Source organism: Amphibalanus amphitrite, unplaced genomic scaffold (genome assembly GCF_019059575.1).
Source record: "Amphibalanus amphitrite isolate SeventyFive unplaced genomic scaffold, NRLGWU_Aamphi_draft 000685F_arrow, whole genome shotgun sequence".
NCBI lineage: Eukaryota > Metazoa > Arthropoda > Thecostraca > Balanomorpha > Balanidae > Amphibalanus > Amphibalanus amphitrite.
In genome coordinates, this window is record NW_024882179.1 from 325,001 (window position 1) to 392,330 (window position 67,330).

Here is a 67,330-nt window from a genome sequence, read left to right on the forward strand (position 1 = left end):
TCCTCATCTCGTTCTATTACGAGAGGACCATGTCATGGCGTGAGAAAGGTGTTCTCAAAATAAATGACACTATATGAGTGAGTAAACAATCCGCGCCCCCTTGGGCTATTGGCAGACCCTACCACCTGATCGGGTGGTGCAGCCGTTTCGCCTTCCACCTGAGATCTCGGAAAGTTACCGACCGATTTTGAACATTCAAAGAGCGTTCGATAGCCACACCAGGGAACTACCTTGTTACCAGGTTTCGTTGACCTGGGTCATAGGCGCAACCCATGACGTCACAAGTCAGGTCAAAGGTCGCATTTTTCACCGATTAATAAGAGTTAGCAGTTTGGTAGCGCTATTTATTTTACTTTTTTTATCTTGAATATTTTTCGTTATCTTCAAAACTGTAAGCGTGACAGCTCTTCCCGCTAAACCTTTTATTGGGTCGAAAATGACAGAACATGACATCCCTCTGACGTCATTTGTGACTAACCTTTTATAAGAGCTCTGGAAACATTTGGTCACAAGGTGTAAAAATGATGCCCGGAGGGATCTTGAAAGTTTGGTGGCGACATTTGCTATACTTTAGGAGATATCGACTGAAAAGGAGAGAGGGGGCCGTTTCGCGCCGCCCTTCCCCCCTCTCTCAACGGGGCTTTCAGTTGCTGCTCTCACAGAACTATTGGTTATATTACAACGTAGTGGAATTGCATGTGGCAATATAAGCTTCCTGCCAGCGCCGGACCAGAGTTTAAACATGGAGGCTGAAGTTTAACATTCAACTTTTGAATTTTTAAATCGTTGAGCTTTTTAGAAGTTGTATGAACTGTTCCGCTCTTTTTTTGGTCCATCACAGCGGGCTTGTATGTCATTTGTCAACCAAAATCGAATTAATTTTTTTTATTTGGTCTGGCTACCTCGCCAACTTCTTAACTGGATCGTTTAGTAGCTTTTGATTGGGCACTGCCCACGTTGTCTGTCTAGCTTTTCGTGTCATAGACACTGTCTATGACACGAGAAGAGGCTGCTGACATCGTTTGTCGCGGTTGGATACTACCAATCCACGTCCCAGTGGCTGCTCGATCGCACTTTCCCTGGCCCACCTCTCCCACGAGGCTAGACTTTACCCAATACCCGGCACAGCCGTCGCCTCAGTGCCTCGGGCGGTGACCCGTTCAAAGGGGCTCACAATTCGTATGGTGCCGTGGCTCTCAAACCAATACAGAACAGTGAAACGCAAAGGCTCACTTTCCATATAAGGCGAACGGCTGATTCTGGCGCCGGGGCTTCATTCATGCTAAGGCGCCCAATCACAGCGCCGCATTTCAGTTAGTGTCGGGCGCAAAAGCTACTATGCTCCGCCCCTCCATCACGTGACCCTGCCCTCACGTGGCCTCAGTCACGTGGTGTTTCCACTTCTTGGCGCATGGCGGCGCTAGTCTCGCAGGGGCGGTGGTAGCTTGCTCCCCCGCCGTCCGGGGGTGATGGGTAGCAACTGCTGGTGACTGTACTCTACACTATACGTGCCTTTGTATACGTACATTTATTTTCGCGTACGAACATATGCGTACGTACTTTTGTCCTACGTACTGAATACTATCACTTTTGCATACGTTCTTTTGCTTACGAACATTTGCGTACATACTTTTCGGGCTACGTACTTTTGCGTACGAACATTTGCGTACGTACTTTTGTCCTACGTACCTTTGCGGTGCGTTGGGTAGCCTGTGGCAAAACGCCATAGATAATTTATTTTGCTGCATAACTTTTGTCCCACATGACGTAGAAGGCCAAATTTGTCCTCAATGCGTTCTGTGGACATTTTAACTCAAATTCGACCCCCCAAATTCATTCACTTATGATCGGACTCCCAGCTAGAAAGTGATTTGTGAAGCAACTGCAAATGGGGCATTTTGCCCCAACCCCAGGGCAAAACGCACTACGGCCTGGGGCAAGAAGCCCCATACTCTAGATTAAAGATTAAACATGGGTGTTGGCTAAATCTCATATGGGAGGTCCGTTAGACCTCTGGAGGCACGGCACTGAAGTTACCACATTCCATCCTATCAGGTGTTGCACTGAAGTTACCACATTCCATCCTATCAGGTGTTTAGCTATGACGCTATTGTATGAGCAGCTTTTTCACATGCCTCATAAGGCCAAATAATAAATAATTGCAATTCAAATGTTCAGAAAATACTTCCTTTGCCATCCAGTTGCTGAGAAGAAAAAATAATAAAAATACATATAAATGCATAGAAACTTACTGTTTGCCAGCTACCGAACATTAGGAAGTGGGTAGTCCGAACAACACATGAGGTAAAACGCCCGAGATGGGGCTTTTTGCCCCGCGACGGACTGGGGCGTTTTACCCCATCACGTAGTTTGGTCAGAGAACAGCGCCTTGCGCTCCAGCAAGACATAATTTAACACGAACAAACCCGGCATTATAAGCGTTAGACAATAGTTGTTCAAAATACATAAAAGTCGCTGGCCTAATATGGACCATAAAAGAACGCCATGATGCATAATCAGACAACAAAACATAAAAATCACTCCCAAAACACATTTTTGGCTAAATCTCCCTAAAGAGTTACTACAATTTCTTTCCAGTCTGCTCATATAATGATCATATATTCATATATACGTTTTATAGAAGAGAGGATGTTTCCCCAGAACCTTGCCAGTTCCGAGAAACATCGGTGAGGCGTTTTACCTCGGCGGGGCGACTTGCCCCGGTACCTCGGTACCTTGGCCCGCGGATCCTGTGTGGCGTCGCCGCCGGTCTGGCTGACGCTGCTGCCACCTGTCGGCAGGCCCGCGAACTGCTGCACAGCGCGCGCCGCCGCCGCATGGCGCGCGAGGTGGGCTCTGTGCTGGACCAGCTGCAGGGGCTCAGTCTGACGCGCCGCGCCCAGGAGCCGCCCGAGCGCCGGCCGGACGTGAGCCGGGCGCTGGGCCGGCTCTCCCTGACATCTGGCGGCGGGGAGGACAACTGCAGCCTGGCGGCGCCGTCGCCGGGCGGCGCTGGCGGCCTCGGCTGACGCTCGCCGCTGGCGGCAGTCCTGGCGCCAGGGCCGCCCTTAGGTCCAATGCGGGGAGGGGACGACGCAGACACCCATTTACATACACACCCGCCAAAAGATGAGTTGGGCATGTTTCGTGGTGGATACTGGGTAATGCTAGATGGATGAGGGGATTTTTTCAGGTACCTAGATGTCACCATTGCATCAACAGAAACAAAAACGCATCGGCCATATGCAACAGCTGCGACGTACCATTTCGCTTTTTGGTGCAAAAGGGTCTTTTTTGTCTTGGCATTTGCGACCGATCTCACAGAAATGCTCGTTTTGCCGCACCGGGTACTTTGTAGCCTTGTAGCGCGCCCTAGTCGGGTCCTCTTTTGTCTGTGATGGGACACTTGGGACACTTGATTTATTTGATAGCCATTTTAGCAGTAAGAGAATCCACCTTTTGATGTGATTTATTTTGCATTTATACTTAAACAATTATATAATTTGGCATTTCTCATCAAGCATCATGTAATGCTCTTTTCAATGAACGCTCAAAAGTCGCGAGCGTAACTTATTTCCGACTGGATTGCTGTTTGGCGCTGGGGACGCTCACTTTGTAGGGATCACTGTGTGCCGACCTGTGTGTCCTAGGGAACTGTGAACCGTACTGTGCGGTGCCACGGCGGCCGTGCGTGCCGCCCCGTGTACCGTGTGTGCACTGTGGGCCGCCCTGTACCGCTCTGTGGGCTGTGTGTACCGCCCTGTGTACCGTGTGTGCACTGTGGGCCGCCCTGTACCGCTCTGTGGGCTGTGTGTACCGCCCTGTGTACCGTGTGTGCACTGTGGGCCGCCCTGTACCGCTCTGTGGGCTGTGTGTACCGCCCCTTGTACCGCTCTGTGGGCTGTGTGTACCGCCCCGTGTGACCGTGTACCGCCCCGTGTACTGCTCTGTGTACCGTGGGTACCGCTCTGTGGGCCGCCCTGTACCGCCCTGTGTACCACTCTGAGTACCGTGGGTACCGCTCTGCACTGTGTGCGCCGCTCGTCTGTGTGTCGGCTGCCGGGGCGGTCTGTGTGTCGGCTGCCGGGCGGTCTGTGTGTCGGCTGGCGGGGCGGTCTGTGTGTCGGCTGGTCCGTGTGTCGGCTGGCGGGCGGTCTGTGTGTCGGCTGGCGGGCGGTCTGTGTGTCGGCTGGTCCGTGTGTCGGCTGCCGGGGGCGATCTGTGTGTCGGCTGCCGGGGCGGTCTGTGTGTCGGCTGCCGGGGCGGTCCGTGTGCCGCTCGTCTGTGTGTCGGCTGGCGGGCGGTCCGTGTGCCGCTCGTCTGTGTGTCGGCTGGCGGGCGGTCTCGGGACCGGCCTGTGTGCCGTCAAGATATCCGGGGCCGGCCGATTGGACTGGTCCGTGTCCAGCTGTGGAGCTCCCCTGGTGCCAGAGGACGGGCCGGCCGTTAGGATATCCGGTGGCGCCGATTGGACCCGTCCGTGTCCAGCTGTGGAGCTCCCCTGGTGCCAGAGGACGGGCCGGCCGTTAGGACATCCGGTGGCGCCGATTGGACCCGTCCGTGTCCAGCTGTGGAGCTCCCCTGGTGCCAGAGGACGGGCCGGCCGGCCCGACTGTGTTCTGTGCCGCCGTTTAAAAACGACTGTACCACGAGACCGCTGTCGGGCAGGCGTCTGGAGCCCGAGCGCAGTCACTGTCCTGAAAACGGGGAGCTGACTTTGCCCATTCATAGTTGATCTTAGGGAAGAATGTTTTGAAAAGGCAGGTTTTCACGTGGTTTTCACAATGACGAAGTTGGACGCGAGTCTTCTGCATCGTTGTCATTGCATCTCAACATTTCGTCTCCATTTTTGAAGCACTTGCTCAGAATCGTATAGGAGAGGGCCTGATAGCTAGCGTGATGTGTGTATTGTATACTGTATAGGGTGTGCGCTGACACGGAGTGCTTGCTTTGCCGGATTTGTGTATCCTTTCGGTGTCGGAAGGCGGCATGGTTGGCGAGCTCACCATTGCTCCCGGCCCTTTGGCATTGGTACTTTTGATAATAAATTTGAAGAAGAAAAAACAGTGCGGTGTGTAACGACTGGTTGTGCTGTGCTACATCGGCTGAACTGAACTGAGGCTATAACTGAACTGATCATCACCGCGAAGGGAGATCGAATCGACGGCAGAGACGCGTGGGCAAAGTGAAAAATCAAACGGCTACGTTTCAGCATTTTCGCGCATGCTTGGGTCAAGTTTGAATGGATTAGATGCCTTGGTTTAGCTTCTGGGGGGCTTTATTGCTGCACGCAATATTTTGTTTTGAGATTAAGTTGCGATTGTTTTCTCTTAGTTGTTATCAGTTTATTTGTTCAGTGAAAAAAAAATTGTACAAGCTGCGTCTCGATGGCGTTTTAGTGAATCATTTGTCCGAATTATTTGGCCCCTGTTACATTGCTGATAAGAATCGACACTGCGAAAAATCGCCCACAGGATGACGCGCTGCCAGCTCATGCAAACGAACGATAATATGAACACCAATTGGCAGCCGGCAGATGTGAGTACCGACCGAGACAGCCGGTCGTTCCGCCGTTGAACCCGCGCCCCAGTGGCCGTCTCAGCCCGCTGAACCCGCGCCCCAGTGGCGGTCTCAGCCAACTTCGCCATAGTGGGGGAGGCATACACACAACTCCAACTAAAAAACTAAGAGGGCTAGAAAGACGCGGTCGATAGCTCTCAATGCGTACGTTTGAAAGTATTTCAGTCATTTTTCATCTTAGAGCAATATTGGGGTCACCAGAGGTCAAAATTTACCAAGTGTCATGATATTTTTCAGAAAACATACCATTATCTCAGGAACTATGATAGCTAGAAAAACGCATGGAAAAGCAATCGATAGCTTTTGAACTCTTCTTTTGATAAGGTCATCATCAAAATTGACGTCAGGTCAACGGTTAAACGTCCATAGGTCAAACATTGTGAAAATAGCTGTTTTTGCATAACACTTTTTTCACGAATAACTTTTAAACCAGCAAAGATAAAGAATTGGCAATGGCACTATCGTGTTTCTCTCCTTCAGGCGCTTCGAAACTTTTTTACCCGGAAAGGTCAAGGTAAAATTTTGATTTCAGGTCAAGGTCACGTGGTGACCATAGGTCATGTCATATTGCATATCATTCGATGCGTCTCGACAAGACAAACACAATGAAGCCATCCCCAGCGTTCTATCTCTTTCCAATCGAGATTCATTGGCAAAAAGCTGTTTGTAACCTCAAATGACCTCGGATAAGGCTTTAATCGTCATCAGACAAAATTTTAGCTTTCAGTGGGGAAAATATCAAGGTCACTCTTGGAAAAATAGGTCAAAAGGTCACGTGATCAAAATTTTCAAAAATTGAAAATATGATATAGCCAAAATGTTTGTTGGTTGATTGTGAGTTGAACCATATAAATTTTTTATCATAGAAAACCAATAGTTTCTGAGTTATAAGCCGCCAAACATAGGGTTGCAGCGTGACGTCCAGGAATTGCCCGAGGCTATATCTCGGAAACCGTGGTTCGAAGAACAAAAATCCTTGCCACAGCTGGCTTCCCCGCCCATCACAACCCCTTACACCAGTTTTCAACGAATAATAAAATATTAGGGTGCAAATTTAATTTTTTATTTGTCGATTTGTCGTGGAACACCCCAGAGGTCAGCAAAGGTCACGTGGCCCAAATTTGCACAGCATGATATTGTGGCCCACCCAGTAGAGCTAAAGCGATAAAAATGGCACCAATCGACTCGCCAGCATCTAATCTTACTTTCCCAATACCCATTTGACCTCTCAAGGTCATGCAATGACCTAAGGTCATTTGTGGGCTATGTCGAAAATACATTTGCACAGCAGTTTTCGAGTAGAGGGATTGACCGAATTCCAAATCAAAGCACATCATCGGGTAGCCCGTAGGCCGTAGTAACTTTCCTTAGAAACCGCTTCTCAATATGTGACCCTGTTTGACCTCGGCAGGGCAAAATGTACAAATAAACGACACTCCATACGTCGCAGCCCGGATTCAGCCCAGATTCGGGACATCTCCGATCAAGCTGAAACTCGCACACAATGTAGGTCCTGACATGCTCAATCCACAGTCAGAGTCATTCGGCGGCACTCCCAGCCGTTTGACCTACAGAGGTCAGCAAAGGTCACGTAGCCCAAATTTGCACAGCAGATTGTGGCCCACCCAGTAGAGCTAGAGCGCTAAAAATGGAGCCAATCGACTCGCCAGCATCTAATCTTACTTTCCAATTACCCATTTGACCTCTCAAGGTCATGCGATGACCTAATGTCATTTGTGAGCTATGTCGAAAATACATTTGCACAGCAGTTTTCGAGTAGAAGGAATTACCGAATTCCAAATCAAAGCACATCATCGGGTAGCCTATAAGCCGTAGTAACTTTTCTTAAAAACCGCTTCTCGATATGTGAGCCTGTTTGACCTCGGCAGGGCAAAATGTACAAATAAACGACCCTCCATACGTCGCAGCCCGGATTCAGCCCAGATTCGGGACACCTCCGATCAAGCTGAAACTCGCAGACAATGTAGGTCCTCATGCTCAATCCACCGTTCTAGTCATTCGGCGGCACTCCCAGCCGTTTGACCTACAGAGGTCAGCAAAGGTCACGTGGCCCAAATTTGCACAGCAGATTGTGGCCCACCCAGTAGAACTAGAGCGCTAAAAATGGCACCAATCGACTCGCCAGCATCTAGTCTTACTTTCCCAACACCAATTTGACCTCTCAATGTCATACAATGACCTAAGGTCATTTGTAGGCTATGTCGAAAATACACGTGCACAGCAGTTCTCGAGTAAAGGGATTGACACATATCGAGGTCACATATCGAGAAGCGGTTTTTAAGGAAAGTTACTACGGCTTATGAGCTACCCGATGATGTGCTTTGATCTGGAATTCGGTCAATCCCGGCCTCTACTCGAAAACTGCTGTGCAAGTGTGTTAACATAGCCCACAAATGACCTTAGGTCATCGCATGACCTTGAGAGGTCAAATGGGTATTCGGAAACTAAGATTGGATGCTGCCGAGTCGATAAATGCCATTTATAGCGCTCTAGCTCTACTGGGTGGGCCACAATCTGCTGTGCAAATTTGGGCCACTTGACCTTTGCTGAACTCTGTAGGTCAAACGGCTGGGAGTGCCGCCGAATGACTAGAACGGTGGATTGGGCATGTCAGGAGATACATTGTGTGCGAGTTTCAGCTTGATCGGAGGTATCTCGAATCTGGGCTGAATCCAGGCTGCGACGTATAGAGTGTCGTTTATTTGTACATTTTGCCCTGCTGAGGTCAAACGGGGTCTCATATCGAGAAGCGGTTTTTATGGAAAGTTACTACGGCCTATGAAATACCCGATGATGTGCTTTGATTTGGAATTCGGTCATTCCCTCTACTCAAAAACTGCTGTGCAAGTGTATTTTCGACATAGCCCACAAATGACCTTAGGTCATCGCATGACCTTGAGAGGTCAAATGGTATTGGGAAAGTAAGATTAGATGCTGGGGAGTCGATTGGTGCCATTTATAGCGCTCTAGCTCTACTGGGTGGGCCACAATCTGCTGTGCAAATTTGGGCCACTTGACCTTTGCTGACCTCTGTAGGTCAAACGTCTGGGAGTGCCGCTGAATGACTATAACTGTGGATTGGGCATGTCAAAACATACATTGTGTGCGAGTTTCAGCTTGATCGGAGGTGTCCCGAATGTGGGCTGAATCCGGGCTGAGACGTATGGAGTGTCGCTTATTTGTACATTTTGCCCTGCCGAGGTCAAACGGGGTCTTATATCGAGAAGCGGTTTTCAAGGAAAGTTACTACGGCCTATGGGCTACCCGATGATGTGCTTTGATTTGGAATTCAGTCAACCCCTTTACTCGAAAACTGCTGTGCAAGTGTATTTTCGACATAGCCCACAAATGACCTAAGGTCATCACATGACCTTGATATGTCGAATGGGTATTGGGAAAGTAAGATTAGATGCTGGCGAGTCGATTGGTGCCATTTTTAGCGATCTAGCTCTACTGGGTGGGCCACAATCTGCTGTGCAAATTTGGGTCACGTGACCTTTGCTGACCTCTCTAGGTCAAACGGCTGGGAGTGCCGCCGAATGACTCGGACTGTGGATTGAGATTGTCAGGACCTACATTGTGTGCGAGTTTCAGCTTGATCGGAGGTGTCCCGAATCTGGGCTGAATCCGGGATGAATCTGGGCTGAATATTGGCTGTCTTGACGGACATCAGTTCTAGAGGCATTCTCATTTTTCTCCATTGACTTATTATAATGGAAAAGTCACGTCACTGGCCTGACCTTAGGTCAGATATAAAAATCCGAGATATAAAAAATTATAGGTGCCCATAACATCATGCAATCCACCAAGTTTAAAACCTCTCTGTCAAACACTGCATACTGGATATGATTGTAAACTTTTTTAGGCTTGGTCAGTTAACTTGACCTGGTGACCTGACCTGACATGACCTGGGGTCAAAAATTTCACATATTGTCCAAAATTGATGTACAGCAAGCTACTCCAAGCGGCACGGCGCTGCGCACCGCAGTTTTTTATTTACACGCAAAAACGCGACAGGGTGGTGACATATGCCCCCCCCCCCCCACTAGGGTGAAGGTTAATTAGCCCTCGCATGCGTAGGGGGGGAGGGGTCGAATGGACCCCCCCCCCATGGGTTTTCGCAAATAATTCGCGCAAAAGGTGGTCGGTCGCGACGAAACTATCAGTAACCCAACAAAACAAACCTGACCCGTCCTGCTTAAAGACATGCTTAAAGACATCATGCTTAATGCTTAAAGACATCATCTGTGATCAAAACTAACACGATATTCGTGATCAGCACCCCGAAAAAAAAAACATAGCATGGCCACACTTAACGACTTTTTAACAGGTCCCTATTTCCCCGACTTTTAGGCCATTGACCTGACCTGAAAGGTCAACCAATGACCTAGGACGTTACATTTTGGTATCATCGGCTTCCTCTCGTCACGGGCAGCACTCTCGTTTTTTTTTTTCGCGAAGCTCTAGCTCGATCAGGGGTCAAACGGCAAGGGGGTCCAATCGACCCTACACGTTAGAAGCTGGCAAACACATGCGAGGGTTAACCTTCAGGCGGTGTGGGGGGCATTTTTTTTTTGCCCCCCCCCCTTTAGTTTTTTCGATATACCTATCTCGAGAACCGCTGCGCCGATCGTCACCAAACTTTCAGTACCCTCCCGTGAATAGCTATTGCACATTGTGACCAAAATTTTCCAAAGGCTATGATAGGTTGGACGCTAATGACGTCAGAGTGACGTCACTTCTGCCATTTTCGACCCCAAAAAAGGCTTCGCGAGAAGACCTGTCAGGCCTACAGCTTTAGAGATACATAAAAATGTTTTTTTTTCAAAAAGAAAAGGTGTAAAATTTAGAGGGCTACATAACTTCTATCTCTGATTTTTGAATTTTTTGGATTTTGACCACTAAAAATCAAAAAATATATTTTTTGAATACAATAGCCGAAAAATCCAAAAAGTTTTTTTAATTTCGAAAAAACCGGAAGATACATGTAGATACACACAGATACAAACCGGAAGATGTATGTGATAGTCCCTACCGCCTTCTATCTACATACCTAATTTGAGATCGATACCTCTTTTTTTGGCCAAGTTATAGCGAAAAAAACTGTTCAAAATTGATGACGTCAAATTTTCAAACTCAATTTTTAACAATTCTAGACCTCGTAGCGCAAAACAAAGACCACCATTAGACTCCCCGTGACGAGCTGCATCGAATTGATATCCATTTTATGCAAAAATATCAACTTTGAAATTTGACCTTTTTTTACCTGACCTTTTTTATTTTTATTTTTTCTTTAAGAAATACACCGCCACCCATGAACAGGTGACCAGGAGTGCCTGACCTTGACCTGACATCCACCAGAGAGTGACCTAAACCGTACCTGATGGTCTTATAACCAACACCATTGAGTTGGAATTTGGAAATGAAAAACTGGCCATAAAACATGCATCGCACAACCCTAGTAAAGTTGGGTTCATGTGGTGACCCTTGGTGACCTTTGGTGACCTGACCTGCGACCTGACCTGGTATGACCAGCGACCTCTAATAGCAACATAATATGTACTAGACAACTGGCGCCCTATCGCTGATTTTCGACAAAATGCGTTTTACTCGGTGTTATTGCGCTTTCCCTAGAAGCCCCGTGAACGGTGAAACAGGGTAAGTTTATGGGTTATAAACACGGTTGCAATTGCCCCGTGTTATAATTGATCCCGCTCTCCCCTATCTGCTATAGGTACATACTTTGGGAGATATCGACTGAAAAGGAGAGGGAGGCGTTTTGCCCCCCCCCCCCCCCCTCAACAGGGCGCGGGTTGATAAGGCATGTTGCCTCTCTCTCTCTCTCTCTCTCTCTCTCCTCTCTCTCTCTCTCTCTCTCTCTCTCTCTCTCTCTCCTCTCTCTCTCTCTCTCTCTCTCTCTCTCTCTCTCTCTCTCTCTCTCTCTCTCTCTCTCCCCCCACGACAGTGTCAGAGTGGCCTAAACTCTCGCCCAGTCATGACCTGTGACCTCCCCCCCCTCCCGCGCCGGTGTCGGGCAGTGTCGGAGCGGTCGGGAGGTCACGCGCTCAGAGCTGACCTGTGACCCCCCCCCCCCCTCCCGCGCCGGTGTCGGGCAGTGTCGGAGCGGTCGGGAGGTCACGCGCTCAGAGCTGACCTTTGACCCCCCCTCCCGCGCCGGTGTCGGGCAGTGTCGGAGCGGTCGGGAGGTCACGCGCTCAGAGCTGGGCTCGGCACCGCGCACCCCGACCGGCGCGCAGCCTGTGGTGGACCAGCGGTACGGGCCGCCGGCGCGGCTGAGCCAACTGCACCCCTCAACGGACGGCCGGAGCCCCTGCGTGAGTGGCCCCGCCCCGCCCCGCCCCGGCCCGCCCGGCGCCGGACCGGGACCCGGGGGCCGCCACTGGCTGGCTCTCTGCCCTGTGTCAGTGACCAGTGTCTGTCTGTGTTCTGGATAGGGATCCTGCAATGTGGGTTGAAGCGCGTATCACGGTCAAAGATAGGTAAAATAAGGTTAAGTTTTATAGAGAAAGCTTAAACAATGTTAACAACAAACTAAAAGAAGGGATAAACTAAAAGAGCTGCGCCAGCGCTGCGGCTCTTTTATTTTACAGCGCGACAGCCGCGAGTGCTGCACCACTGACCGCTGCACCACTGCAGCTGCACCACTGACCGCTGCACCGCTGCAGCTGCACCGCTGACCGCTGCACCGCTGCAGCTGCACCACTGACCGCTGCACCGCTGCAGCGGTGGTGCAGCACTCTCACCGCTAACCGCTTATATCTGACTCATTCCCTGTGACCAGTGACCTGTGACCTGTGACCTGTGACCTGTGACCTGTGACCTGTGACCTGTGACCAGTGACCTGTGACCGGTGACCTGTGACCTGTGTCCCCTGACCTGTGACCTATGACCGGTGACCTGTGACCTATTACCAGTGACCTGTGACCAGTGACCTGTGACCTGTGTCCCCTGACCTGTGACCTGTGACCTGTGTCCCCTGACCTGTGACCTGTGACCGGTGACCTGTGACCTGTGACCAGTGACTTGTGACCGGTGACCTGTGACCAGTGACCTGTGTCCCCTGACCGGTGACCTGTGACCGCTGACCTGTGACCGGTGACCTGTGTCCCCTGACCGGTGACCTGTGCCCCCTGGCCTGTGACCTGTGACCTGTGACCTGTGGCGGCGCAGCGGTGGTGCGGCGCCGGCGGCTCGCGGTCCTCGCAGCTCTGCCTGACCGGCCGCTGCCGACGTCTGCTGGCCGAGCGACGGGACAAGGAGCAGCTGGTTCAGCTGAATCGGCCGCCATACGCCGACCTCAGCCTGGAGAAGAACCCCCGCTGCTCCGCCTGTCACACGGCAGTGGACGCCCAACGCTACAGGGTGAGCCGCCGCACCGGATCCCATTGCAACCATACCAGTCCACTGCGCCATGCAGCTCGGCAACACGGGTGGACAATCCCCGTAGGTAGATTGCCGCCGACCAGTGCAGTGGGCACTTCGATAACGCCCAGCGATAACGATTATCGAAGTCGTTATCGACGATAGGGTAGGGTCGGGCAAAGCGCCCAGCCACCCACCCTAACTTTTCAGCCTCAGTATCTCCTTATCTTACAAATTTGAAGAACAACCAGGTAGCTGATCTGCTAGCTCATTACCTTAGCTTTCTTCAAATAAAATTGCGACCTCTCCATTATAAGTCAATAAGACAAAATTGAAATGCGCCTTTTTTGGACGAATGTGGTTCAAAACCCTCTCAAACATTGGTTCATAGGTAAACATAACACACTGAATCGGAAAAATGCACCTGTGACCCTTCTGTGTGCCCCTGAGGTCATCTCAGGTCATGAACGGTCACCAGCAGTTCTTTGGCTATAACTTTTGATAGAGACGTGCTAGAGCGGTGAAAACACGTCAGCTGTGTTCAGCTCGAAGATACGGATCGACTGATACAGTAGCGGCGGAACACCTTCAATTAGGGGGGGGGGGCACTGCCGACTTTTGGTCCCATTCTTTCCATGCAACACCCATAGGGCTAATGTTAAAATGCCAAAATCAAAGGGCGCACGGTGCCCCGGTGCCCTCCCCGTTCCGCTGCCTATGGACTGATATGCAGCATGACCCTTTCCGGTCAGGTCATAACCTTGACCTGAGGTCAAATTTTCAAAATGATCTTTCAAGGCCAACGTATAGTTCATTGGACGCGTTTCGACGAGAGGAACACGATGCTGGCACAATAAATGTCGTCACTGTCTTGAGTCAACAGTAATTGCAGAAAAATGTTTTTAATAGAAACTGTTTTTTTTTTTGCGTTTTTGCCCACTGGAGGCTAGTGACAGTCAGTCACTGGAGGCAGTCATGCATGTCCACAAGTAGGAGCTGCACGCACTAGACATCGAACTGTAAAGGAGATTTGTGGAGAAAAAATCCAGAACGTGTTACGTATGTCAGCGTTCGGTCGCCCCTGACTGCAGTCGCTGCTGGTATGACAATGAGTTGGGATCTCATGGTGGATCTCATGGTCTTAAATGTTCACGTCTTTCCTTGCTTCAAATTTAGGCAATAAGTCGCAGCGTTAATCCTACATACGTGCGGTCTGAGATTCTAAGCACGGCCACCCCGGTCGACCACTGGCTGCAGCCCACTGGTCACTTTGGATCAGTGAGTGAGCTTGTATATATATATATATATATATATATATATATATATATATATATATATATATATATATATATATATATATATATATATATATATATATATATACCTATATTTTTTTGCAAAGAATAAAGATTGTGCCTATCGATCAACGTTTATTTGACCGTTTCGAATTCGCATGAATGCGTATTTTGAGAATAAGATGTCCGTAGCCTGAGCTCGTTTCCTATAGGTATCATGCTAAAAATTCATCAAGATCAAGGTTTTTTATAAAAAAAAACACCGGGCTGCAAATTGCATTAATTGGATTTTATGAAAATCAGCGAAAGCTGGTTCTTATACCTACACATATTTTGCAACACCTAGTAAATTATGCATGAACCTCACGTTGCATTTTAGACTGACACCCCTGTCACTAGCTGACAATGGCACCCCCTTAACCCGCGAGTTGCTGGGGGGGGCGTTTAACGCCCCCACTTTTTTCGCCGGGCCATAGCATAAAAATGGCGCGCCGCAGGCGCGCCGAAATTTGGGTACCTGTAGGGAATTGATTGAAGTTTATTGTGACAAAGTTTCAAAAAAAAAATCGGTCGGAAAATTTTTGAGATATCGAGGTTTTAGTGACGTCATGATTTCTGAGTTTTCGACCAAAAATGGCATATGTTCAAAAAATCATATAAAATCACAGAATAGACATACAGACATGCCGTAAACGCCATTAGACTGCCAATACCATGGACAATCAATTGGCTATCTTCGATTATTGATTATCGTTCTGCATTTTCCAAAATCTTGAACTGAATCTTGGCAATTTCTCGCGACCATGATACATACATTTCATTGAACTTTTTGAGCCAAACACGTACACATACGATAAAATGAATGTCACCATCGGGTTCTACGCCCCAAATTACCCATAAAACATGTGTCGCAGGCTGCGAATATCAGTTTTGATTTTCGGGGATATGTGCCTACCCGGTTGACCTGACCTTGACCCTGACCTATGCTTGACTGACCCCTACATGGAGCTGACACTCTTGTAGGCCTTATATGATGGATTGTGCACCGTTTTGACAACGTTTATGACGAGAGGCGCCCATTGCGAAGCCCTGAAGTCCATGCTATTGAAAGCCCGATTTCAGGTGTTTGACCTGACCTTGACCCGACCTGTGACCTCAAAATTCAACTTTAAAGTACTCATCTGAAGCGTCTCGTCGCGCTCTTTCGTTTGCCGCCTCGTGCGTTTCGCTGCGCCTATTGGTTGTCGAGTTATCGGCTGGGGGCGTTTAACGCCCCCCCCCCCCCCCCCCCAGCAAACGGTGGGTGGCGAAATACCCCAGCAACTGCCGGGTTAAAGGGAGATAATGAGCTTTCTTTTTTCTTAAATAAAAATCACTCGACATCTATACTATTTCTACTGTAGTTTCTATAAAATATGAAAATTTCCTAGCACATTTTCGTATGTGAAAAAGTTTTATTTTTGCAAAAAAGAAGCAGTACTTGCAGTACTTGTAACACCCACCGAAATGCGTTGTCCTTCTCTATAAAAAAGTCGCAGTATATGGCGCTTTTGTTTCAAACAGCGACGCTTGGGTTTTTGTTTATGTTATCGCCTTGTCGTTGCTTGGTTGTAAGGATTCTAATTTGAATTAGAGTTAATTCGGTTTAGAATTAATTAGATTCTAATTCGGGGGTACATAGTGCCTACTCTTCTTTGTTTCCAACATTATTTTGCGCCACAAATGAACGGCATGCGCCAGAAACGCAGCCAAATCTTGCGATTGCGACTACGAAATTCATTATTTTGGCGTCAGAGCCTGAAGCGAAAAATACAAGCATATTTATTTCAAAAAGACTTCAGGTTTGTAGAACGGTGTTATGAGAATTTTGATAACAGTACTGCATAAGTTTTTCAGTGATGCCGCAAAAGTGTTGTATCTATCTTCTTTTATTGTGCAGTCGGCGGGACCGATTCAAAATTGAGTCGTTGCTACTAAAATAGCAGCATATGGCGTCAGATGATGAACAGGAAAAATAGTTGCGTAAATTTAGACATAAACCACCCCCAAACCATGAATATCTTTTGAAGGCACTATAGACGACCATTAACTAACTAGATGTGATGAAGATCAAATGTAAGGAATACGCTCATTTTACAAAATTACATGCAAGTACCAAAAAGTGATGTAAGTACTTATTCAACGGTCATTTTCAGCGCTCCCCGCTAACGTGACTTCAAGTTGAGATATTTGCGGCAAGGTACCGAATTGAGCAAAATGGTTTTAATTTACATTATAACTTGTTGTGTTTTGTCAGAAAATGGTCCTAACTCAGATTTTGTGGGAAAAGGTCATTATCTCCCTTTAGGGAAAAAGTCACCCCCTCGAGCACCATGCCCCCCCCTTTCGCTGATCTGTGGCTACGCCACTGCTTACAACTCTCCTTACCGAAGTGAGTCAGGAATTCAGGATTGCGCCCATTGGCCATGACAGTGCATTGACACGGAATCGGAGTCGGAGTCGGAGCAGATCGAAAGTTCGGAGTCGGAGTCGAATGTGGAGTCGGAACAATGCTACCATGATTCCGCCTCCCTGGTCATAAAAGGAACCGTTTTAAACGCTTCCAGGTTAAATTCCAAGTAATTTACACGTACAGTATGTCTAAAAAGAATGTACCGTCGCCACTACGTGGCGCTGGTGTCGCGAGCCGGTAGTTGGCTGAATCCGCACCAGACCACACATTCCCAAGCGCTAGGTGACAGCTGCGCAGCGGCCGGTAGTAGCGTAAAGCCCGAACCTTCGTGACACGACCCCGGGGGGGGGGGAGGGAGAGAGGGAGGGGAGCGGGCGGGGCAGCGCGTGCAGGGAGGGGTGCTCCGGCAAGCTGGCAGTTGTCGCGGCCAAAGGTCAAGGGGTCACACACCAAGCGAACGGACGCTGATGTGGGTTCGTAGGGATCGTGAACTTGTGTGTGGTAGGTGCGTCTTGCGATGCACGGGTGATACGCCATGGGTCTAAGCCAAATGATTCAGGGGAGAGCTGAAGAAAAATACCTGGTCAACTACGGCGAATAATGGTGCTGAAAAAATGGAAAGTATGGGTCAATGCAAGCCTTCATGACAATAAACTTTTCTGATGGCGCAAAGGCCAGCATTGAATAACGATATCCGGATCGAAATTAGCAATGGTTTATAATTACATGCCGAAGTAATAGCGCTGCAAAACCCACCTAGTAAATTGTCAGGTCGGATTCATACCGACTTGAATTAAACTATCCTAAATTAAATTGTTATACATATATAAGATCTCTATGCTTTGACCAGCTTCGTGACCTGACGGGCTGTGACCTGACCGTGACCCGAGGTTAACACCTTAACTTGATCTCACCCGAAGAAAAAGTATACCATTCGACACGCCTGAGCTAGACAAACACGATGCTGCTAAAATCGCGGATCTGCGATCATTTTTAGCGAAGTTATTTACCAAAAACCGAACCTGTGCCTTGGGCCACTTAACCTAACCTCAGAAGTCATCGGCTGATCCTAGTCCTTAAAATCGGAGACCAATCGCTGCATTTCGTAACGACGCACACGATCGTTTCTTTCGTGAGGGTCTAGCTCAATAAGGGGCGAATCGGCAAAGGGGGTTGTTCCCTCACTTCCAACCCCCCAACGCCCCCACGGTATTCAGAAAACCTGAAGGTCCGGTGAGGGTTAAAACGTTGCTCTTGAACGAGGAAGAAATGTAAAAGTCAAAGCTCTATAGACGTCCTGTAAAAGTGGCCATAATAAATCAATTGGTTAGAGATAAGATGCTTTTTAAACGACTTCCTCATATAAAATCCGGTGCTGGGACCAATCTTATAAACGCTTTGGAATGGACAGGGCGTCACTGGCTAAACTTTGGGTGCAGAAAACGGCTATTAAATGCAAAATGATTTTCATGCATTTCAGTCAATTGTATATTGACGGTCCCAGTGGCCGAGCTAAAAAAGTTTGGTAGTGTTTTGCATCTTTTACGCCCTAAGAAACTACACCATCTAATGAAGTGGGCGGGCGTATTTGAATGGGAGGGCGCATTATGCGTCAATCGTGTGCTTTCGTTTGTTTTGGACTGTATTTTACCACATCCACTGCTGGTATCACTATTAATATTATCAAATGCCGTGAATACGACAGCATTCCATTTATAAGATTGGGCCAATGGAGTCGCGCCCTGCGAGCTCGGTTTTCCGCTCGGCCGCTACGGGCCGAGGAAGTCGGTCTTCGCCTGAGGGCAGGACGGAGGTCAGCGAGGGAGCGCGGGGTCAGCCAGGTATCACCCAGTGCCGAGCGGATGCCGCTCCCTCCCCTCTCTTCCCCTCTTCTCCCCTCCCCACCTCGGTATAGGTGGGGAGGGACCGAACTGCCAATGACATGCGAGCGGTCAAGGCCGCTCGCGCGGCAGCGACCCTGGCGGCCGGGTGCCGCAACTGGGATTCAGCCAAGTTACCGATTCGCCTCCTGTGGGAGAGCCAAACCAGGGGACATACTTTTTAGACATACTGTACATCTGTTAGAAAAAAGATGAACATCTGTTTGATAAAATGAAATGAATACTACGGTTGGTAGATATTTTTACCAGGTTTGCGTCGACTTGGCTATCGCCTATCTCAGCTGAATTTGTCGGTGTAAAGCTGGGATGGCCGCTTAACCCTATTCCTGGCGGGCTCCGCCGGGACAAGAAACTGGCGGGGGGGGGCCGATTCGGCCCCCCCTTCAGATCTCAAAAACTACACATCGCAGCGACAAACGGTAAACGGCATCGGATACGCACGGTCAAGATCTACAATTTTTACTAAGGTCATTTTCAGGTCAGGTCAAAGATGACGTCACAGGAGTCGAAAAAGTCAAAATGGCGGCGCTAGATATGGAGAGTTTTTCTCGAATAACGTTCGAATTAGTCAAGATAGGAACAAACTAAGGGCATCATCGTGATCCTCTCGTCAATCCGCATCGAATGATATATATGTTGACCTCGAAAGGTCAAGGTCAAAGGTTGACCTCAGGTCACGTGACCTCGAGGTCATCATGTATATCATTCGATGCGTCTTGACGAGCTGAACACAATGAGACCATCCACGCGTCTGTATCTTGTTCCTGTACGGAGTTATTGGCCAAAAACCTTTGGTGACCTTTGATGACGTCACATGACCTCACAGCTGCCCAACAGCAAAACAGACCTCAAGGTAGTGAAGGTTGATCGTATATGAAGTCATGTATGGTATATGGGGCCATTCCGACCCGTTTTAGTGGTAAAAACAGGGAGTTGATTTTTCCCCCATTGACTTATAATGGGGAGGTCGCGAAACTGACCTGACCTTAGGTCACCGATATCAACATTCCGAGATATACAAATTGCACATACTGGTACCCTAACTAAAGCCTGAAGAGAAGAAATTGATCGGTCAAAAACTCTAGCTCTGGCGTGATTGCAAACTTTTCTGAGGTAGGGTCACCAAACCGCCTCTGGTGACCTGACCTGAGGTCAGATCAACTCAAAATTTTCAGACATGTTGCGTAGAAGCCTTTTAGGAAAAGTCAGAAAATTTGAGCTTCCTAGCTCAACGCGTTTGGGAGAAATAACCAAAAAACCTAAGGGGGGGCTCCTGAGGCCCCCCCGCCAGGAATAGGGTTAAAGGGGTTCCTCATAAGAAGGTAACACAATGGCTCCGGGACTATCTCAGTCACCGACTGCCGCGCATCACTGACCACGCATTTAACGAGGCTCTCTTTCTTTTTCTTGCAGCGAGCGGGTATAGGTTAGGTACCTATATACCAGTTCACTCTAAGACTTGTAGACCCGGATAAAGTCCTGTATGGGCTGCCGGCAGATGGGGCAGGCGTCCCTCCTGCCGCGCAGCAGCCGCGCGCACCGGCAGCACGTGCACAGGTGGTGGCACGGCGCCATGACGCAGTCGCGCGGCGCGTCCATACAGACGGCGCAGTCGTGCGCGCCGCCGCCGGCCGGCGCCACGTCGGCCGCCGACACCATGTTGCCGACGAAGGCCAGCTGGGGCGCGTAGCGGGTCTCGGCGCGTAGCGGGTCGCGTTGCGGAGCACGCGGGTAACCCTAGGAAGCGCCAACAAAGGAAGCGCTCAAAGGAAGCGCCAACACATAGCTTGTCAACCATTTACCTGTACTGAGCTACCATCAACCGGTCCACAGGAGACAGGGCACAAAAATACAGCACAAACTATGACAAAAAACAAAACGGATCAATTTGTTACTAAAAATGTGTCAAAAACATGTGCTACAGCCTACAGTGCAGCACATCCATGGCATTAGTCTCGACACGGGTCAGAGGTCATCCGCCGGAGGGTGTTTGGGCGTTTGGGCCGTGTGGGCTGGGGCCTGCGGAGTGGGGAGCGCCTGGACCTGTCTGGAAACAAGTTCTACAGCGCTGTGGCAGTCGAGAATATTGTGAGAAAAGAGAGAGAGAAAGAGAGAGAGGAGAGAGAGGGAGAGAGGGAGGGAAGAGCGAGAGAGGGAGAGAGAGAGGGGGAGAGAGAAGGAGAAAGGGAGAGAGATAGAGGGAGAGAGAGAGAGAGAGAGAGAGAGAGAGGGAGGGAGGGAGAGAGAGAGAGAGAGAGAGAGAGAGAGAGAGAGAGAGAGAGAGAGAGAGAGAGAGAGAGAGAGAGAGAGAGAGAGAGAGAGAGAGAGAGAGAGAGAGAGAAGAAAGACTGGAGGGAAGGGTTAATTAAGGACGGGAGGAAAGAAAACAGAGACAGAAAAGGAACACCAGGCAGGGTAAAATGAGAGAGAGAGGGTAATGGGTAAATCAGTGAGGGGGAGCGAGAGAGAAAATATTTAAATGTGTCAGCTTGTTTCGTATGTAGGGGAAGTTGGGGGAACGCCGAATACTTTTTTTCTGACGCCCGTAGCACGCAAGGTAGACAACATAAGCTATTCTTGTTGGCGTCATTCGAGAGGCCAGTCTTTTGTCTTTCAAACATACCAGGCGCATTTGATGAATTCGCATACCGTTAAGCGCAAAAACTAAAAATATCAAAGAACTGACTTTTTCGGCGTTGCCCCGGACTGCGGGGAAAGCCGAAAATGGGATAAATGATCTACGAGGAATGCTGACATTGATGTTTTGCCAATTTATCTCAAACTTTATCCAAAATTCATCAAAGCTGACACGCGTTTTAAGAGCTTGAGGACGCTTGGTGCACACTGGAAGTTATAATTGTGTGATATAATAAAAAATGCTAGGTAAATCATTCCTTATAGGTAACAGGCCGTTGTGCCGGCTGAAAGTGTAATTTGTTTGACTAAAAATACGCGTTGCTATTCTACAGCAGTAAAGTCCACGTAGCGTGCTTTAACGTGCGTAATTGCACGTTTTCGGCATTACCCCAGCCAGCCATACTTTCATTTGCAGGCCCATAACTTTTAAACGTGCTGTATAAATTTCAAATAGGCAGCACACTTGTGCAAAGACATGCTGAAGATTACTTGACCGAATTGGCCAGACAAACGGTAGCATAATGAGTAAGAAATGCAGCTTCAAAGGCGCATGTAGTACAAGGGAAACGTACCTTGAAAACGCTTTTGGCGCCCTCACAGCCGAAGTATTCCAAATGACAACTCGTAACAAACATGCGATAATTGTAGTCACTTAAGCTTCAGAGCATCCAGAGACGTGGCATCCATGTCGTACGGTTTTATAAATATCTCGAATTTCGGCTTTGCCCCAACTCCGGCATTGCCCCAACTTCCCCTAAAATGTAAATTTACTTTCCATCATTTCAGCTTCGGATTGGAAGTTAAATCTTAGCATCCTTATGATAAACAAACGCTGACGGGATGGGGACGTTTTTATGGTCGTCGTTGGCAGCTCGGCACTAATGGGGATGATGTTGAGGGTTTCGCAAATATTTCATAAAAGAGATGCTATTTTTTGCATCACCTAGTAAACATTTTTTTTACGTTTGCTATGAAAATGTTGGGCCCAGTTCCTTCAAGATCAGCTCCACGACTCCACAGCTTACAACAGGAGCTAGCTAACATAACAATTCACCCGAGCCGTGTTGATGGCATGAACTTTCCGTCGAGTGCTGAGGGGGGGGGGGGTGTTTCACGCCCCTCCGTCTAACTCAGCTCCTGGGCCACGTTGCGACACGCGGTAAGCGGCAATCGAAAGAGCGTCAAAAATAAGAAGGAAAACACTCGGTCATTTTAAGGTCAGGGCAAAGGTCAGGTCACCAGAGTTCATCAAAGGTCAAATTTTGTCGATTTCAACGATTTTAAACACCCGACGACTAACTCTGGAACCAATAGAGCTGCAGCGCCGTTGAAAAGCGCATTCGATAGCTCTTTTAACGCTCTTTCGCCAACATATCCTCAAATTTGACCTCAGATCAACGGTTTAGCCCCCAGAGGGCACCGCTCTGATTAACTTCAAATTTGACCTCAGATCAACGGTTTAGCCCCCGTGTTTTCACCGCTCTAGCACGTCTCTGTCAAATCAAAAGTTATAGTAAAAAAACTGCTGAAGACCTTTCATGACCTGAGATGACCTCAGGGGCACACAGAGGGGGCACAGGTGCAATTTCCCGATTCAGAGTGTCATGTTTACATATGAACCGATGTTTGAGAGGGTGTAGAACGACATTCGGCCAAAAGAGGCTCATTTCAGTTTTCTCCCATTGATTTATATGGAGCAGTCGTAAAATTGAACTGACCTTCGGTCACAACTCACAGATATAGAAAAAAATCAGAGATATCCATTTTATACATACTGTTACCCTAAGCAAGTACTGAAAGTTTCAAAGTGATCGCTCAGTCGGTGTAGCCACAGCGAGCTTTCTAACTTTTTCTGAGGTAAGGTCACTTCACGTTACCTGGTGACCTGACCTTGAATGACCGGGATCTGAAATTTTCATAGCATGTGCGAAAAAGATGCCGGAGCGGGTGTATCTAAAACAGCGGCGCTACGCGTCGCCGCTTTTTTTTTTAGATATTCGCGAAAAACCTAGGGGGGCGTAAAAACGCCTCCCCCAGGACGGCGCGGATCAAACGGCCCCTGAGACCTCGGGATGGTGCCCCTGAGACCTTGGGATGGTGCCCCTGAGACTTCGAGATGGTGCCCCCTCAGACCCGGGGAGAGTGCTCCTTCAGACCTCGGATTTCGGAAAGTGCTCCTGAAAACTTGGAATGGTGCCCCCGGAGACTTCGAGATGGTGCCCCCAGACCTCGCGATGGTGCCGCCGGAGTCCTCGGAATGGTGCCCCGGACCCTCAAGATGGTGCCCTCTCCGACCTTAGGATGGTGCTCGCGGAGAACTCGAGATAGTGCCAGCTGAGAACTCGAGATGGTGCCCCGCGGACCTCGGGATGGAAATAAATGGACAATATTAAACTAAAAACTAAAAAACTAAACTTAACTAAAAAACCCGAGGCGAGGGACAGAAATGGGCCTCCGGGAGACCCCGAAAACGGTACCCTATTCCGATAGACCTGGATGGTGCCCCCTTAGGAGACCTCTGGGTTAAAGCTCCCGTCGGTGACCTCCGTGATTAATTAAAAAAACAACAACTCCGTGATGGGCCCCGGGAGACCCAAAGGGGGGGGGGGAGAATGGCCCCCATGCCCCCCTCTGGATCCGCCACTGAAATGATCTGACCCAAGACCTTACCTAAAAACGACCAAAGCCTTCCTTTATTGTCCGAAAACCGCTGACAGTTGATAGCTCAATGACACTAGAGCCGTGCATAAGGAGGCGTGAAAACACTCTCCTCATCTCGATCTATTACGAGAGGACCATGTCAGGGCGTGAGAAAGGTGTTCTCAAAATAGATGACACTGTATGAATGAGTAAATAATTCGCGCCCCGTTGGGCTATTGGCGGACCCTACCACCTGATGGGGTGGTGCAGCCGTTTCGTCCTCCACCTGAGATCTCAGAAAGTTACCGACCGATTTTGAAAATTCGAAGAACGTTCGATAGCCCCACCAGGGAACTACCTTGTTACCAGGTTTCGTTGACCTAGGTGCAACCCATGATGTCACAGGTCAGGTCAAATGTTGTATTTTTTCACCGATTTAGTCTAAGGAACTGCATTACAGTCAGTTAACACATCAAATAAAAGGCATGTTATCGAAAAAATTGATGGAGCGTGGTTGCCCAATGCATATGTTGCCTAAAGAGGTCACTGATGCCAGGTCAGGTCACAGAGGTCAGGTCACTAAGGGTCACAATATGAACCCAACTATGCTAATTGCTAGGGTCACGTGATACATGTTTTACGGTCAATTTTACATTTAAAATTCAATGGTGTGCGGCTAGACGGCCATTGGGGCCGGTTTAGATTGCGTTCTGGTGGAGGTCAGGTCAAGGTCAGGTCAAAAAAGGTTAAATTTCAGAGTTTATATTTTGCATAAAAGGGGTATCTATTCGATGCAGCTCATCACGGGAAATCCAATGGTGGTCTTTGGCTTGCTCTGTGTGTTCTGTGACGGCTAGAAATTGAGTTTGAAAATTTTACGTAATACATTTTGAGTAGTGTTTTTTTGCCATAACTTTGCTAAAAATGGAGCTATCGAGTTTAAGTTTGGCATATCGAGCAGATAGTTCTATAACATATATTCCAGCTTTAATTTTGAATGTTGTTGGTATTTTCGGGGTGTTATACTTCTATAGTTTTGATGGTCGAATTAAATTTTTGTTTAGAAATCAGAGTTAGCAGTTTTGTGGTGCTGTTTATTTTACATCTTTTTTATCTGGAATATTTTTTGTTATCTTCAAAACTGTAAGCGTGACAGCTCTTCCCGCTAAACCTTTTATTGGGTCGAAAATGACAGAACATGATGTCACTCTGACGTCATTTGTGACTAACCTTTTATAAGAGCTCTGGAAAAATTTGGTCACAAGGTGTAAAAATGATGCCCGGAGGGGTCTTGAAAGTTTGGTGGCGACCTACGCTATACTTTAGGAGATATCGACTGAAAAGGAGAGGGGGCTGTTTCGCGCCCCCTCCCAACAAGCCTCGAGCCCCAACGGGGCTCGAGGCTTTCAGTTGTTGCTCTCACATAACTCTTGGTTATATTACAACGTAGTGGAATTGCAAGTGGCAATATAAGTTTCCTGCCAGCGCCGGACCCGAGTTTAAACATGCAGGCTGAATTTTAACATTTGACTTTAAAAATTTTACCGTTGAGCTTTTTAGAAGTTGTATGAACTGTTCAGCTCCTTTTTTGGTCCATCACAGCGGGCTTGTGTGTCATTTGTCAATCAAAATCGAAATAAAAACTTTTTATTGGGTCTGGTTATCTCGCCAAATTCTTAACTGAATCGTTTAGTAGCTTTTGATTAGGCACTGCCCACGTTGTCTGTCAAACTTTTTGTGTCAACGAGAAGAGGCTGCTGACATCGTTTGTCGCGTTAGATAATACCAATCCACGTCCCAGTGCGGCTGCTCGATCGCACTTTCCCTGGCCCACCTCTCCCACCAGGCTAGGTTTTGCCCGGCACAGCCCGCACAGCCGTCGCCTCAGTGCCTCGGGCGGTGACCCGTTCAAAGGGGCTCACAATTCGTATGGTGCCGTGGCTCTCAAACCAACACAGAACGGTGAAACGCACAGGCTAACCTTCCATATAAGGCGAACGGCTGATTCTGGCGCCGGGGCTTCATTCATGCTAAGGCGCCCAATCACAGCGCCGCATTTCAGTTAGTGTCGGGCGCAAAAGCTGCTATGCTCCGCTCCTCCATCACGTGACCCTGCCCTCACGTGGCCTCAGTCACGTGGTGTTTCCACTTCTTGGCGCATGGCGGCGCTAGTCTTGCAAGGGCGGTGGTAGCTTGCTCCCCCGCCGTCCGGGGGTGATGGGTAGCAAGTGCTGGTGACTGTACAAGGCCCATTTTCAAATGAAGGGAACGAATTTCTTTAACACCAAGAGGCCGCGGGGGTTGCAACCTAGATAGATAGTGGTTTCTGAACCTCGCCGCAAACTTGGCTATCTCAACTCAAACCCCATGTTAAAGGTGGGATAGTCCCTTTAAGGGGGCGGGGGGCACTGCCGACTTTTGGTCCCACTCTTTCCATGCAACACCCATAGGGCTAATGTTAAAATGCCAAAATCAAAGGGGGCACGGTGCCCCGGTGCCCTCCCCGTTCCGCCGCCTATGGACTGATATGCAGCATGACCCTTTCCGGTCAGGTCATGACCTTGACCTGAGGTCAACTTTTTTCAAAATGACCTTTCAAGGTCAACGTTTAGTTCATTCGACGCGTTTCGACGAGAGGAACACGATGCTGGCACAATAAATGTTATCACTGTCTTGAGTCAAAAGTCATTGCAGAAAATGTTTTTAATAAAAACTGCTATTTTTGGTGTTTTTGCCCTCTGGAGGCTAGTGGCAGTCAGTCACTGGAGGCAGTCATGTATGTACAGTCTGTCTTAAAAGTACCGCGCAAAGTGACGGTGGATCCATTATGCCTGACCGAGGAAGGGCCTACTAAATTTGAGTCACCGAAGCAATTCACATCCTCGTCCATTCCCTAGGTCAATTGGTTCGGTAACTTTCAAATTATAGCAGGCCCTACCTCAGTCAGGCTTGATGGATCCACCGTCACTTTGCGCGGTACTTTTAAGACAGACTGTACACAAGTAGGAGCTGCACGCACTAGACATCGAATTGTAAAGGAGATTTGTGGAGAAAAATAATCCAGAGACCAGAACGCATGTTAGTGTTCGGTCGCCTCTGACTGCAGTCGCTGCTGGTATGACAATGAGTATTGAGTTGGGATTTCATGGTGGATCTCATGGTCTTAAATGTTCACGTCTTTCCTTGATTCCAATTTAGGCAATGAGTCGCAGCGTTAATCCTACATAGGGGAAGTTGGGGGAACGCCGAATACTTTTTTTCTGACGCCCGTAGCACGCAAGGTAGACAACATAAGCTATTCTTGTTGGCGTCATTCGAGAGGCCAGTCTTTTGCCTTTCAAACATACCAGGCGCATTTGATGAATTCGCATACCGTTAAGCGCACAAACTAAAAATATCAAAGAAGTGATTTTTTCGGCGCTGCCCCGGACTGCGGGGAAAGCCGAAAATGGGAGAAATGATCTACGGGGAATGCCGACATTGATGTTTTGCCACTTTATCTCAAACTTTATTCAGAATTTATCAAAGCTGACACGCGTTTTAACCCTATTAGTGGCAACTGGCAGGGGGGGTTGTTTTTATCCACCCCTCAGGTTTTTCGGGAATATCTCCGAAACCGCTGAAGCTACGATGCTGAAATTTTCTGACTTTTCCTAAAACTAAATTGGGCTTATTCCCTGAAAATTTCAAGTTCATACCTTTACCAGGGGCGGCTCCAGAGCACTGGGAATTGGGGGTCCTATTCGTGAAGCGAGTCATTTGGGCGAAGATCACGATGCTGCACCAGTTTTACGAACAGTGAATGAAAGGTATCATGTGATAACATATACAGTTATTGTGCATCCTCTTTTGACACGTTTTTGCTATAATAGGCGGATCCAGGCGTCCAAAAAGGGGGGTTATGTTTTACCTCCCAACATAGGTGCCCTGACACCGCCTATGCATGACCAATACAATTGTAGTCGTTCTCTCATAAGAAAATTGTAACATAACAAGACCATTACCACCCTTTTTAGAAACAGTACCAACAAAAACCTTATTTACTATACTTTTTGTGTACCCCCAATCTCAATGATCTGTATCCGCCTATGATTTTTGAAAATGCATATTTTTAGGATCCATGTGAATTCCTGGTTCATTCTCTATCGATCGGCAAAAGTTGCGTTAGGATTGGTTCAGAAACCTGGCCGTGATAAACAGTCTAAAATGTATCTGCAATTTGCCCGTTTTTACCCCCCTCTACCCCCCCTGTTGACATTTTTTAATTTTTATTTTTTAGAAATGTAGATCACGTTGAGCAAAATCGAATGCCGTTTGAATTTTGAAAATCGGCCCGTTAGATCTCGAGATATCAAGGGGGGGTCGTAAACAGCCCCCCCCCTGCCACTAATAGGGGTATACCAGGAGCCTGCCACTAATAGGGTTAAGAGCTTGAGGACGCTTGGTGCACACTGGAAGTTATAATTGTGTGATATAATAAGAAAATGCCAGGTAAATAATTCCTTATAGGTAACAGGCCGTTGTGTCGGTGAGTAATAATGAGTAAGAAATGCAGCTTCAAAGGCGCATGTAGTACAAGGAACGCGTACCTTGAAAACGCTCTTGGCGCCCTCACAGCCGAAGTATTCCGAATGACGACTCGTAACAAACATGCGATAATTGAAGTCACTTAAGCTTCAGAGCATCACTGACAGGTGTCATCCATGTCTTACGGTTTTCGAAATATCTCGAATTTCGGCTTTGCCCCAACTCTGGCATTGCCCCAACTTCCCTTACGTGCGGTCTGAGATTCTAAGCACGGCCACCCCGGTCGACCACAGGCTGCAGCCCACTGGTCACTTTGGATCAGTGAGTGAGGTTGTATATATATATATTTTTTTTTTGCAAAGAATAAAGATTGTGCCTATCGATCAACGTTTATTTTACCGGTTCGAATTCGCATGGATGCGTATTTTGAGAATAAAATGTCCGTAGCCTGAGCTCGTTTCCTATAGGTATCATGCTAGAAATTCATAAAGATCAAGGTTTTTTATTAAAAAAAAAAACACCGGGCTGCAAATTGCATTAATTGGATTTTATGAAAATCAGCGAAAGCTGGTTCTTATAGGTACTCATATTTTGCAACACCTAGTAAATCATGCATGAACATCACGTTACATTTTAGACTGACCCGGAACTAGCTGACAATGGCACCCCTCTTAACCCTAGAACGCCTAGGGGGGGGGGGTTGTATCAACCCCCCCCCCCCTGAGGTTTTTCGAAGTGCACGCTAAACGGCTTGTCGTAGCGGGCTGAAATTTTCAATACCCTCTGGGGCAACCTTTGCGCATCTTTTGCCGAAAAAAAATTGATCGGGTCATGTCAGGTCACGGAGTTATGACGTCATAAGAGGTACAGCCTCCGGCCGACAGTTACCAAACGTGTGCGCCGAATCCCTAGGTTTTCTGCCGGTGATACCCACATTGTTTGATGGATCATGATGAAACTTCCCATGCATGTTGGGGCAAGCATTGGCTATCGTGTGGTGCAAGAAAATTGACCGGGTCAGGTCAGGTCACGGAGTTATGACGTCATAAGAGGTACAGCCTCCGGCCGGATTTTCACGAAGTGTGTACCGAGTCCCGAGGTTTTCTGCTGATGCTATCCACATTGTTGGAAGTTGGAAATACACTTTTCTGAGTCGTTACCTACAGTATTTATAGCGGAGCAGTGGTCAACAGCCGACGAATCGGGACAAACACCGGAGGGTGATGTGACACCATATCACTCATCAGCAATAGGCCTCTTACTTTTATAGGGTAAATACACCAAAAACACCATATATGATGCAGAATTGAGTGGGGAATACGTTGTTGAAGGTTTGAAGTTAATATCTCTCACCGTTTTGCCGCAATCGTTGCGCAAAGTTAAAAAAAGTTTGATTTTTTCGGAAAATTTGACCTTTGACCGGTCATAAGTAGGTCAAATGTTGACCTAGGACCAAAAAATATACCACCAATCGCGAGATCTCGTTGAGAGCAATCCGTTGGTTTTTTCCGCTAAGCTCTACGACCTTCCGTTTCGAAACGCCAGGGGGGGATCGTAACAACCCCCCCCCTGGTCGTTCGTGTTATGAGAAATGGCCTGGTCGTGCGAGGGTTAAGGGAAAAAGTCGCCCCCTCGAGCACCATGCCCCCCCCCTTTCGCTGATCTCTGGCTACGCCACTGCTTACAAGTTACAACTCTCCCTACCGAAGTGAGTCAGGAATTCAGGATTGCGCCCATTGGCCATGACAGTGCATTGACTCGGAATCGGAGTCGGAGTCGGAGCAGATCGAAAGTTCGGAGTCGGAGTCGAATGCGGAGTCGGAACAATGCTACCATGATTCCGCCTCCCTGGTCATAAAAGGAACCGTTTAAACGTTTTCAAGTTAAATTCCAAGAAATTTACACGTACATCTGCTAGAAAAAAGATGAACATCTGTTTGATAAAAATTAAATGAATACTACGGTTGGTAGATATTTTTACCAGGTTTGCGTCGACTTGGCTATCGCCATCTCAGCTCAATTTGTCGGTGTAAAGCTGGGATGGCCGCTTAAAGGGGTTCCTCATAAGAAGGTAACACAATGGCTCCGGGACTATCTCAGTCACCGACTGTCGCGCATCACTGACCACGCATTTAACGAGGCTCTCTTTCTTTTTCTTGCAGCGAGCGGGTATAGGCTAGGTACCATACCAGTTCACTCTAAGACATGTAGACCCGGATAAAGTCCTGTATGGGCTGCCGGCAGATGGGGCAGGCGTCCCTCCTGCCGCGCAGCAGCCGCGCGCACCGGCAGCACGTGCACAGGTGGTGGCACGGCGCCATGACGCAGTCGCGCGGCGCGTCCATGCAGACGGCGCAGTCGTGCGCGCCGCCGCCGGCCGGCGCCACGTCGGCCGCCGACACCAGGTTGCCGACGAAGGCCAGCTGGGGCGCGTAGCGGGTCTCGGTGCTGGCGGCGCCAGCGGCGGCCGCCGCCAGCCGCTGCCGCCGCCAGCGGCGTCGCTGCTCGCGCTGCTCGTCGTCGAGCACCACCGGCTCGGGGCCGCAGCGCAGGAACGGCGTCAGGCCCATGTGCGTGAGGAACTGCGTGACGGTGTCCATGGTGTGGCGGCTGGTGGCCGGCCCGGGCGTCACCTCCACCTCCGGCACGTAGTACACCGGGTACAGGAAGCGCACGCCCAGCACCCGCTCGGGCCGCTGCACGCGCGCCGCCAGCGCGCTGATCGGCACGCGCAGCGTGCAGCTGGCCAGGATGGCCGTCTCGGCGGCGGCGGCCGACAGGCGCGCGAACGTCTCTTCCTTGACGGCCGCGTCCTCGGACACGCACTCGAAGACGATGCGCGCGTCGGCCAGCGCCTCGTCCAGGCGCGCCAGCAGCGTGACGCGGCCGGCGCCGGCGCGCTGCAGCAGCAGGCCGTCGCGGCGCAGCTCGCACCGGTCCAGGCGCAGCCGCTCGTGGGCCGAGTCCAGTGCGGCCCGGTCGCGGTCCCACACGCGCACCGAGTGGCCGAAATAGCTGAGCGCGCCGGCCACCTTCAGTCCGAGCGTACCGCAGCCGACCACACAGACGCGGACCATGTCCGCCCGCGCCGGCCACCGGTCACTCCGGGTCACTGGGGGACACTCCGGGTCACTGGGGGTCACTCCGGGTCACTGAGGGACACTCCGTATCACTGGGGGACACTCCGGGTCACTGGGGGACACTCCGTGTCATTGAGGGACACTCCGGGTCACTGGGGGACACTCTGGGTCACTGGGGGACATTCCGTGTCACTGGGGGACACTCTGGGTCACTGGGGGACACTCCGTGTCGGTGATACACTCTAGGTCGCTCCGTGTCACCGAGAGACTCCCAGGTCACTGGCTGCGTCTGTCGTCAGCAACGCTCCACGGCAGGTCTTCAGGCCTTCAGCTGTCAGGCAGGACGGTGGCTCATACTCGTACGAACTCTTATTCAGCGCGCAGTCCACGGTAGAGAGCGTCCCCTTTAGCAGAACTACTACTGTCAATCACAGGTACCGTTTTGACAAAAATTAGCACATATCAATGTGTTGTGACACGCGCATTTTCACTCTTCAATAGCTCAATGAAAGCCAAACCGTACTTTGGTGGGCGCATCAGCTTTTGTTACCCACACCGAAGGGACACACCGAGTTTTTCTGCTCGGACAGATCGCATCAGACACGCTGTCACTTCTTGTCCGCCGGTCTCAGCAGCTGCTGTCGCCTCTCGTCCACCAGTCTCGGCAGCTGTTGTCGCCTCTCGTCCGCCGGTCTCGGCAGCTGGTGTCGCCTCCCGGCAGCTGGTGTCGCCTCTCGGCAGCTGGTGTCGCCTCTCGTCCGCCGGTCTCGGCAGCTGGTGTCGCCTCTCGTCCGCCGGTCTCGGCAGCTGGTGTCGCCTCTCGGCAGCTGGTGTCGCCTCTCGGCAGCTGCGATGTCGGTGCCGGAGCGGCGGTGTCCGGTAGGCCGGCCCGTGTGACGCCGGCGCGGCCCTCGCCGGTCGATGTCGCCGGTCGATGTCGTGGTCTGATCGATTCCCGGCGCGGCAGGCGCACCCACCTGTCCGGAGGCGGCGCCACTGGACTGACGAGCGATACCAGCCACAGAGCTCACAGCACTGAACTGACGAGCGATACCAGCCACAGAGCTCACAGCACTGTGTAATATGAGAAGTAGTAGCCTTTGCTCATATTAACCCTCGCCCGTAAACGGTGTTTTGCCACCTTCGCCCATGCGGGGGGGGGGGTTGGTGCGACCCCCCTGGCGTTTGAAAACGGAGCGTCGTAGAGCTTAGCGGAAAAGACCAACGGATTGCTCTCAACGAGATCTCGCGATTGGTGGTATATTTTTTGGTCCTAGGTCAACATTTGACCTACTTATGACCGGTCAAAGGTTAAATTTTCGGAAAAAAATCTAATTTTTCAGATTTCCGCGCCGATTGCGGCAAAACGGTTAGAGATATCGACTTTAAACCTTCACTTTCGTGATCCTTGATCAATTCTCTATCGTTTGGTGTGTATTTCGATGGCATAACTCTAAAAATGATGCGTTGGGAGCATCGGAAGTCTGCAAGGTCATTTGTGCATTGGGTCACGTCAGGCGTGTGACGTCACTGACCTGACTCTGACCTAAAATTAACTACAAGAAATAACCGACGATGCCTGAAATGGATAGCAAATTCGAATTCAGGGCATCAAAATACCCCGAAAAGGCATACAAGTGCAAGAAGTCATTACAGGTCAACCGAGGTCACTGACCTTACCTTGACCTTAAATAACCTTCAAAATGTCAACGGACATTGTGCCAATGTCAAATCAGCCAGTTATGATTCTAAAACAATCCATCAGTGTGTCAGGTCAGTCGGCATTTATACCAATGTGAAGCAATCTCCAATTTAGCGTAAATCTGGCCGGAGGTTGTTCCCTTTATGACGTCATAACTCCGTGACCTGACATGACCTTGACAAAAAAAATACGAAAAGTTGTGCAAAGGATGCCCCATAGGGTACTGAAAATTTGAGCAGGCTATCTGAAACGGTTCGGCGTGTAGCTAAGAAAAACCTCAGGGGGGGTTGCACCAAGCCCCCCCCTACATGGGCGAGGGTTAATGTTCAAATAATGCACAAAATTGGATATATTAAAATAATAGGTACGGTAAGGTGCCTAATTAGCGACCCCCTTAATTTGAACCGTCATTGCTCACGCTTTGTGGGTGCCACTGTGTTACTGGCTTGATTTTCGGAGAGATCGTTCATTTTTCTATTAAAATATAGTCATTTTCTGCCCCAATATTCACTAACTTATTTGTAGTGAGCATTTTGGCAAACCATTGCAAAAAACGCTAATAGGGAACTCTTCCCGATTAGCGACCGGGGAGGGTCGGTAATAAGTCTATGGGTTTCCCCATATTAAAAATGGCAAAAAAATGCGACGCCTGAAAAGATGAAATATGATCTCAAAAAGGTAACCTATACGCAAAGCACTCAATCACTCGAACAGGAACGTTTATCCAACACATTTACCTAAGTAATAACTGATCACGTGATGCACCGAAGGCGAAAAGAAGGCGGAAACCCAAATTTTGCAGGCTATCTTGTATGATATTCGAGGTCCGCGCTGAATTCGGCACCCCTGCAGTCGGTGACGACATTTGGCATCCCCTGCCACACATTGCAAGCTTCAGTAACACCTCATTTTCATTTCTCTCTTTTCCCCTTTCTTTACCTTCTTGAGCTATTTGCGACCATGTCAGGCGCAAATAGGAAATATGTGTTGCGACATATTTTTAACCGCCATGCTATGCACAGTTGAGCGATTTGCTATGGGAAAACGGCAATCAATTAAAAAAGGAATGTCGATTCAGAATAAAAAGGTGCATCATCCTAATGTGCATCGCTTTTCATCAGAGAGGGCCCGAACACACACGTTTTGGAAAAGAAACTCGTCATTTTTATTTAAAATCACCTGAAACGTCCCACCAGAAACATCGACGACCGGAAAATAATTTAATTTGATAACCAAAGTATGGCTGACCTTTTGACGATGTTTTACCGCGTTTTCTCCTGCCACTTTTTCTGTAGGGAGGTAGGTCGCAAATCGGAAAGGGTTGCTAATTAGGCACCTTACCCTACTGATATAATATATATAATATAAATATATATATATATATATATATATATATATATATATATATATATATATATATATATATATATATATATATATATATATATATATATATATATATATATATATATATATATATATGTTACAGGCAAAGTGAAAACTCGGGCATTTTGCAAAATGCCTAGGCAATTTGCAAAATGCCTGACCCGCCAGGCATTTTGCAAAATGCCCAGGCAGTTTGCAAACTGCCTGACCCACCAGGCATTTTGCAAACTGCCTAGGCATTTTACAAAATGCCTGACCCGCCAGGCATTTTGCAAAATGCCTGGGTTTCCATAGTTATTCCACCGTTTTTGTTGACAATAGGCGTTGATCATAACCGTTCCACTGCGACTGACCCCACAACACATTTCACATGTGTTGTGGGCACATGTGTGATGTGACACATTCCACGGTCACGAATACAGGGTGTCGCGAAATTGTTGCGGGATGTTGTACTTGTGTCCCGAAATGTATTGCATCGTAGTTGCGTCAGTGTTCTCCAGCACCTCGCTGACAAGTTATCAGCGGCCACATGGTCTGTCCCCGCGGCACCTGGTGAAGCTCAAATAGGCCTCTGTAGCCCATCATGCCCCAAACGAGAATCCGGTAGAATCGGTTAGTGACTAAGAAGAGCTCTAATAGCCGTTTTCACGACGGGCTATCCGGCGAGTGCACCTAATTTGACGAAATCTGCACCTAATCTCTTTTACAGCAAATATCTTTATTTTATGAATTTATTTGTGTTTTTACTGATGATGCACGCTGAATATGACAAAGGAGGCATATAAGCAATTAGAACAACCAAAGCTGATAGCTACTAAGAGACACACTGAACCTAATTTGACCAAATATGCACCTAATCTGCACCAGATATGAACCAAATGTGTACCAGATGGCCGTTGTGAAAACGGCTAATATCGCCTCACGGCCTCATCATTGAAAAGTCTGAATCTCTAGTCCTGAATGGTCGAGATTTGGTGGGTTTTGTCGAAATCCAGCTGCATCACTTATGGATGACGGTAAGTCAGGGTTGCAGCCAGAGGTTGAGCGGCTTCAGCTTCAGGGTAAAATCTTCAGATACCGGGGGATGGCCGATTTAGATGCCGAGTGCCCTGGTCGAGATGCCCTGTTTCCAGACCCGTTCAAATTACATCCATTCAGCACTCAGAGGGGCATCGAGGGACAAGACCGCGCCAACCGCGTATCAAGTTCGTGACACTCTGTATACTAGTGATGTCAATTACGGAAAATCGTGATACCGATACCAAACCAAATGCCAACAATATCCATTGAAAAATACCGAAACCAAACCGACTTGGGAATATGAGGAAAATACCAACTTTTTACCAAATTCTCAGCCTCTTTTACATTAGTGAGGATTCATAATACCAACAAAATACCAAATGCACTCGCCTTGAAATATCAAATACCAAGTTGGTATCGGTTTGGTATCGGTATACCAAAAAGTTGGTATCCGATTGACATCTCTACTGTATACCTACGTCTTGCGTCAATTCTGTCGAGATGGAGCCAACGCTGAATGGACTTGAGCGACCGTCTCCGTATCTTTCGTATATACGGAGTTGTAGCCGTGCCTGTATAAAAGCTGCGATGTCCAGTATTCTGCCCTGGTGGGCAACTGTTCCGGCAGAGACGATTGATAATGTACCCAAACGTGTAGCAATCAAATTTTCGCAAATTGGAAGAGTATTCTTTTCTGATCAATATCCACCCATAGTATTTTCAACAAGCCACCAAGAGCTCTTAGAAACAGTATAATCATTGTACCGAGCGCATGTTTACCCACGAAACCACGCCCGGTGCTCGGCACCCGACGGCCGCTGGGGCTTAGTGACCTGAACTCGGCGGCGCTACCCGGAGAACGTAGTGTCCCCTCCCTCACTTGGTGCGCATTGACAGCGATTAACTTTTGTAAGCGGCATTTACAAATGATGCTTACCTATACATCGTCGCTAGTGCGAATTTGATGTCAGGCATTTTGCAAAATGCCTGGGAAAATATTTCAGGCAGTTTGCAAAATGCCTGGTGGGTCAGGCAGTTTGCAAACTGCCTGGGCATTTTGCAAAATGCCTGGCCGGTCAGGCATTTTGCAAATTGCCTAGGCATTTTGCAAAATGCCCGAGTTTTCACTTTGCCTGTAACACATATATATATATATATATATATATATATATATATATATATATATATATATATATATATATATATATATATATATCAGAATATTTGGGAAGCAGGTTCTCTCTGATACATATGTCATTAAACACGACAGCATGTTTGGTGTTATTCAGCTTTTTTGTTTCATTTTCGAGACGTCGGACGGTACTTCTTTCTTCATCGTTCAACGAGAAAAGTAACTCACCAAAAGAAGCAATGGCTGCGATCGAGATTAAAGTTGTCGTAAATCGGTTACTCATTAGGATGTAAATTAAAGTTCGTTCATAATTCGTTCGCTGTTATATTTATCTTAGCTTTCGATCAACATTGATCATCATCAGAGAAATGAATATACACAAATGATGCCGCGCAATATATGTCACAGATGAATAAAATATTAACATTTCTTCAAACATCGTCCTATTTGTATCATGGCACCACTCTTTCGAACACAAATCTACATCCAGCTAAATACACAGGTCTTAACATCGTTACCGTGAATATTTACATTGGGTCGCGCATAACAACAACAAACCATCATAATTCACAGATGACACATCGTTTAAACTTTCACACATTACATCATTTGTCTGTCGAACAGTGGAATGTTTGTCAGAGTTTTCATGTGTGTGTTGATGATGGGTGATGTGTCGCGGATGATGATGGTTTCGGTGATGGCCAGTCGTCGTTTGTCGTTTTGTCGCGCTATTATTGTGGTGTTGTTTGTCAGTAAGTCTCTCGTGAGTCGGGTTCCGTGCTGGTCATGAAGATGTGCCTTGGGTCCTCCGTCTTGTAAGTGCATAGTCAGTCGGCGGCTCAGTGATGTAGTTGTGTGACCAATGTAGTATACGTTGCGGGTTGCACAGTCCCCGGTAGAACACTTAAAACGGTATACTACATTGGTTTCTTGTAGTGGTGTAGTGGTCTGTTGATTGTTACGCATTATGAGTGAGGAGGTCCGTGGTGACTTGTAGTAAATTTTGAAGCGTACGCGGTGCTCAGGATTGACTGGAGTGACGTTTTTTGTGATGATGTCACGCATGGCTTTTTCATCTTTTTTCCAGGATGGTGTGAGGGTGTTTCTGTAGTATATGTCTATGTTGGTAGCTTGGTCATTTTTGTTCTGTGTCATGTTGGTCGACTTTGTCATGTACTTGTCAATAAGGTCACGTGATACGTCGTCAAAGTCACTGTTACTGTATCCATTGTTCACCAGCATCGATCTCACTCGTCGCAGCTCACTGTGGATAAGTGGCCAGGTAGAACAATGAGTCAGAGCTCGACGCACATACGACCGGATAACTCCTCGCTTGTATGAATCGGTACAGTCGCCTTTGGCATTCATGCAGCGTCCCAAATTAGTGGCTTTGACGTGTACCTGAGTTTCAAAGCTGTCATCCTTGGCATGAATCATTAAGTCGAGGAATGGAAGTTTGTTACTAACGTTGAGCTCTGTGGTGAATACAAGACCTGACTCAGCATCCAGCATACCTCTGAGTGTTTCCAGGTGATCTACGTCACGCACATCTACAAAAATATCATCGATGTAGCGGAAATACATAGATGGTCGCACAGCGCTATCAGACAAGACTCTGTTTTCAATGTGGCACATGAAGGCATTGGCGAAGAGGACGCCCAGGGGGGAGCCCATTGCCACGCCGTCAATCTGGCAGTACATCTTACCGGAAGGGCACCGGAATGGGACCTCCAGGGTGCACGCACGTAGAAGGGACTCCAAGATCTTTCTGGGTAGTTTTGGTGCGGCAAGGCTACCGGAGTATACATAGTCAAGTATAATGTCTATAGTCCTCTCGACCGGCACGTTCGTAAACAGGCTAGTGACATCGAGCGAGGCCAGGACACCCTGCGGTTTGTTTACATTTAGCACGTCTACGAAATCCTCTGCAGAACGAATGACATGATCAGTGGGAATGTACGGCGAGATCAGAGAGTTGAGACTTTTGGCCAGATGGTACGTAGGCGACGGGATTTGAGATATGATGGGCCTGATTGGTTTGTCTGGTTTATGGATTTTCACATTGCCATATAGGTATCCAGGACGGTACTCACCGGTGATCTTGCTGAAATGTACATCACCTGCTTTTGCATTTGCCGCTTCGATGAGCTTATTAAGCTTCCTTTTCAATTCTTCTGTGGGGTTGCGCTTGACGGGTTTGAACTTGGAGGTGTCAGAGATGACGGCGTCGATCTTGTCCAAATAATCTTGCTTATCCAGGATGACATATATGGCGCTCTTGTCTGCTCTTCTCACAACAATGGAGTCATTGTTGCGTAGCTCCTTCGCCGCTGTCCTCAGGGCCGGTGTCAGGACTCCTCGGCTGGTCACGTGTCTTCGCTTGGTCGACTCGGCCTGTAGTTCACTCTGCAGGTCTGGCTTAAGGTCAATCTTACCGTCTTCTTTGAGCCTAATGAGGTCTTCGAACAGAACAGCTACTTCGGTTTTCTTTGCCACGACATTGAACTTCGGAAAATGGTGGCAGTTTATCCCTAAGTTTAGAAATTCCTCTTGATCGGGTGTCAGTTGCGTCGACGATAGATTCAAGAAACCTTGACCGTTTTCAGGAACAGCAATGTCACCCTTGTAAAGATGAGTGAGTTTCTTGAGGACACGGGTTCTTGCCAATTCTTGCCAATATGTATCAGAGAGAACCTGCTTCCCAAATATTCTGACATAAACATTCACGATCAAGCAGTACAGCATGAAGATTTCGTGACTGATTTTCGCAAACGGCTGACAACTGAACAACTATCTCGCAAAAAAGAACTCCTAAAGAAGCAGTCTGAAGAAGTTTCTAGATACAGAGCTGCTTTTGATGACCTACGCATTGACAATGAATTGAAGAGGAAAATCGATGATTCGCTATCTGTCATACTGCGCGATCATGATGAATTGGCAAGAACCCGTGTCCTCAAGAAACTCACTCATCTTTACAAGGGTGACATTGCTGTTCCTGAAAACGGTCAAGGTTTCTTGAATCTATCGTCGACGCAACTGACACCCGATCAAGAGGAATTTCTAAACTTAGGGATAAACTGCCACCATTTTCCGAAGTTCAATGTCGTGGCAAAGAAAACCGAAGTAGCTGTTCTGTTCGAAGACCTCATTAGGCTCAAAGAAGACGGTAAGATTGACCTTAAGCCAGACCTGCAGAGTGAACTACAGGCCGAGTCGACCAAGCGAAGACACGTGACCAGCCGAGGAGTCCTGACACCGGCCCTGAGGACAGCGGCGAAGGAGCTACGCAACAATGACTCCATTGTTGTGAGAAGAGCAGACAAGAGCGCCATATATGTCATCCTGGATAAGCAAGATTATTTGGACAAGATCGACGCCGTCATCTCTGACACCTCCAAGTTCAAACCCGTCAAGCGCAACCCCACAGAAGAATTGAAAAGGAAGCTTAATAAGCTCATCGAAGCGGCAAATGCAAAAGCAGGTGATGTACATTTCAGCAAGATCACCGGTGAGTACCGTCCTGGATACCTATATGGCAATGTGAAAATCCATAAACCAGACAAACCAATCAGGCCCATCATATCTCAAATCCCGTCGCCTACGTACCATCTGGCCAAAAGTCTCAACTCTCTGATCTCGCCGTACATTCCCACTGATCATGTCATTCGTTCTGCAGAGGATTTCGTAGACGTGCTAAATGTAAACAAACCGCAGGGTGTCCTGGCCTCGCTCGATGTCACTAGCCTGTTTACGAACGTGCCGGTCGAGAGGACTATAGACATTATACTTGACTATGTATACTCCGGTAGCCTTGCCGCACCAAAACTACCCAGAAAGATCTTGGAGTCCCTTCTACGTGCGTGCACCCTGGAGGTCCCATTCCGGTGCCCTTCCGGTAAGATGTACTGCCAGATTGACGGCGTGGCAATGGGCTCCCCCCTGGGCGTCCTCTTCGCCAATGCCTTCATGTGCCACATTGAAAACAGAGTCTTGTCTGATAGCGCTGTGCGACCATCTATGTATTTCCGCTACATCGATGATATTTTTGTAGATGTGCGTGACGTAGATCACCTGGAAACACTCAGAGGTATGCTCGATGCTGAGTCAGGTCTTGTATTCACCACAGAGCTCAACGTTAGTAACAAACTTCCATTCCTCGACTTAATGATTCATGCCAAGGATGACAGCTTTGAAACTCAGGTACACGTCAAAGCCACTAATTTGGGACGCTGCATGAATGCCAAAGGCGACTGTACCGATTCATACAAGCGAGGAGTTATCCGGTCGTATGTGCGTCGAGCTCTGACTCATTGTTCTACCTGGCCACTTATCCACAGTGAGCTGCGACGAGTGAGATCGATGCTGGTGAACAATGGATACAGTAACAGTGACTTTGACGACGTATCACGTGACCTTATTGACAAGTACATGACAAAGTCGACCAACATGACACAGAACAAAAATGACCAAGCTACCAACATAGACATATACTACAGAAACACCCTCACACCATCCTGGAAAAAAGATGAAAAAGCCATGCGTGACATCATCACAAAAAACGTCACTCCAGTCAATCCTGAGCACCGCGTACGCTTCAAAATTTACTACAAGTCACCACGGACCTCCTCACTCATAATGCGTAACAATCAACAGACCACTACACCACTACAAGAAACCAATGTAGTATACCGTTTTAAGTGTTCTACCGGGGACTGTGCAACCCGCAACGTATACTACATTGGTCACACAACTACATCACTGAGCCGCCGACTGACTATGCACTTACAAGACGGAGGACCCAAGGCACATCTTCATGACCAGCACGGAACCCGACTCACGAGAGACTTACTGACAAACAACACCACAATAATAGCGCGACAAAACGACAAACGACGACTGGCCATCACCGAAACCATCATCATCCGCGACACATCACCCATCATCAACACACACATGAAAACTCTGACAAACATTCCACTGTTCGACAGACAAATGATGTAATGTGTGAAAGTTTAAACGATGTGTCATCTGTGAATTATGATGGTTTGTTGTTGTTATGCGCGACCCAATGTAAATATTCACGGTAACGATGTTAAGACCTGTGTATTTAGCTGGATGTAGATTTGTGTTCGAAAGAGTGGTGCCATGATACAAATAGGACGATGTTTGAAGAAATGTTAATATTTTATTCATCTGTGACATATATTGCGCGGCATCATTTGTGTATATTCATTTCTCTGATGATGATCAATGTTGATCGAAAGCTAAGATAAATATAACAGCGAACGAATTATGAACGAACTTTAATTTACATCCTAATGAGTAACCGATTTACGACAACTTTAATCTCGATCGCAGCCATTGCTTCTTTTGGTGAGTTACTTTTCTCGTTGAACGATGAAGAAAGAAGTACCGTCCGACGTCTCGAAAATGAAACAAAAAAGCTGAATAACACCAAACATGCTGTCGTGTTTAATGACATATATATATATATATATATATATATATATATATATATATATATATATATATATATATATATATATATATATATATATATATATATATATATATATATATATATATATATATATGCCCCATATATATATATATATGGGGCATTCCATGTCAACCGGGACAGCCAAAATCCTTGGTATACTTGTTGGCTATTGGGTGAAACCTCTGAGGGTCAAAGGATTTTGTCATATGCCCTCGGGCTACAGAGATACAAGCCGCTAAACTTCTGCTTTTTTAGCAGAATTGGACGTGTATTGCAATCTTGAAAGATCTATAGCTTCAACATTTTTGAAGCTATTAATTTCAAACAAACTGAAACGTGTACATAAGGAGTTATGCTAGTTAAATTTGGTAATTTTAACATTTTTTGGTGATTTTGAATTTATCTTATTTTGAATTATTTTTTTAAAATCTAATTTGTGAAAAATGGGTACCCTTCGATTTTGCTCAAATTTAGATATTGTATTCCACTACACGTAAGGCATACGTGCTGAGAAAATTAGAGTGGGCCAACGATAACTTTAGATGATATAGCAACAAGTAGTGCAACGTAGCACGGGCGATGGAAGGGGCTGATTTCGCCAACCCCACCTGTTTTTCGCCAGTAACTCACGCCATAATTATCATATTAACGCCAAACTTTCAGCATCTGTCCAGAATTGAATTGCAAATCCTCCCGTGCAAGCAATAGGTAAATCGGTCCACAACTTTTCTAGCAATAACGGTGTAAAGTCAAACATCTTGCCGGAGCGGCGCGGCGGCCGGCGCCGGCCGTTGCCGCCTGAATGGTAGACTGTGCCGGCGCGCGACGGTTCCATCTTTGCACTGCGCTTCTTACCGCTGATTATGATCGATTCGTGTCAAATTTTGTGTGAAGGCTTAAAAATGTACAGGCAATCTAATATTCAAATAAATACGAAAATCAACTGGTAAAAATTGAATTATTAGGGCGCAAACACAATCTGTGACTGAAACGTTTCCCGCGTCGGCCGATCCCCGTCTTTGCCGGCGACATCTTCTTACTCTTAGCAGGCCACTAACTGCCAAATTTATGGTTAGATTAACTAGAGATTCTCATAACACTACAAATGTCGTATAAAGGAAGAAATAGGAAAATCGGCCGGTAACTCTTAGAGCTATGGGCGTATAAACGCAAAATAGTCACTATAGCAAATTCAATCACGATTAACCTCATTTGATCTTGAAGATATTGATCTAGGGCCATGAAATTGGCACACGATAAAGTTCCCCACCGCCCCACCTACAATTCAAATTCCGTTTTTTAATACCTTTTTTGGCTAAACCGGGCCTTTCTCCCCTAGCGCTGGGAGAGTCAGGCGTATTTCCTTTTTGCAACCAAAGAGAGGCGCTGCCCGGAGAATGCCCAATTGCATTCTCCGGGCATTTGGGTAGCATTTGGCCAGTCGGCAACTGGCTGTACATATTTACGCGTGTTAGATCAGGTCAGGTCACGTCAGGTCAGGCTAGGTTTGCTTTGGTTTTGGGTAGAAAGATCAAAGAAGCATCTCCGGGTAGCGCCTCTCCTTGGTTGCTAAAACGAAATACGCGAGTGCCAGACATTACGAAGTCCAAAAGACAGTTACGTAGACGTCGGCCCATTCTGGATTTTTTTATACGATGGAGCTAATGTATGGGAGAATAAAATATGTAAAAATCAGCAAAATCGAAGGGTACCCATTTTTCAGAAAATCAAAATTTATTTTTTGAATTTTAATTTAGTTCATTAATTAGCTTATTACGTCAATACTGTCATCCTCAAATTAAAGCCTGATGTATTCCCTCCATTTCACACTTAGTCTCATGGTGCTATTGTGATGAGTGCCCCCAGGGGGTCCGGAAGCGGTGGGGAGTATGTTTTCAAAAAAAAATATTGTTTAATAAAATTTCTTTCATCGGGGGTGTTTTTCTTTCCGAGATGGTTGCCGACCTGCGCCGTGCTCTGGAACAACCTCAGGTGAGTGTTTTCGACTGGTAGATCCTCAAATGGTTGATTAACGAGTTGATTTTCTTGCTGTTTGACTTCTCTCTTGTTCAAACGCAATTGCACACCCATTTTCAATTGATGATCGGTCCGTTGGTTTCAAGCTGACCGATTCCTTTCCGCCACCGTTCCTTGCGCCTGGGGCTCGTCACAAACAATATTTATAATGAGGCTGGCTTGTCGCTTGTCAACATATAGTCTTCACTGCCTAGGATGGTATCTGTCTCATAAGGAATTTAGGACACGGAAGTCTCCCCAAAGTATATAATTTTGATGCCTCCCTTGAGGACATAACCTGAAGCCACCATCTAATACCTGATAGCTGCCCACCATTTTCTCTCCCTTTCTTATGCCTATCATCCCAAAGATAATCGAGTCCATCCCCATTTAATGTCGCCCTCAATGCTGAGATTAGATCTCCCGCTGGTCCTTACACTATATGACGCATACCTCAATCTCCCTCAGACTCACTCTCTTTGTCATACCTCTCTCATCCCACTACAATAAATTTGATCCCGCGTCGACCTCTCAGTCCCTCCCAGCAATTGTTCTAACTCCCTCCAGCGGTACATATCAGGGACAATAAACGCAATTTGTTCAATAGACTCCGTGGTTAGTGTAAGTTTCATCTAAGCTTACTCTTACCTCCCAACGACTTATCGCGCCCTATTCCAACATTGGAATCGTGTGTGCTCTTCCTAGCACCTCTTGGGCTCCCTGGCCCAATATCCTTGAACACCTACATCACCTGACCCTGATTACTTGTCTAAAGGTGCAACGCAGGTAGCGATTACATTATTAGCGTTCGTCGATGGATGTGATTGGTTCAATCAATCTCTGCCGGCCCACTCTCTTCGAACACCTACATCATTTGACCCCGATTACTTGTCTAAAGATCGACGCGGGTAGCGTCAGTTATTAGCGTTCCTCAGTGGCTTATGATTGGTCCGTCAACCTCTGCCGCTCACGGCACATCTCTGTTTCCCTACTAAAACCCCGCGGCCGGACGTTGGTTACTGACCCTTGCAGCCCTTCTGTGAGAGACCGTCTTACGCGTTTTCACCTAACGAACCGGTGGACACAATCCTGCTGCCCGGCGACCGCAGTCTCACTGGGCTCATAGACAGGTACCTACTCCGTACTCTCATGCAGTCATGGCACCCGCAAGTGGCGCCTTTGAATCATTGACCGGTGTGACTCGAAGACTCCATGACTGAATCTATCCTACAATTTTATCCGACGCCGTGGAATCCTGTCCTGCAGATGTGTGTTCAAGCGCGTTAGCGTCATGAGTGATACATGCTGCGATCCTTTCCGACGGTGGACTTACCTCACCTCATCCTGGCGGAATTACCCCTTCGCCTCAATCTATCACCTTCGTATTTTGTCACTCACCTTCGGCGGAGTGCTCCCTCGTCCTGTCTCTCTGACTCACCTCTCAGCTTGGGCGTCTTATGGCGTTCTTTGTTCTGATATCTGCCTAACATATTTACTTACTTACTCCGTAACGTGAGACAGTCCAATCCTAGAAGACTTAGACGTATCAGCAGAGTCAAAAACACATGAAAGTGTTGCAACATACCTCCTCTTCGGCTAGCATCCATCCTTAGATCTTTCCTCCTTTTGTAATTCCGGTTTCAATAGCTATCGACCACTTCAGGGTCACTCCTTCTGTATCTCCTTACCTGTCTGACCCGTAGAATCCCTTCAGTCCATGTGCGCACCGCTGCGCGGTACGAATCAATTGTTACCCGCGACCCGAACAAAAAAAAAATCATTGGATAGAGAAATCTGCGCCGCCAAATACTCAGACCATCTACTACTCCTTTCGTCTACACGATGTTTACGCCTATCAGCCGAAACGTTTCTACCGTAGCTTACTATATTCACTCAGTGACGTCATATTTCTAGGAGATTGCCAGTTTCATACTTGTTGATCGGTAGTGACGTCATAAGATCCTGTCGCCTGCGGGTTAGTACATCCTGACCTCTCATCGTTCAACCTTGGAGACGCTAACTTTGATCGGAATTTCAACTCGACTATTCTGAGTGTTGCCTGTGATTTAATGAAGTAATTCTCAGTAGTGCCCAATCATTTGTGATCATGAATATTTTTATGTGGATTGTTGTCTGGCGTCCCTCGCCACGTTGTCGCAAATTTCTCTGGGGACGTAAGTATTTGCATCAAGGGAATTCTAAGGTAGTGCGCCGGATTAGTCTCAATTTGGCATTTCAATTTAAAAACAATCCAACTCATGTGATTTCATGTTATCTTACTGAACCGATTTATGAGAGTCAATTTTATAATGCAGGTTTTATTGACATACTCGACTAGATGATTTATTTAACCTGCAATTCAGTTGCAATTGACAATCGACTTGTGGTGTTCTAATTTAAGGAAGCTCGGTTTACCGATTGCTATGTTGTTGAAGGTATACAAATTTTGGCAAATGTGATATCCAATTATTCGAGTGGGAACATCAGCAATGAGAAATGGTTATATCAAATCAAGCGGGGACTGTGTCCACTTCCAGTCTTGAGGACAGGTTAAACTTTCTGACAATTTTATGCTATGCAACTGGAATTGCGCGGTCGGTTGGCAGGCCGAGTTCACCACAACAAGCTATGCTTAGTGCGAGCTCTGATTTCTCAACTCTGCCCATTCACCCATTCAGACTAAATTAAAAAAAAGGCAAGAGCAGTAACTTTAACAAGCTAATGGGAACCGTCCAATGGAGAATGGTGCTAATTTCAAACTAAATTGATGGCTCGGCAAAGACTGGTGTAATCAATAGTACGCTCATTGCCATTTCTCCAGTGTTAATGGTAATTTGATTTATTTACCTAGTGGGTACTTTTGCTGGCAAACCTGCTATTATAATCTCAGTCAAGGTAGCTGTCCAGGATAGAGGACAATCCGATAGACAGCCCTTCATTGTATCTGTTCCGCCATCTGACAAAGTTTGTCATGTTCAATGATGCCTTATAAATTTCAATTCCAGGATATCCCTTTTAACCCTCTAGTGCCCCCGGTATCATATCTGTAAGTCAATTTGCAGAAAATTCGCGTGCTAATCCTGAAGGCGAAAATTGTTGAAAACCCTGCTGTATCAGAAGTGGTACGTCTTGGCAACCACCTGGTGGCAAAATTTTTAAGTAATGATTTCTCAGTTTCCCACCAGGTGATTTTGAAGAGGGTCAGTTTGTCCTTTGCTGAAAAGCTATTTGAGATGCAAGTGTAAATTTTAGCATTTAAAAACAAAAAATAGTTATTTGGAAAGAAACTTGGTATACTGTGAGACAAATGTCCAGCATTTTTCACAGTACGTTGCAAAACATCGCAGCTATTTCAGGGTCAAAGATATGGACCCCTAATTTGGGGGATACTAGATATGATACAGTGGGCATAGCACTCCAATATTTTCTATGAAATTTTCGCCGCTGCAACATACGGTGTGCCAATACCATAGTTTTCTCACGTGATAAGCATTGCAATGGCCTGTGAGTCATTGAAAATGACGATGGTACAAGATGCATAAATTTGTGAAGTTCGCACCTCTGGCGTCAGATAACTCTATTTCGCTCCAGACTCGATATTTCATAACGATATTCGTACGCTTATGCCGCCTCTCATCCTTGTCAATCACCTAACATCTAGCTGTCCATGAGTGGCCTTACGTGCCTCATACATCTCGACTTTTCTAACGCTCATAGGAATCTGGTTTTCCAACTGTTTGACGATTATAACAGTGAACTTTTTGATCTGCAGGACACTAGCAGACCATATCTTCTAAAACCACGTTAGGAATGACATGCCATCGATGACAAGCTTGTTGATTTCAAGGGACGATCATCCGTGCAAGCATTTATACTCGTGAAACCAAAAATTGAGACTTGACTATGTTTGGGAAAGGAGGATTCAGCGGTCTCTTGCACAATTTCGATATTCCAACAGGGTTTGTGGACGGGCTTATGTCTTGTGGGTCTATGTCTTAGCTGGGCATGACCGAAGACTTGCATTAGCAGCCAGCCAGCATTTTTCATTCATATTGGAGAACGACTCACAATTTGTTTGCGATTCAAATTCCCTCCGTTCATCCCAGTAGTAAGAGATTGAATGTGGAGTGGAAAACTACACCGTCATCGTCAGAGGAAGCTAGCTAAACGGACTCGCCATGAAGACAGACGTCAAGACCGAAGGACGTGGTTCCTTTGATTTACGTATCCAAGAAGTAGGCAACCATGCACTGCTGCCAGGATCCAGCAGGTGCCTGACACCTGGCAAACATTTTTACTGCCAGGTATGTCATTTGTTGTCATATATTGACATATGCCGCCAAGTATGGTAGCTGATTGCCACTGAACAAATAGGATTTATACTAAAACATGGACACTGACCATAAGAATACAAGTTAAAGTGCGGCATTGCGTACGCTCACCTCCATATGAGGTCAATGAACATTGTGCAAGTTCCTGCCGATCGGTACACAGTTACCTGTACCTTTGTTGTCTGACACGTACAACGGTTACTGCACTGGTCACTGGTCAGTGCGCGGCTGTTGTACTGACGCCGATGACATGAGGACCGCACGACCGGTCAAAGTGCTAACTGACGATTCACAGGCTGAGAGTTTCAGTCAGCAGGGATTGTCCGGCTATCGTGAAGATAAACCAACATCGTCTTTGGCATTAATTCCGGTCCGTCGGCAGGCTGTCCAGCATTTTGCATCAGAACTGCTTCACTTCGACCACTTACCGACCAACCGTAATGTCTTCATTTTTGTATCAAGTATTATAATGGACGTTTGAGAAGCATGGCCCACATGTCTGAATTATGAAAAAATGCACAAGTGCAACGCGCTGTATCGTGGAAATTAAAGGAATAGAAGGCACTCGTAAAAAGATGCCTATGATTAGCGTTGTTCCCTTAGTACCGACTGAAAGGGCATTTTGATACAAGTAGGATGCCAATGAAATATTAAGAAAATGTTCTGATAAGTGGCACACAGTAAAGGATTTCTTGTTTGCATTTTACACATTTTAACTGCCGCTTTTATCTCTGAAATTTTTCAAAACATATATCTCCTCATCTATGTCTTCACTTCCTTCTGTGTGGTCTGATACCACTAAAAATAACCAAGTGGCATGCCCAATGTATCATATTTGATACACAAATTATTTCCGAAATTTGAACTGCGAAAAAAAATTTGACTTCAGATTTCGAACAAGGGACCCAAAATGAATCATAGGTCACGAGGTGCTAATTTTAGTAACCGTGGAACTATGTGTGGGCATTAGAGGGTTAAGTGAAACCGCACTGGTCTGAAACTGTTGTGCTAGCATCCAAGGCCAGATATGAGATCAGTTGTGACTTGAGAGGTCATTGATCATTGACATTGAAATTCCATGTTCAATAGATCATGTCAATAGAAAGGGATCAAACAACCTTGGATGTTACTGGGAATAACATGACTCGAATTGATGCATGCTACTGATTTATCATCTGAATTTATTAACTGGCATAATCCACTGACCAGTGAGTACTCAAGGGTCATGCGACCTTGTTTCTTAACTGACACTTAGGCAAAATATATATTTTTTTTAAACAAATTGTTTGGTATCAAGCCGTAATTTGGGTCCATGAGGTGATCTGCCACAACTTCGTAGGTATCATCTTTGCATTCCTCAATTTTAACGTATCCCTCCTAAACTCTGTAAGTATAGTTGTCAGTGGCTTTTCACGCCGCGCATGACATGAGATTGAATGTCATCCTAGCTTGGGGTGGCAATGACCTTTGCCATTTTTGTTGCACATGTTTGTTAGGGAATGACACTAGAAATGTGACTGGGGTGGGTGTAATTTCCTCACAAGTCCCTGGTGCTGCTCAATTGAATCTAACGCCATCCGACTCAGTCATGGTGACTTTTAAGTCTTTCAATTTCTAAGTTTTAGTGATGCGCGCTCAATCATAACACAATTAGTCTCCCCATTCCTGTTTTAGCCTATAATTGTCTGCTAATCTGATGTTAACCTGACTCGCGATGTAGAGTTTGGTTTCGACTGACAAAGGTAACCAGTTTCTCCCAGAATTAGGCCGTAGAGTTGTTCACCAAGATTTACTAAATTTTGATCATATGTGACTGCTGTCTATTTCTCCCCCTTTTGCCACCTGCAAATTTGTCCGTCTTTTCTACTGAGGTCATCGTGGGTCAATCGTTGAAAGAAGGGTTCGTCCAGCTGTCTTAACAGATAATTTCTTTCTCTCAGCAGGTCCATATTGGTGCATTGTTCACGGTTCCGCTGAGCTGAGGGCTTGCTGGGCCAGCGCTCTCCAATCCGACGGGACTGGATGTGAGATCTACTGCCCACGCCCTTGGCTTCCTCTGGTCTACATTAGCAATTCACACTTTGCCTACTGATTTGCAATGAAGTATCATACCCTACTCGGATGTTTACGATAAATTAAGTGTAATTTCAATGCAATGATCACTAAATGTTATTTAGATCATTTGAGAATGTGCCCTGTGATCAAAAGCTATCTTGTTTGATTCCCTCATATGTTAGATGTTGAAACGAAGTTGAAACTCAGACCTTTGGTTTGTTATTGCTCTGAGTCCTTTAAACAAAAGATATTTCATCGAATCTATACGATATCTGTAATTTAAGCCAACGCAGAGAGTTAGGTGATAACCATTTTTAAATGCTTGTAATTATGAGCTTAGTGGTGACATGACCTTGTTCCACACCTGACCGGTGACCATTCTGACTCACCGACGCTTTTGGCGCCGCCTAGTGGATGTAGTTGTAGGTTACACGGGCTAGGTGGCAGTAGAGTGCCACGTATCTAATTCGTACCAAAAGCTTTCATTTATGGGGTCGATCTTTGTAAAGACTGAATTAAAACGTTTTGCTTCGACATCCTCCTCCCTCTTTCTCTCTCTCTCTCTCTCTCTCTCTCTCTCTCTCTCTCTCTCTCTCTCTCTCTCTCTCTCTCTCTCTCTCTCTCTCTCTCTCTCTCTCGCTCACTCACTCTCTCGCTTACTCACTCTCTCGCTCACTCACCTTCTCGCTTACTCACTCTCTCGCTCACTCACCTTCTCGCTCTCGCTCTCTCTCTCTCTCTCTCTCTCTCTCTCTCTCTCTCTCTCTCTCGCTCACTCTCTCTCTCTCTCTCTCTCTCTCTCTCTCTCTCTCTCTCTCTCTCTCTCTCTCTCTCTCTCTCACTATGATCATTCACATTCGCCCTCTCACTCACCCACTCATTTCAGTCAGTCACACGCAATTGCGTGCCGACACGAGGGACCTCTTGCGGCAGTTTAGGGAACCAGCTTGGTCTATTTCACGCTAGGCGGCACTGCTAGTACTGTCAGCTGCATCTGAGCGCTGTCGGAGTTTGTGCCGAGGGCAATGGATCTTGTAGGTGGCGCTAGTGGTGCTACCGTTGGTGCGTCAATTGACCTGTTAATTGTTTAAGGTCATGTTTAAGGTCAAGGTCATACATTTTTCATTTCGCGCGGACTACAATCGCTCAGTTTAGAGAAAAGCTCACAGGTCCAACATCAGCTAATTAGGGTCTGCATCTCGTTCAGTAAGGTGGCCTGGGGACAATCTGACCTGAATAGAACAAATTCTTTATTCTACATGAAGGACATGAGCTGCGGTAATTTCTCGCTTCCCTCCGTAACCAACTCTAGGCGTGTGCAAGCAGGGTGACATTTTTGACATAATCACGTCACATTGAACGGTAACTCGCTTGATGTTTATGATCCATTGTCTCAAATGATGCATCAATTTAGCAACCGTATCATTTCCACGTTATTCTTTGATATACCTCGAAGGGGGAGCTGGCATCAATATCCGTTAGGTACTGATAATGCTAGGAGAGAAAGGGGGATTGATTGACAGGTTACGAACAGCGATAAATTTATAACGATTGAAAAGGTGATTCAGATTTGTATCGGTTATATGAACGCGAATCACGAAACGACTCAATGCTGATTTAATAACAACCCGGAAGGCGATTCAGACCCCCAGCGTTCTTGTTCTGGCGCTGAGCTGCCGAAGGAGCAGAATAATGTTTGATGTTTATGTTTACTCTCCTTATCCGAATGTAACTGAACACGTCACGACTTCTTGGGCCGCCTTCGTATCAAACCTTATCCAAATGGTGAATCTGTCCCAGGAATGTGGCGATCCTACGCTGACCGTCGATTTATCTCGAATAGCACTTGTAAGAATTGAGAATCGATTGACAGACTTGGAATTAACACTAGATTGACAATGGATTGATACGCTGGCCTACCGAGTTCAAACTAGTTAGATTATGAAACAGCTTATGCTGACCTGCTAGCTTCAAAAAAAAATGTATCTGTGATGGTCGCGTCGTGAGGGGTGATCATTGCATTTCCGTTGATTGATGATCAGACGGCCGTGGCGTAGTCTCATTTAACTCCGGTGAACCTGTGGTGTGAGGCCGGCGTGAGGCCGTGTGATCGACGATGACGACTCAATGATAATTACGTTAGCGGTCTCTGTGAATCCGAATCAGCAACATATCTGGAGTAACCCTCCCTTCTTTTTTTTCCAGACAGATTGTTAAATTTTCACGCTATATTTACAAACGGGCGATACAGCAGTGGTCAAGCTCAAGTCCTAAACGGTGCACTGCGATCGAGATAGTCAACTCGCCATTCTCGATACAAACTTAGCCTTAAACCTAATCCTAGCTCCCTCACCGCAAAAAAAAAGATTAATTACAACCATCGCCAATTGAACTGTCATGACGTCATCTGACGTAGTTTGACGCGTCAATGGTGACCAGCGCCCAAAAAAATGATACCACCTGACCTGTTCCCCTCCCCTCGAATCCCACACCCCACTGCGGCCGGACCGCGCGCGTGATGGCCGACAGATAGTGCCACCCCAATACCAATGTAATGGTGAGCCATTAGCCTACACTGACCATTACTAACCCGCCCCGGCTGTCCCTCTAACCCCTCTGTCTATCCCATAGACAAGGCCGGACCAGTCAGGCCCATTAGCCCCTCCCCGCCTTTACGAACAGACGCACCACTGCCGCGCTGCTCGGTCGGGAGCGGAATGTAGCGACCCTCTGCCCTCCCTTACAAACAGGTCGTACCGCGGCCTGCCCGGCCGGGACGCAATATGGAGCGCACGAGACCATCCTACCGCCCTCCCCTACACGGTGTTAACCCATTACCCTCCTAATGGTGGCTCAAGTTAGACCTCAGGGAGTGGCATTTGTAATCCAGATCAGAGACATCCGATGGGTAAATGGGAGGTGAATTGTCCATGACGGGGAGGCAGTCTTGATGAGGCGGACAGATGAGATGACTCACTTGACAGTTTGATGATGATTGACACGTCGAATCTCCGTCGCGGCAGCAGAGTCCCTCCGCTCCGGCAGGGGTGGGGTCGGCCAGCCTCAGACCGAGACGTGCCGGCCGACCCGCCGTCCAGATGAGCTCTCCTCCTCGTGGTCTGTCACCCGTGGTCTGATACCGTAGTCTGTTCCCCTCTCTCCTTCTGCATTGAGTTTTGTTCTCCCGTGATTTCCGGGCCGGAGGTTCCGGGCGTCGCCGGGCCTCGCTGACCGGGGCAGAAAATTGGCGACATCCCGTCTCGCATCCGGAGTCGAGACCGTCGCCCTCCTCCTCCATTCCGCCGGAACGTGACGTCATCCTCACTTGCTCGGCTCATCCGTCTCAGCTGTCTCCTGCCGGATGACGTTTTCACACTCGATTTTCGCCGGATGTCGGTCCCTGCCTGTGCCGGACGGCTGACCGCAACGACATCCTCCCACCTTCCTGTCAGCTGCGTCGGCAGGATGTGCGTGGCGCCAGGCGTCGGGAGGCTGGTCCAGCACCGGCAGCAGGTGTTTCCGGCTGCGTTGCGTTTGTCGGCGGCCACTGCGCCGGCCCGGATGGGTGTGTTTGTACTCCACCCTTCGGCGAGCCTTTGATCTTCGCTTAATGGTGACCGGCCGACGAGTCGGGGATCGTTTGGTCGACCCCCTCCCCACGCCGGCTCAGCGCCGCGGCAGACAGTGCGATCGTCCATCGTCCTTACGTATAGAGTGTGAGAGATGTCCTTTTTGATGTACGGAAAAAAATGTTACAGCTTCCAGCTGTTACATTTTCAGGCTTCTTCTTTTAATTGTGCCCCCACAATTAAGGGTGGGCTTGTTCTGCATGGTAGTCGGCTGGCCTTCTTCATCTGCCTTGGCTAGGACGTTGAGGTCCTCTGCCTCCCTGCGATGCGAGGGTGCTGTTTCTGGACTCCATGGGTAACGCCTCCTCGATCCTCCGACAGCTGGTTATGGTGTAGCCATCCCCCCGAGGTCAGTTCCCTTGCCACCATTTGCCCTAACCTAGCTTACACCCTAACCATCCCATAAGTGACACTTCCCCCTTTCGGTATTCCATTCCCCGAGTTAGTTACAGTAGGTCATGTCCTAATCGTCTTCCCCCCCAACATTCGTAAGGTGGTTGCTTGACAAGCCGAGTAACCAGTAAGTACAACACCTCTGTTTTAAGTACTACGCACCATCAGATATCTACCCCTACATTAAACCTAATGACACACTGCGCGCATATTGTCACATCGGTACATACGTCGCTCCATGTTGGTACGACGGCCCGTGGTGGCTCCCTAGTAGCCACTTGGACGAGAGGTCTTGGGCCTTCCCACCGATCGCCGCCTGGCGTGACCCCCTTGGTTGCTCGTATCCAGGCCGGGGTCGGTCGTCGTAGTCGTGTAGTCCGCTTTGTTGGCGTCAGGGCATCGGGCGCTTTTAGAGCAACGCCTCTGCCAACGCCTTGGTCGATCTGGTTCCCTCCATGGTTGGGTGCTGTTGTCGTGAAGTCCGGTTTGTTGGCGCCAGGGCATTGGGCGTCTTTGAGCAACGCCTCTGCCAACGCCCTGGTCGATCTGGCTCTGCCAGGGTTGGGCGCTGTTGTCGTGAAGTCCGGTGGCGGTAACCCGCGAGGGTGCTCTGGAGCTGCACGTCTCAACGCCACAGTGGTAACGTTGCTTGCTCTGGTACCTGGAACAAAAGAGAAGGGGGAGGGTGCTTCTTGGGTCGAAGGGGGGGAGAAGGAAAGTATTTGGCGGTTGGACATGACCCTTGGAGTGGTTAGGATGGGGTTGGGATGGTTGTTGAGCAGGATTGGTGTTACTGGGGTTTGTTGTTCGGCCTCCATGGAGCACATCAACTCTCCGTACCTCCCCTTGGTGACCATGCCTTTGTTTCTGTAATGCAGTTATCTGGGTGGCCTGTTTTCTGTTTCACCAGCTGCTCCGTGCGTCCCCGACAGCTCGATTCATTCATCTGCCCCGCATGCCTCGAACTTCTGGTTTCCATGAATTCCTTTCGGTGTTAGTGCGACTTATACCGGTCTTCGAATTGGTTTGTTGCAGGTCAGCTCAACACGATGTTCGATGGTTCAATGACACCAAGTCCTCAACTTCATGAAGGCGCTCTTGATGTTCATCGATGTGTATTGCAGCTGTTTCTTCTGATCCAAGTCGAGCGTCTTGGTATCCAGAATCTTCGGATCCGTACTTCCTTCATCCCTTTTTCCCGCTTAGCCAGACATCTGAGTGTTTTGTTCGCTGACACCACGACTTCTTGACTTCTTTGCAGTTGGTGGTCTTGATATTTGGTCTTCGACGTCTCCTCCTTGGGTGGTGGGGAGTTTAGGTAAGTCTTCTGCTGGTGGGTGACTTTTTTCCACGGCTTGTCTTGACTCAGGCTGATGGCCCCGCTGGCCGGCTGGATTTTCTCTCGAGGCTCGGTTGGATATTCCTTCGTTACTGCTTGGTCGACTTCTCCACTTCTCGGAGTGATGTTTCCTCCTGGAATAATCCATCTTGGTCTCTCCTTCTCCGACACCGGTTAGGTAGAGGCCGCCGCTTTCTTTTAGAGTGTCGCCTCCTTCCGTTCTCCAGGATGATTTTGTTGGCTACAGAGATTCAAAGCTTTCTTTTGACCGCTCGACGATGATGCTGTTTTTTTTTTTCGGACGAAACTAACTCCGATGATGGCGTCACGGTGAAATTCGGCGTGTGGGGAGGCGTCATGTCTTCTTCTGTACTCCTAACTGGAATTTTACTGCTGTTTCTCAGGTAACCGGTTATCGCATGACCTGAGGCGGACCGAAGAGCCACGTCCGCGACTTGGGAGGCTTGCTGTTGATGATGTCTGACGAGTGACGCAAAAATCAGTGCTGGTTTCCTTTGGACCTCCTTTCGACGAGAACACTTTATACGTCGGTCCATGTCTCATGATGTTGATGTTGTAGCGAGGTGGTGGGCTTTCGTGACCAGGTTAGCTGTTTTCTTCTCAGGCTGTCTTCGATCATCTCTGATTGAGATTCCCGTAGATCCTGGTGTTGTTTCCTGTGGAAGTTGAAGGAAAGTTGCGTCCATTCGTCACGCTGATCCCCATGCGAACGATGATGTCAGTTTCCCTGATGCTGTTGATCTCTCGGGAGGCATTCGAAAGCTCGGTGCCGCGGGTGGTGGTAATTGTAGCACATATTCAGAGTAAGTCCCTCTCTCGCCTGGCTTGGTTGTCGTATTTGTTGAACCCCTGCGGTCTTGAGGTCCGGTACGTCGCCATTCCTGTCCGATTACTTGGCTTTGCTCTGATCGACTTGCTCTTGGCACGTAGACTTCTCCCCTTTACCGTACTCAACGCCAGGTCAGTTTTTGTTGTGGAGTTTGGAACCGCAAGATTAGCGTAGCATGGCTGGTGTGTTTCCTCCCGCTCCTCTTGATCTCCCCCTCAGATTTTCCCGTTGCTCGCTGGAGGCAGGCTTTGCTCTTCGCGTTCCAGTCGTCCCGACGGCGCAGGCTTCTTCTCAGGTTCCTCCTCCCGCGTTTGGAAAAACTGCCACGATCTTTCCGACTACTTGTTGCTGCGGATTCGGGAACCTTCTTGTGTAGCAGCTCAGGACCTCCCCTTCCCGGTGGCTGGCTCCCACTGCTTCTTCTTCATCTGCCATTTCACTTTATTGTCAAATGTCTTGCATTTCCTGCACTCTTGATCTTGATCTTGTTGTGATCTGGGCTAAACCAGTAACATATGCTTGCGCATGTACGAGTTGGATCCTTGTGATCAGATTGCTGCTCCTCTCGAACCTCTAGATGTTATCTTGTCTTTGTTTCTTCGTAGTGCAGTGTCTCCTCTAATCTCCTTTACCGTCGATCTTGTTTCTTTCTGGGCGGCTTCTCGATAGGTGCGACTCTGCTGATTGCATGTTGCATTTTGTGACTGCAGTTCCCTTTGAATAACTGGGTTCAAATTTGTCCCTTTGATCGCAAACTTCTTGAGATGTCATGATGGTTCTTCATCTTCTTCAGTCTTCTTTCTCCCCTTCCTGGCTCGGTTAGGTGAAGCACTGTTGATTGTAGGTTCCGTGCAACATAACTGAAACGCATCTGAACAGCTGGGTACGATTCTTCATTCTTGATTATCAATGCCTGGAACGCAACGTCAATGCTTTTCTTAATTTTACCCGTCTTAGATTTCGCTTTCCTTGATTTGGATTTTGTGCAACATTGCTGAGTCCATGTTGCTGTTGCATGCAATAGAACTGCAACGCCACCGTACGACTGGATCCGTCTTTCCTTCTTGCCCGCAGATTTCTTGGACCCAACGCCAATACTTCTTTTTACTTCTCCGGTCTTCGGTCTCGTTCTTCTGGATTTGGATTTGTGCAACATTGCTGGTTCCGTGTTGCATGCAACCGCATTGCAATGTCTCTGAACAGCTGGACCTGCTTCTGTCTCCTTGACCACTAACTCCGTAATTGTTAATGTTCCTCCTTAAATTTTCAAGTTTTGACCTCGTTCTTCTGGGTTTGGATATGCGTAGCTTCACTGATTGCATGCAGCAGAACTGCAACCTTTCTCGATAGCCGGATTCAATTGTGTCCTCTTAACCTCAACCTTCTTGGATGTTATGAAGTATTTTTTTTTTTGAATTTCTTCTGTCTTCGGTCCTGTTTTCTGGCTTCGGGTATGTGCCACATTGCTAAATTGTGTTGCATGCAACGGAACTTGCAACGCCTCGAAACAGCTGAAGTACTTTCGGACATCTTGACTATCACCTCCTTGAATAGTGTTCTTGAATGTAGCATGGTATCCTCCTTGATTTCTAGCGTTTGGTTTCGTTCTTCTTGGTCCTTGTATGTGCAACATGGCTGATTTTCATGTTGTGTGCAACCGGATTGCAACTTCTCTGTACTGTTGGGTTATATCCTGTGTTCATAGCCATGACCCCAGTTGATACGTGGTTCTTCTCCGTAGCTCCTCCGGTCTTCGATCCTGTTTTTCTCGGGCTCGGGTATGTGCAACTCGGCTGATTGTATGTTGCATGCAACTGAGCTGCAACTCCTCTGGGCTGTTGATGACATCCTGTTTTCATAGCCAGTGGATACAACGTGTCTCTTCTCCGTAGCTCCTCCAGTTCGTCGATCGTATTTTTCTTCTTGGGCTCTGGTATGAGCAACTCTGCTGATTGCATGTTGCATGCAACTGGACTGCAACTCCTCTTCCTCCTCTGGGCTGTTTGATGATGTCCTGTCCTGTCAGTGAGTACAACCTGTTTCTTCTCTATTGCTCGTTCAGTCTTCGGTCTTGATTTTTTCTTGGGTTCGGGTATGTGCAACTCTGCTGATTGCATGTTGCATGCAACTGGGCTGCAACTCCTCTGGGCTGTTGATGGCATCCTGGTTTCATAGCCAGTGGATACAACGTGTCTCTTCTCCGCAGCTCCTCCAGTCGTCGATCTTATTTTCTTCTTGGGCTCTGGTATGCGCAACTCTGCTGATTGCATGTTGCATGCAACTGGACTGCAACTCCTCTGGACTGTAACTCCTCAGGACTGCTGGATTATATCCCGTCTTCATAGCTAGTGGATACAACGGGTTTGCTCTCCATAGCTCCTCCAGTCTTCGAACTTGAATTTTTTTCTTTGGGTTCGGGTATGTGCAACTCTGCTGATTTCATGTTGCATGCAACAAAGCCATTGCCCCACGTTGGGCGCCACGAATGTGATGAGTGCCCCCAGGGGGTCCGGAAGCGGTGGGGAGTATGTTTTCAAAAAAAAATATTGTTTAATAAAATTTCTTTCATCGGGGGTGTTTTTCTTTCCGAGATGGTTGCCGACCTGCGCCGTGCTCTGGAACAACCTCAGGTGAGTGTTTTCGACTGGTAGATCCTCAAATGGTTGATTAACGAGTTGATTTTCTTGCTGTTTGACTTCTCTCTTGTTCAAACGCAATTGCACACCCATTTTCAATTGATGATCGGTCCGTTGGTTTCAAGCTGACCGATTCCTTTCCGCCACCGTTCCTTGCGCCTGGGGCTCGTCACAAACAATATTTATAATGAGGCTGGCTTGTCGCTTGTCAACATATAGTCTTCACTGCCTAGGATGGTATCTGTCTCATAAGGAATTTAGGACACGGAAGTCTCCCCAAAGTATATAATTTTGATGCCTCCCTTGAGGACATAACCTGAAGCCACCATCTAATACCTGATAGCTGCCCACCATTTTCTCTCCCTTTCTTATGCCTATCATCCCAAAGATAATCGAGTCCATCCCCATTTAATGTCGCCCTCAATGCTGAGATTAGATCTCCCGCTGGTCCTTACACTATATGACGCATACCTCAATCTCCCTCAGACTCACTCTCTTTGTCATACCTCTCTCATCCCACTACAATAAATTTGATCCCGCGTCGACCTCTCAGTCCCTCCCAGCAATTGTTCTAACTCCCTCCAGCGGTACATATCAGGGACAATAAACGCAATTTGTTCAATAGACTCCGTGGTTAGTGTAAGTTTCATCTAAGCTTACTCTTACCTCCCAACGACTTATCGCGCCCTATTCCAACATTGGAATCGTGTGTGCTCTTCCTAGCACCTCTTGGGCTCCCTGGCCCAATATCCTTGAACACCTACATCACCTGACCCTGATTACTTGTCTAAAGGTGCAACGCAGGTAGCGATTACATTATTAGCGTTCGTCGATGGATGTGATTGGTTCAATCAATCTCTGCCGGCCCACTCTCTTCGAACACCTACATCATTTGACCCCGATTACTTGTCTAAAGATCGACGCGGGTAGCGTCAGTTATTAGCGTTCCTCAGTGGCTTATGATTGGTCCGTCAACCTCTGCCGCTCACGGCACATCTCTGTTTCCCTACTAAAACCCCGCGGCCGGACGTTGGTTACTGACCCTTGCAGCCCTTCTGTGAGAGACCGTCTTACGCGTTTTCACCTAACGAACCGGTGGACACAATCCTGCTGCCCGGCGACCGCAGTCTCACTGGGCTCATAGACAGGTACCTACTCCGTACTCTCATGCAGTCATGGCACCCGCAAGTGGCGCCTTTGAATCATTGACCGGTGTGACTCGAAGACTCCATGACTGAATCTATCCTACAATTTTATCCGACGCCGTGGAATCCTGTCCTGCAGATGTGTGTTCAAGCGCGTTAGCGTCATGAGTGATACATGCTGCGATCCTTTCCGACGGTGGACTTACCTCACCTCATCCTGGCGGAATTACCCCTTCGCCTCAATCTATCACCTTCGTATTTTGTCACTCACCTTCGGCGGAGTGCTCCCTCGTCCTGTCTCTCTGACTCACCTCTCAGCTTGGGCGTCTTATGGCGTTCTTTGTTCTGATATCTGCCTAACATATTTACTTACTTACTCCGTAACGTGAGACAGTCCAATCCTAGAAGACTTAGACGTATCAGCAGAGTCAAAAACACATGAAAGTGTTGCAACATACCTCCTCTTCGGCTAGCATCCATCCTTAGATCTTTCCTCCTTTTGTAATTCCGGTTTCAATAGCTATCGACCACTTCAGGGTCACTCCTTCTGTATCTCCTTACCTGTCTGACCCGTAGAATCCCTTCAGTCCATGTGCGCACCGCTGCGCGGTACGAATCAATTGTTACCCGCGACCCGAACAAAAAAAAAATCATTGGATAGAGAAATCTGCGCCGCCAAATACTCAGACCATCTACTACTCCTTTCGTCTACACGATGTTTACGCCTATCAGCCGAAACGTTTCTACCGTAGCTTACTATATTCACTCAGTGACGTCATATTTCTAGGAGATTGCCAGTTTCATACTTGTTGATCGGTAGTGACGTCATAAGATCCTGTCGCCTGCGGGTTAGTACATCCTGACCTCTCATCGTTCAACCTTGGAGACGCTAACTTTGATCGGAATTTCAACTCGACTATTCTGAGTGTTGCCTGTGATTTAATGAAGTAATTCTCAGTAGTGCCCAATCATTTGTGATCATGAATATTTTTATGTGGATTGTTGTCTGGCGTCCCTCGCCACGTTGTCGCAAATTTCTCTGGGGACGTAAGTATTTGCATCAAGGGAATTCTAAGGTAGTGCGCCGGATTAGTCTCAATTTGGCATTTCAATTTAAAAACAATCCAACTCATGTGATTTCATGTTATCTTACTGAACCGATTTATGAGAGTCAATTTTATAATGCAGGTTTTATTGACATACTCGACTAGATGATTTATTTAACTTGCAATTCAGTTGCAATTGACAATCGACTTGTGGTGTTCTAATTTAAGGAAGCTCGGTTTACCGATTGCTATGTTGTTGAAGGTATACAAATTTTGGCAAATGTGATATCCAATTATTCGAGTGGGAACATCAGCAATGAGAAATGGTTATATCAAATCAAGCGGGGACTGTGTCCACTTCCAGTCTTGAGGACAGGTTAAACTTTCTGACAATTTTATGCTATGCAACTGGAATTGCGCGGTCGGTTGGCAGGCCGAGTTCACCACAACAAGCTATGCTTAGTGCGAGCTCTGATTTCTCAACTCTGCCCATTCACCCATTCAGACTAAATTAAAAAAAAGGCAAGAGCAGTAACTTTAACAAGCTAATGGGAACCGTCCAATGGAGAATGGTGCTAATTTCAAACTAAATTGATGGCTCGGCAAAGACTGGTGTAATCAATAGTACGCTCATTGCCATTTCTCCAGTGTTAATGGTAATTTGATTTATTTACCTAGTGGGTACTTTTGCTGGCAAACCTGCTATTATAATCTCAGTCAAGGTAGCTGTCCAGGATAGAGGACAATCCGATAGACAGCCCTTCATTGTATCTGTTCCGCCATCTGACAAAGTTTGTCATGTTCAATGATGCCTTATAAATTTCAATTCCAGGATATCCCTTTTAAGTGAAACCGCACTGGTCTGAAACTGTTGTGCTAGCATCCAAGGCCAGATATGAGATCAGTTGTGACTTGAGAGGTCATTGATCATTGACATTGAAATTCCATGTTCAATAGATCATGTCAATAGAAAGGGATCAAACAACCTTGGATGTTACTGGGAATAACATGACTCGAATTGATGCATGCTACTGATTTATCATCTGAATTTATTAACTGGCATAATCCACTGACCAGTGAGTACTCAAGGGTCATGCGACCTTGTTTCTTAACTGACACTTAGGCAAAATATATTTTTTTTTTAAACAAATTGTTTGGTATCAAGCCGTAATTTGGGTCCATGAGGTGATCTGCCACAACTTCGTAGGTATCATCTTTGCATTCCTCAATTTTAACGTATCCCTCCTAAACTCTGTAAGTATAGTTGTCAGTGGCTTTTCACGCCGCGCATGACATGAGATTGAATGTCATCCTAGCTTGGGGTGGCAATGACCTTTGCCATTTTTGTTGCACATGTTTGTTAGGGAATGACACTAGAAATGTGACTGGGGTGGGTGTAATTTCCTCACAAGTCCCTGGTGCTGCTCAATTGAATCTAACGCCATCCGACTCAGTCATGGTGACTTTTAAGTCTTTCAATTTCTAAGTTTTAGTGATGCGCGCTCAATCATAACACAATTAGTCTCCCCATTCCTGTTTTAGCCTATAATTGTCTGCTAATCTGATGTTAACCTGACTCGCGATGTAGAGTTTGGTTTCGACTGACAAAGGTAACCAGTTTCTCCCAGAATTAGGCCGTAGAGTTGTTCACCAAGATTTACTAAATTTTGATCATATGTGACTGCTGTCTATTTCTCCCCCTTTTGCCACCTGCAAATTTGTCCGTCTTTTCTACTGAGGTCATCGTGGGTCAATCGTTGAAAGAAGGGTTCGTCCAGCTGTCTTAACAGATAATTTCTTTCTCTCAGCAGGTCCATATTGGTGCATTGTTCACGGTTCCGCTGAGCTGAGGGCTTGCTGGGCCAGCGCTCTCCAATCCGACGGGACTGGATGTGAGATCTACTGCCCACGCCCTTGGCTTCCTCTGGTCTACATTAGCAATTCACACTTTGCCTACTGATTTGCAATGAAGTATCATACCCTACTCGGATGTTTACGATAAATTAAGTGTAATTTCAATGCAATGATCACTAAATGTTATTTAGATCATTTGAGAATGTGCCCTGTGATCAAAAGCTATCTTGTTTGATTCCCTCATATGTTAGATGTTGAAACGAAGTTGAAACTCAGACCTTTGGTTTGTTATTGCTCTGAGTCCTTTAAACAAAAGATATTTCATCGAATCTATACGATATCTGTAATTTAAGCCAACGCAGAGAGTTAGGTGATAACCATTTTTAAATGCTTGTAATTATGAGCTTAGTGGTGACATGACCTTGTTCCACACCTGACCGGTGACCATTCTGACTCACCGACGCTTTTGGCGCCGCCTAGTGGATGTAGTTGTAGGTTACACGGGCTAGGTGGCAGTAGAGTGCCACGTATCTAATTCGTACCAAAAGCTTTCATTTATGGGGTCGATCTTTGTAAAGACTGAATTAAACGTTTTGCTTCGACATCCTCCTCCCTCTTTCTCTCTCTCTCTCTCTCTCTCTCTCTCTCTCTCTCTCTCTCTCTCTCTCTCTCTCTCTCTCTCTCTCTCTCTCTCTCTCTCTCTCTCTCTCTCTCTCTCTCTCTCGCTCACTCACTCTCTCGCTTACTCACTCTCTCGCTCACTCACCTTCTCGCTTACTCACTCTCTCGCTCACTCACCTTCTCGCTCTCGCTCTCTCTCTCTCTCTCTCTCTCTCTCTCTCTCTCTCTCTCTCTCTCTCTCTCTCTCTCTCTCTCTCTCTCTCTCTCTCTCTCTCGCTCACTCTCTCTCTCTCTCTCTCTCTCTCTCTCTCTCTCTCTCTCTCTCTCTCTCTCTCTCTCTCTCACTATGATCATTCACATTCGCCCTCTCACTCACCCACTCATTTCAGTCAGTCACACGCAATTGCGTGCCGACACGAGGGACCTCTTGCGGCAGTTTAGGGAACCAGCTTGGTCTATTTCACGCTAGGCGGCACTGCTAGTACTGTCAGCTGCATCTGAGCGCTGTCGGAGTTTGTGCCGAGGGCAATGGATCTTGTAGGTGGCGCTAGTGGTGCTACCGTTGGTGCGTCAATTGACCTGTTAATTGTTTAAGGTCATGTTTAAGGTCAAGGTCATACATTTTTCATTTCGCGCGGACTACAATCGCTCAGTTTAGAGAAAAGCTCACAGGTCCAACATCAGCTAATTAGGGTCTGCATCTCGTTCAGTAAGGTGGCCTGGGGACAATCTGACCTGAATAGAACAAATTCTTTATTCTACATGAAGGACATGAGCTGCGGTAATTTCTCGCTTCCCTCCGTAACCAACTCTAGGCGTGTGCAAGCAGGGTGACATTTTTGACATAATCACGTCACATTGAACGGTAACTCGCTTGATGTTTATGATCCATTGTCTCAAATGATGCATCAATTTAGCAACCGTATCATTTCCACGTTATTCTTTGATATACCTCGAAGGGGGAGCTGGCATCAATATCCGTTAGGTACTGATAATGCTAGGAGAGAAAGGGGGATTGATTGACAGGTTACGAACAGCGATAAATTTATAACGATTGAAAAGGTGATTCAGATTTGTATCGGTTATATGAACGCGAATCACGAAACGACTCAATGCTGATTTAATAACAACCCGGAAGGCGATTCAGACCCCCAGCGTTCTTGTTCTGGCGCTGAGCTGCCGAAGGAGCAGAATAATGTTTGATGTTTATGTTTACTCTCCTTATCCGAATGTAACTGAACACGTCACGACTTCTTGGGCCGCCTTCGTATCAAACCTTATCCAAATGGTGAATCTGTCCCAGGAATGTGGCGATCCTACGCTGACCGTCGATTTATCTCGAATAGCACTTGTAAGAATTGAGAATCGATTGACAGACTTGGAATTAACACTAGATTGACAATGGATTGATACGCTGGCCTACCGAGTTCAAACTAGTTAGATTATGAAACAGCTTATGCTGACCTGCTAGCTTCAAAAAAAAATGTATCTGTGATGGTCGCGTCGTGAGGGGTGATCATTGCATTTCCGTTGATGATGATCAGACGGCCGTGGCGTAGTCTCATTTAACTCCGGTGAACCTGTGGTGTGAGGCCGGCGTGAGGCCGTGTGATCGACGATGACGACTCAATGATAATTACGTTAGCGGTCTCTGTGAATCCGAATCAGCAACATATCTGGAGTAACCCTCCCTTCTTTTTTTTTCCAGACAGATTGTTAAATTTTCACGCTATATTTACAAACGGGCGATACAGCAGTGGTCAAGCTCAAGTCCTAAACGGTGCATTGCGATCGAGATAGTCAACTCGCCATTCTCGATACAAACTTAGCCTTAAACCTAATCCTAGCTCCCTCACCGCAAAAAAAAAAGATTAATTACAACCATCGCCAATTGAACTGTCATGACGTCATCTGACGTAGTTTGACGCGTCAATGGTGACCAGCGCCCAAAAAAATGATACCACCTGACCTGTTCCCCTCCCCTCGAATCCCACACCCCACTGCGGCCGGACCGCGCGCGTGATGGCCGACAGATAGTGCCACCCCAATACCAATGTAATGGTGAGCCATTAGCCTACACTGACCATTACTAACCCGCCCCGGCTGTCCCTCTAACCCCTCTGTCTATCCCATAGACAAGGCCGGACCAGTCAGGCCCATTAGCCCCTCCCCGCCTTTACGAACAGACGCACCACTGCCGCGCTGCTCGGTCGGGAGCGGAATGTAGCGACCCTCTGCCCTCCCTTACAAACAGGTCGTACCGCGGCCTGCCCGGCCGGGACGCAATATGGAGCGCACGAGACCATCCTACCGCCCTCCCCTACACGGTGTTAACCCATTACCCTCCTAATGGTGGCTCAAGTTAGACCTCAGGGAGTGGCATTTGTAATCCAGATCAGAGACATCCGATGGGTAAATGGGAGGTGAATTGTCCATGACGGGGAGGCAGTCTTGATGAGGCGGACAGATGAGATGACTCACTTGACAGTTTGATGATGATTGACACGTCGAATCTCCGTCGCGGCAGCAGAGTCCCTCCGCTCCGGCAGGGGTGGGGTCGGCCAGCCTCAGACCGAGACGTGCCGGCCGACCCGCCGTCCAGATGAGCTCTCCTCCTCGTGGTCTGTCACCCGTGGTCTGATACCGTAGTCTGTTCCCCTCTCTCCTTCTGCATTGAGTTTTGTTCTCCCGTGATTTCCGGGCCGGAGGTTCCGGGCGTCGCCGGGCCTCGCTGACCGGGGCAGAAAATTGGCGACATCCCGTCTCGCATCCGGAGTCGAGACCGTCGCCCTCCTCCTCCATTCCGCCGGAACGTGACGTCATCCTCACTTGCTCGGCTCATCCGTCTCAGCTGTCTCCTGCCGGATGACGTTTTCACACTCGATTTTCGCCGGATGTCGGTCCCTGCCTGTGCCGGACGGCTGACCGCAACGACATCCTCCCACCTTCCTGTCAGCTGCGTCGGCAGGATGTGCGTGGCGCCAGGCGTCGGGAGGCTGGTCCAGCACCGGCAGCAGGTGTTTCCGGCTGCGTTGCGTTTGTCGGCGGCCACTGCGCCGGCCCGGATGGGTGTGTTTGTACTCCACCTTCGGCGAGCCTTTGATCTTCGCTTAATGGTGACCGGCCGACGAGTCGGGGATCGTTTGGTCGACCCCTCCC

General features: G+C 47.6%; 1 protein-coding gene and 1 long non-coding RNA gene across 2 annotated transcripts; one reads left to right on the forward strand and one right to left on the reverse strand.

Annotated features, from left to right (window-relative positions):
* Nucleotides 1-30,634: 30,634 nt before the first annotated feature.
* LOC122364595 (5-formyl-3-hydroxy-2-methylpyridine 4-carboxylate 5-dehydrogenase-like) lies at nt 30,635-31,513 on the reverse strand. The gene has a single exon (XM_043335148.1). It carries the CDS (start codon nt 31,511-31,513, stop codon nt 30,635-30,637), a length of 879 nt encoding a protein of 292 aa, XP_043191083.1.
* A 14,982-nt stretch (nt 31,514-46,495) lies between these two features.
* LOC122364599 lies at nt 46,496-63,883 on the forward strand. The gene is made up of 3 exons (XR_006253580.1): nt 46,496-46,707; nt 50,544-50,627; nt 63,505-63,883. It is a non-coding gene; the product is annotated as an uncharacterized LOC122364599 (long non-coding RNA).
* The last annotated feature ends 3,447 nt before the right edge of the window (nt 63,884-67,330 follow it).

Bases quoted from the DNA above. Each gene is read 5' to 3' on its own strand.
- LOC122364595 (XM_043335148.1), bottom strand. From the start codon at position 31,513: ATGGTCCGCGTCTGTGTGGTCGGCTGCGGTACGCTCGGACTGAAGGTG.